Here is a 72,089-nt window from a genome sequence, read left to right as displayed (position 1 = left end):
AGGTTGGGTGGATGAAATAGAAAAGTGCAACTGGAGTGTAATGCGATTGTAGAATGTCATTGCGGTTGAAGGAAAAGGTTTATCGAATGACAATTAGGCCCACTTTACTATATGGTACGAAATGTCTGCCTGAGGAAGCTGCCCAATACTCGTAGGTCTTGTGCGACCATTTTTGCAAAAGCAGAAGGATTTTCATTGTTGGGGGCAGTGAAGGTGGTATAGGGAAATTGGGTTTTCTTCTTTTTGTGGAAGGGGTGGTTGTTGTTGTAACTGTGTAGGAGACAAAAGTAAATCATGCGTTATGAAGCAAAGAGATGAAGCGAGAGAAAAGAGTTTGAGTGAACAGAGAGAGAGAGAGAGAGAGAGAGAGAGAGAGAGAGAGAGAGAGAGAGAGAGAGAGAGATTTGTGGACGGTGGAGGGATGGCAGTGGACGAGGGGAAATGTGGATCCGTCTGAACCGGCTCTGTTTGGGGGAAAATCAAAACCCGTACAAGATGGATGTGGGGATGGAGTTATTATTTCCTCAACTCTGTGCTTGATCTTTGCTAATAAAATTATTAATATATTTTTATTATATTATACAATACTATTTAAATTATATATATATATATATATATATATATATATATATTAACCTTAAGTTCTTACTTCTTAACCGTAGAAATGAGTTTCTTCTCATCTCTCTTTTCCTTGGTGTATCAGAAAGAAACGATGATCCATTCAAACCCACTCATTTTAAGTGAAGATGAAAACCATTAAATGAAAAATGAATAGAGGATGGAGGTGAAAATCAAAACTTGCCACGAGAATGGAGGTCAAAATTTTAAGACTGAGTGGGAGGTGAAGAGCTTGTCCCACGGCTACCCCGGTCCACTGCCATCTCTAACGGTGGTTTGGGTTTTGCAGGAACAATGGAAGAGTTCCAAAAGCAGAGCGGTTGAAGTTCCAAGTGACAATGGGTTCCTAATCTGCCTAAAAAGTATGTCACATGGACTCTCCCAATTCGAAGCAGGTTATATGTCCCCCTCCCCCAAAGATGCATTGTTTGCTATAGTACATGTTCGGGGGTCAGAATAAGCGCCACATATATAAACTCATGGGGCTCGTATCCCCGTGTGTGTCGACATCACTTAGCATTGGAGTCTGGTGCAGTTGCAAAGACTTAAGTACCATTTCCTGCCATTCTCGTCAAGAAACGATGGTTCGAGAAAAAGACAAATATATCCTCCATCTAGAAAAGTGAAATGACGGTTCGAGATCCTCCATCTAGAAAAGTGAAACATCGGTTCGAGAATGATGTTAACTCTTCAAAGTCCAAATGTTTCATTTTCATCCTAAGCAGTAAACTTTTATACCATTTGCTGTAACATGCACTCCCTTTGACGACGCACCCTTTGTCATTGTCTGCTACCATCAGATCCTCATTTGCCATCATCTGCCTTTACCGGAGTACCCTTTTGTCATCGTTTGTTACCGTCGAAGCACCCTTTGTCGTTGTTTGTTGCCATCGGTGCAACCTTTGCCTTCGTTTGTTGTCGTCGGAGCATCCTTTGTCGTTGTTTGCTGCCACTGAAGCATCCTTGAGATAACGATTTCACAGTGGCAGCATCGTTACCACTATCGACTGCGTCTACCTTCTGGGTGTTTCTCCTCCACTGTCAGATTACCAAAACTTGTATCATTTCGGTGAGTTTCGTAAGGTTTCGTTATGCAAACAAAACGATTTGTAAATCTGAATGCTAAATTTTACAAGTGGTTGTATTATTCATGCTAAATAACACATATTTTCATACTTAAACAAATCGATTTGTATCTATTCACCTTTTGAGCATCGAAAAATAGTTAGCACGATTTGTTATGAAGCAACAATGATTTATATGTTTGAAGCAGTAACGATTTAATGAAGTTATCACGATTTGTACTTAAGTTTGATAAATCATACATCAATGTTTACGCAAAAATCCCAAACGTTACAACGATATGTACTTACTTATGAAGGTTGTGATTGCTATAACGATTTGTAAGTTTGAAGCAACAATAATTTATACATTTAAAGCACTAGCGATGTGTATTTATGAAGTTACCTCGATTTGTACTTAAGTTTGCTAATCTTACAACAATGTTTACTTATGAAGCCAGATATTGTGATGATTTGTAATGTTGGTGATTGTTTAACGAATGAGATAATTTATAATATTATATACTTGGAGAGGCGGTTGCAACATATAATGATACAGTTAAATTTATGTGTTGTGCACGTTAGCAATGTCTAAAGCTTGTCAGACAAAAAATCCCCTGCCATTCGATTTCATGAGACTTAATGAAATGATCTGCCATTTTCATCTGTATGAGCATTATGAAGGGTATCAAACTATAATGAAGATTGAGAATGATAAAGAAAGGGACAAAGCGTTAGAATTGTATTATGTGGAGCAATATCCATTGGATAATGAGGCTGAAGATCAAAGGAAGCATGAGGAAGAACAATCACTAAATAAGAAGAGGAAGAAGGATGACGAAGAAAAGGTGTAATACCCGTGATTTTTATCAGATAAATAAACTTAGATTTAAAGTCATTAAGGTGATACAAGAATATTTTATTGTTTTAATTATTTATTCGTACTTGGATCTTAGATATTGATTCGCGAACATCAAAATGGATATTTAATAATTATTAGGTCAAATGGATTTGTATCTCTGGTATTGGATCTTGTTTATGAGGATCAAATTTGATATTGGATCCAAGATGAATGAAGCTGATCAACGAAGTTTAAATCAGACTTTTTGTGAAGAATTTTCTATAGCGGATCCTCAATATCCAGGTTAAAATTGATATTGGATCCTAGAAGAATTGTCGGGACCCATGAATTTTAAAACGGATCTTAAGAAAAACCTTAATTAGAATCAATAATAGTTTATTTTGTAGCCATATTCATCTATTGAAGGTTTGGATCCAAATTACATCATTTGGATCCATAGTTTCCATCGTGTAATAAAGAGATTTTTTTGGGATCCAGGATCCATATCAATTGGGGGTTCATATATATAATATCATACACATGTATTAGAAAATAAAATAAAATAATAAATAATATAACAATAAAATATATTTGGATCCACAGTTGGACCCATATGGATCCAACCTGCAGACACAAACAGTTGTTGAGTCACGGATCCAAACTGCGGTTGGATCACGGGTCACAGACCCGGTCAATCCATGCCTTGCACACCCTGTGTGTTAAGTAATAGAAAAAAAAAACCATACTCGATAAAACTGCGTTAGGGCTCATTTCTGAACCCTAACGTAGCAAGCAAAAGGAGCTAGGGGAAAAGGGTAGTGCAGGCACCGGGGTGGGGGTAACGACCCTTCCATTTCATGGGCCACCCTCTTATAAATCCCCTCTTCTCTCGCTCTCCCACCCACTCATCTCTTCCTTCTCCTCCTGCACTCTCTGCCTCCCTATTTCTTTCTCTTCTCTCTGTCTCCCTGCGTGCGGCAACCTCGACCATCGTTGACGCCGGTCGATGCTGCCGGCGACCTTGCACGATAGCCGACCTTGCCCTCTCTCCAGGTTGCGGTGCAGCCGAGGCTGACAGACCATTCCACTCGCAGCAGCAGCCACCAACCGTCGGAAAAACGGTAGGTTATTGTTATTCTTCTCCGTAGGTAGTTCACGTGCTCGGGGTGTGTTTGTGGGGGGATCGAAAGTCCCCAAATCAGGAAAGGGGGAGTTTTGTGATAGTTGGGGATCACAGTAAATCCTACAACGAAAACCCCAAATCCATGATTTGGGGGTTTCAGATTTTTTTTTTATGAAGGGGATGAGACAAGGATATGTGGGTTGTCGGAAAACCCAAATCGACTGATTTGGGGGTTCCGACTGCTTTGAAAAAAAGAGGGTTTATTTTCAGTTAAGGGTTTATTTTCGATCTTTGCCAAGGGAGTTCGATTTTTGTTAAGAGCACTTATCTTGTCGTGTATTTGGGTGTGAGGTTGTGGACCAAAGCATGTCTATTTCTCCTTGTCTAAACTTATATTTCTGAATGGAAAGATACTATTAGATGTACCATTTAAAATTTGTTCTATCACTCACCCTTCTTTACTCTGTTAATAAAGTTAGATAACTGTTGTGTACACTAAGTTATTTTGTTGAACATGCGACTGGATGAATTGGTGTCTATCGATTGTTTTCTTTATGAGTTCCTATTGTTAATATTATGAGCATATTGGGATTCAATTGCTTAATGAGGAAACTTTTGTATGCAATATTGTTGGTTGGTAGATAATACGTTCTATCCCATTTGGTTCAATGCGTGTATGCATCACAGGTAGTTGGGAAAATGCTTAAGAAAAAAAATGAACAAACAAACATATGTGCTGTCAATTACAACTTTCACTTTCTATGATAGACTTTATAAAATAGCGATTATTTATGCTGTGAATTTTTGAGAAATATTTATTTCAGCAGTATTGTCATTTAACATAAGTGATGTTGTGGGTGGGTGTATTGATATTTAGATTAAGCGTGTAAACCACATCTTTTATTTTTCTGCAAATGAGAATGCAAGTTGTTGACACAATAATTTGCTTTCATAAAGTTTTAATTCATGTAAAATCAATATATATATATATATACTGGGTTAATTCAATCTTAATAACTCTAGTTGTTAATGGGTTCTAAACATATAGTCGCACATGTCAGTATGCTTACACTTTCTGCATTTTCATACTGACTTGAGCTAGAGATACATTTGATTCCGAAAGAGTGTTCAGGCCTGCGATATTTCTACCTATTAAGCTGCAAAATTTATTATATTAAAACGTTTACTTTACAAGATGTTCAGGTGTTTATCGATTGAATGAACAAAAAAAATGATATTTAAATGAGAATGGATGGAATGCTCACATGCCTAGCAAAGTTGTACAGTTTCCTTATATTCAAATGCCTATTAACTTGCAAGATCTCAAATGTCCCAATATTTGATAATCTGTGCATATTATGAGGTTCAATAGCCTATTAGACTACATATTTTCTGACATGCTCAAATATCGGATAAGTTGTATAATTTCTGGAAAGTCTAAATGTGTGTGGGTACGAAGGAAGGTATATACAACTAGGCCACAAAACCTCCTAAATTGCACTGCATACTCTCTCATGGAAACAAATGGGTTTTGGTTGCTTGATAAGAACTTCCAGTACACGTTACCTTGTGTTGGGACGTTGAAATCTTAAAGACTAATTCTATGATGTGGCATTTTACCATATAAAATTTAAAGATGCAAATTATAAAGTGTGTACACATGGGTTATAACACACACGTATATTATTACCTGACTGGTTTAAAGGTATCGGGGCATCGGTGCTTGATAGTTTAAAAGGTACCGAAGCACTATAGGTAATAACCATAATACTAATGAAAAACTTAAATTTAAATTTTGTGCCTGACTGGTTAAAGGTACCGGGGATTGTGTGCTTGACTAGTTTAAATACATCGGAGCACTCTGAGTGAGTTTGTGCAATGAATATGAAAAAAAATGGATGTATGTGTACCTTGGCAAAATGACTAAGGTTGGGAACTTACTACTATGGTAGTAGGAGGTAGATGGGGAAACACCCCCATACTTCGGGAAAATAATTAAAACCAAATCAGATTTAGTTTTGAATTTGAAGTAAGATGATATCAGTTAAAACCAAATCCGAATCCGACTAACTTAAAATCCAACATGATTGATAGGTTGGGCCATGCATGGCCCGCGGACCACCAGCTAATTTTTTATTGGTATAGCATGGGCAGGGTCCATATTGAACTAGGCTGTCCAGCTCATTGATGGTCACGAGCAGGTTGACCGGCTAGTAGCTGTGAAGAGACTGAGCTGGGCTGGGTCCCGAAAAACAGGCCATGCCAGGGCCAGGGCAGCAAATGAATTGGATATGGGCTGGATCTTGTTAGATCCAAACCTGAATGAGTAATATACAATATAGATCTGAATATGAATCCAGATACACTTCAGATATAAAACGATAGGTTTGAACCTAGAACTGAAACACATGAGGTAATACTAGATGTGGTAAAAAAAAACAATAAAACAAAACTCTTTACATGAAAAAAAAAGAAATTAAATTAGGTTTTAATCCAAATCCAAATTAGATCCAACCTAGATTACTGTTCTGAATCGGAAAGAAATCCCATTTAGCAAATCTGAATCTACATCCGGATCTGATTTTAATGATCTGAATCCCGTAATAATACATCGGATCAGATCAATGTTGTTAAGATCAGTTCACTAGGTGAATCGGTTTCTTAGAAGAACATAGGAATCAAATGGAATCGACAATTTTTTTCCATCAGATTGACACGTAGGGCTCTCCTTGATTGGTAGGAGCAGCTAGTGCAAGTCACCTTGTGTTGGGACGTTGCAAGTTCAAATCCCAATGGTATCCTTGTATAACTGGTTAGAGTCTGCCTAACACCAGCTTGCCTTTAAAAAAAATAAAATTAACAGTATTTTAAAAAATAAAAAATATTTTTTAACACCCTCAAAAAATATTAGAAAATGAATTGAATTAGCCCCTTTTGAATCGGTTAATTTAGAACAATTTTTAACAACATGGGATCAAATCGGATATCCAATCCATTTTGTGATGACAATGGTTTTGAGGACTCCAAGGGCCACGTCACAAAGACACGAAGACACGAAGACACGAAGACACGAAGACACGAAGGCACAAAGACACGAAGACACAAAGACACGAAGACACTAAGACACGAGGATGAGTGACGCGACGCTCAAGTAAATAACTTGTTTTTGAAAAATAAGATGCGAGGGCACACAATTTTTTAATCAATGAAAACTATTTTTTTTGATAGTTTAATACTAAAAAATGAATTTTTTATTGAAATAATACTTTAAATATTAAAAATATTAAAATATTCACTACACGTGTCAGTGTCCGTGTTTATGTTCTAAGTGTCCCGCTTGTGTCATAAGACACGCAACCAAAATGGCATGTCCCTGTGACATACCTCCAAAGTCCCAATAAATACAAACCCTGAAACTTAAATAAATACCCGAGAAGGCCCTTCCCTTTTTCATCAACGCTGGTCTTCGGTGTTGTTGGCTCTCATCATCATCATCTCTCTCGATGCTCTCGTCTGGAATGGGGAGGATGGCTGCCATGGAGAGGCTTCTCGCCACCGGAAACTTCTCCGAGATCTCCGCTGGTATTCTCTCTCTAGGGTTTCTCTTCTGGTGCGGAACATCTGATCCTTTCTCCCTACTCCTTTCGATCGCGATCGATCGATCGATCGATCGATCGATAGTTTCTTCGAGTTTTTGGATCCTTTTGTCTCCTTTTCGGTGTTTGAATAGGTGCAATTCGAGTATCGATCGTGCGAATCTTGTGTGGAGGCGATCTGTCCTTTGAGGTCGTTGTTACGGCCGGATCATGTGAAGATCGTGTCTGAGGTTTGTTATTTGTTTCAGAGGAGGCTAATCGAGAGAAACTGGCTGCGAAGACGATACACAGGGAGCTGAACGAGGCGGACGAGGCGAATTTGCTGGAGGAAGCTGGTGATTTCTTCCTCTTTTTCTTCTTCTTCGTCTGTTGTTTCTGTTCGTTCGATTTTGCGAATTTGAGTTATGAATTGTTTATGAGGATTTCTGGCTTTTAGAATAGGTGCTTTGTGTTTTGTGTGATTTGTACACGCCGAATTTATGATCGGTTCTGTGTGTGTAAAGAGTTGATAGTTGTCAAATGAGAGGTATTTGAGTCACCTTCTCATGTCTGGTGAATTATGAGCATATTCATACTCATTAGTTGTTGAAGCTATGGCTGCGATGTATGTCGGTATTTTCCATTTTTGAAACTCTTGATACTTGCACAATGCTGTATTCGGTATTGTCTTGCACTTTGTTTTGAGATTGTTGTAGAAAAAGTGGCCAATTCGTTAGTGGCATCTATGTCTTGACGTGTACAGCATGTAGAGATTGTTTTTGTATCCTACATATACTTCTGCTGCATCTTACTAAATCGAAATTGATTTGAGATGGTTTTGAAATTGAAAATTGAATTTGAATTTGAATTAAATCAAATCTGAAACCTGAAACCTGAAACCTGAAACCTGAACCTGAACCTGAACCTGAACCTGAACCTGAACCTGAACCTGAACCTGAACCTGAACCTGAACCTGAACCTGAACCTGAACCTGAACCTGAACCTGAACCTGAACCTGAACCTGAACCTGAACCTGAACCTGAACCTGAAACTTAACCTGAAACTTAAACTTAAACTTAAACTTAAACTTAAACTTAAACTTAAACTTAAACTTAAACTTAAACTTAAATTGAAATTGAAATTGAGATTGAAGTTGAAATTGAAATCATTTTGAAATTGAATCTGAATTAAAGTTGAAATTGAGATTTGAAGTTTGAAATTGAAATTGAAATTGAAGTTTGGAATTGAAATTATGATTGAAAATAAAATTGAAAATCATTTCAAAAAAGTTGAATGAAATATCTTTGAAAATATTTCGAAAATGACTTGAAACGAAATTGAAATGATTTGAAATAAACTTGAAAATGATTTGAAAATAAATTGGAATAAAATTGAAAATATTTTGAAGAAACAGAGGTATTCTGAGTTTTGTCGGAAAACTTTAGGCGATAGCACTTCTTGTTTTATGAATAGCCTTCTTCCTTTTATTCTTCTTCTTCTTAACGTGCATATCCCTTATCTTTCACCACAGCCATGAATTATGGGAATGATGAAATGCTGCATGTGCATTTACAATAGTTTCACATATTTTAATAGTTTCACGTTTAACCATAACCTATACACCGTGACCATGGAAATTGGTTTCTAGCTGCAAGATCTTGTAGCGCATGGTTCAGAATGAGAGTGATGTCGGAGTCACTAGAATATACATGTTCCTTGTGTATACTGCCTTTGATGTCTGTGAGTGACAGAGTTCTTTTTGGATTATTCAGCTATCTTCAGATGCTCCGCTGTCTGTAATAATCAGTATGGATAGAGCTGTGGAGTTCTCTGCTAGCTGAATTGCTGAAGTATTTTTTTTTTCGTTAGTTGATCATTGGATCAGTCTTTTGATTTGATGATATTTTCTATGGCCTGATGCAAATGCACATGCAATAAGTTATTCGTATGTTTTTTCATGTATTGAATTTGCTTAATCCATTGCTTATCTAGTCACTTTAGTTGTGCGAGGTGTCCTAAATTCTCTTTAACTTTATTTTTCTGTTTCTTTTTTTTTTCAGTGCAAATGTGATGATGTTCTCAAATTTTAGATTTATCTCCAGAAAATATCAAATTTTAGATTTATCTCCACATCTCTTCTGAATAGTTTTGTTTTAACTTTGGTTCCTTTATTTTGTTTGGCAGATATGCACGTCTTTGATTGCAAGCCAATGACCGATCCATTACATTTGGTAATGGGAATTGTTCTGTTTGATCTTTGTTTCTACTCACGGAATATCTGAACATCATTTTGTTATGCCAATATGGATCGCTATTGTAGCTTCTTCAATTTAAGTAATCCATTTCAATATTGTATTGATAGTAGTAGGGACTGGAAATATTGTTGTAAAGTTTATTACAGTAAGTTGTTAACCTTAAGTTGTTGTGTGTTTACTTGCCATTACAGATTCAATGACAACACTTTGCCAAGTATTTTTTTACTGAACTTTGTTTTTTGTTCCTTCACAAATTAATATAATTCTTGGTTGCCAGTAGATTAGTTTACCTTTGTGTTCTAACTCTTGAAGGAGAAAATATGTGCCTTAGATTGGAAATCTGAGATTCTGTTCATTCATTCTAGAAAGGGTTCACTTCCCACCAGCCATTTACACATTAAAATAAAAAAATTATTTTTTACTAGCTATGATTTGCTAGGTGGTGATTGTTGTCGAATAGAAAGCACCATAGAGGGTATCTCTCCTCTCCAATTCAATCACTCTTGGTCACTCTCAAGTTAGTGTTGCATAGTAATTCTACATGCTACATTGACCACAGTCTATGCAATTGCCAATAGCTATGAACCTCCCATTGCTCCTCTTTCACGTTTCTTCAGAATTCTATACTTGGGGTCCCCACCTTAGCAACAAATTTTCTTCAGTTCTCTTACCCATATGGTTTGGATATGGATATGCTCAAAGATGGTAATCTTGATGTTGAGGATATCAGTTAAGTACTCGTGATCACTGTATCTAGGGATGACACAATTGACACCTGAGTAAACTTATCCATTTAGTCTTAAAGACGTGCCAATTATGAGAGATAAGGTTTCTGCTAAGTGGGGCATCATTGTTATGTTAATGTTTCATTGTTGTTAATAATGAATGATATCATGAGAACAGATTGATTGGGGTTTCTCCTTCGCTGAAGCCTTGAGCCTCCTCTCTTCCTTCCTACTCTTCCAAATCTACTTTATGTGAGAAATAAAATTATCATGGCATTAGACATTGGAAAGTGAACTTGATGTGGTGATTGTATTCTTGATTCCTTTGCCTCTACTTCTATGTAGTCAAATGTACTAGGCAGCATCTAGAGACATGGGCTGAATCTTGGCAGTTTGGTGGCAACACAGAGAAATCCAAATAGAAATACATTTCAATAAAAATTATGCAATTAAGCCATACATGCATATATACACATATATGTGCATGAATATGTATATTACATGAGAGAGAGAGAGAGAGAGCCACAAATCTCGTTATTGGGATTTTCTCGGCAAAGGAAAATCTTTCCATAAATTAAAAAATGTTTGTTTTTTTAGAAAAATCATAGGAAAATATCAGTCCATTTAAAATTTTAAAATATATGAGAAAACATAATAAAAAGCATAAAATATACAAAAAATATTGATACCGTGTTATTAATGCAATAATATCATGATAAAAACATGATCCTTTCAAAATAGGCAATATTTTAAAAATGTTGCATTTTTTAGATTGTATTTGCTCCTGAAAATCTCGCAATATGTGTGACTATAATATGTGTGTGTACGTGTATATGTATGTATGTATGTATGTATGTAGATATGTACGGATTACCCCTGGATGTTCAGCTAATGTCTACCTTTCACCTAGGCACTGGCAAGATGCTAGATCAACATCTAGGCCACCTGGATGTCACCTGGGTGTGACATCTAACTGCACTTTCGAGTTTTAACCATGTAGCTCTCTTGCAATGATAAATATCATCATATGATAATTAGGGATCCATGCCCCTAACATAGGAACTATAAGGTGGGTTTACAAGGCAATGATAAGTAAGAAAGGCTGAATCAAGTGAAAGGTGGATAATTGATTCTGCTTTCCTTAATCAAGTGGAAAATACATAGGTTATTGAAAAAAAAGTGAAAGATAAATATTTTGAAGTCCATCTAAAACATCTGAGTAGTTGTATATGCTTACACAATAGTGAACTTTCTGTAATGAAATCAAGCGGAAAGCAAAATCATAATGTACTTAAGCACAAGAACAAGTCCTACAAAGGACAATACAAATGCCAAAAGCAATACAAAAGAACTCAAGTGCATACTATGGTTACAAGGAGTCTAAATGTGCACAAGCACAAGTCCACAAAGGGACAATACACAAACCAATCAATGACAAATTCATGAGATCATAAGAGGCACCCAAGGTTGTAAGAAGTGTATCGTTACTCATATCAGTGGACCCAATAGTAAATCATATCATAAACGTATCATAAATTTTTAATAAAAAAATTCAAAAAATCTAAAAAGATCAAGAAAAATTCAGTAAAAATTAGTAGACATGAAATAATGCTGAATTGCACAAACTACATACATAAAATCACATTATGAAGCATTTATGTCTCTATTACATACCACAAGAGTCATAATTTCATATTACATAAACAAAAACATCTCACAAGAACAAGTTTTTTAATAAAACAAGAATACATAATACATCAATAATCATAATCATCTTCATTATCTTCTTCTTCTTTGACATCTATATCGTCCCCAAGATATGGGGTCTTCATCATCTACCTCTTGTGCTCCTTCCATGTTAATCCATTCAATGTCCTCTTAATTCAAAAGAACATCTGCTTCCTCTTCAACCCATGCATCCAATCTATCAAAATGTTTCAAACAGATGTGATCAAATTGCTCTTTGTACTTCCTTATAACTTTTTAATTTTTTTTAAAAAGATGACATGAAAAAATTAAAATTAGTTGAGTTTTGAATGAAAATGACAAATAAACTTTACAATTTTATATACCTCTGCCTCAGTCGTAATTTATAGCGAGTGTAGACGAGGTCATTGAGCCTTTTGTGCTCCAATCTGTTTCTTCTTTTGGTATGGATTTGCTCGAAGACAGTCTAGTTTATCTCGCATCCACTTGTACTGCATGTTTGGCTTAAAATGCGAATGACAAAAGCTCTCGGATTTAGAACATTACTTTCAAACCTGGCCCACCATAAGTACAAAAAAAAAACAAAAAAAATGAGAAATCAATTATAAGACAATAACCTATATACAATCATACAAAACATCATAACTAAATAAAAATTTAAAATTAAAATTGAAAAAGACAAAATAAATTATCTAGATGCATTGTGGTACGGTTTCACACTGCCGTAGGTCTCCCCATATCATACAATGCATTATCATAAGTTTTCATTTCCTTATAAATTTGATCTTGAATGCTATAATCAGGGGTCACCCTTTCGATGCAATTCAAAAGTCCCTTGTTGACTTCACTGTCTATTTTAAAAGTAGGGGGTATTTAAATGCATGATTTAAATAGTATGCTGCAACATGAAGAGGTTGATGAAGTTGTCCAATCCACTTATGATCAATGATGTTTCATATAGGTATATAATTTTTTTTCCCTTTAAATGATCTCTAATGACCTCTTTTGCCTTATCCATGGCCTCATAGAGATAGCACATAGTTGGTCTGTCTTCACTGTCAACTAATCGAAGCACCTTCACCAAAGGTATAATTATTCTCAATAACTTCACACATGAATCCCAGAATTCACTTCTGAATACAATATCTATAATTTCTTTGGGCTTTCTTTTGTGTACATAGGGATATGCATTCCACTCATCTGATGACAACCTTTTTTTAGTACAACTTTATTCTTTACTAAACTTTGCACTGTCAAAAAATTCTTAGCAAATCTAGGAATTGCACTACGAATCAACTCAACACCACTAGTGTACTTTCTTATTAGGCTCAAAACCCATGTATGATTATAAGTAAATTTAGTAATTTCTTGGCAACATTCAATTGTCTGATGTACCTCATCCATGTTGCCAATGTCCTTAAGCATGAGCTCTATGCAATGGGCAGCACATGAGGTCCAAAGGAATTACCCAAATTTTTTTGTCAATTTTTTACCTTCTACCCTATAATTCGCTGCAATATCAGTAATGAATTGCATAATATTTTGAGGTTCAACCACTACAACAATCTAATAAAAAACTCTAAGCAATACATCTGATGTCTTGGGCTTATAAGTTTGATCAATTGGTTTCAAAAACATGGTTTCTTTGGGGGAATAGATAAGGAAATTTATCAAGGTCCTTGACTTTCTATTTGTCCACTCATCTGCCATGATGCTATACCTAGTTTTTCTCTATGACTGTTTCATCTCATCACAATATGCCTTCACTTCTTTTACATTAACATCTAAATGCATATTGTATCCATGCCTGATACTGGTTATGACATCTGCGATGCCCTGAAAATAAAAGAAATTTGCCGCATTGAAAGGAATGCAAGCATCATAGAACCATCTTCCAACTGTGTCATCTGTCTGCTCGACTAAATGCTGAGGAATCGTAGCAGTACGAATGTTGAGCTGTGCCCAGGGGGCAGTCTTACGAGGAAAAAAGCTCTTAATAGAGCCTCTAGCTCTACCTTTTGCCTTCTCCTTTCAAAGAACTCCCTCTTGCTCTTCTTCTTTCTCCTCCTACTCTTCCTTTTGTGTTCGCAGTGGCAGCTGCGACACTACTACTGGCACCAACCACACTTTTCTCCTTCGTTGCATAACTTACTACTTCTGATCCTATGTTATGGGTTGTAGGATTAGAAGTATGGAGCTCATCTTCGTAATACACACCCTCTCAGGGCTCCCCATACTCTATTTCTGCCTCATTCATCTCTCTTTCTTGTCTTTTTTCTCTCAAATCATCAAGTAATTATTGACATTGCCATTTTACGACATCCGGTAAGTTGCTTGACGTGCATGCTTGCACATTATGATGTGTCCCAGCTAAATGATGCTTTAACCGAGAGATACCACCCGAAAAACTATTTTTACAATAGTTGCATTCGATTCTCAATCGGTTTCTACTTATTATTTGAGTGCAGCATTGCCATGCCGGATCTTCTGCCATCTTTCCCGAAAAATACTCAATAACAAGCAAAAAATAGATTTTTTTTTACCTTAACCCACTTGGATGAAAAAATGGGTAAAAATGCACTCTTACTTGAGAAAATCACAAAATCTCTCTCCCTTGCGTACAAATTGACCCTCAAATCGATCTCACGAAACCTAGGGTGCGTGGGTTCTCCTTCAATAGCCTCTACTCATATGTAGAAGTCGGCCCTTAAGAGGGCTTTTTAACCAAAAATGAAAAGGATCGAGTTTCAGGTTTTTTTTAGTGCGCCATACCATATCGTACAATATGGGGTATATTGTATGATACGACTCGATACATGAGTGTATTGTACGATACACACTCGTATCTATATAAAAAAGTAACGATACGTATCGTGCCGTATAATATGATGCGGCACAGTAGAGACAACCATGAAGGCACCAAAGAGCATACACAAAAAAATAAAAAACAATAATCTTTATTGAGATAGAATGCTTAGAAAATCATTAGTTACAAATGGGGGGATTTACCTCTTTATATATGCTACATGTCTCACCATATAGCCGTTGAGATCATCCCAACCAAGGTCAATCGGGCCCAAAGTAACACCTTATCGTAAAATATCATAATTTTTAATAAAAATATTCAAAAAATAAACAAAAAATCAGAGTAAATTAGCAAAAATTCTAAAAAAATCCTAGCACAAGAAACAATGATGAATTGCACATATTACAATCCCATAAAATCACATATGAAGCATTTATGTCTCTATGAGTTGCATAAGACATCATCAAACATCAACTGATATAGAATCATAGATAATATTGCATGTATATCTTATAACAATGCAAAATATTAAATATCTTGCAGTTAAGAACATGCCACAAGACTCATACTTTTATATTACATAAACAAAAGCAAAATAACAAAGTTTATGAACAATTAAGTGTTAAATAACTAAGTTTTTTTAAAACATATTATATAAAACCTCAATAATCATAATTATCATTATCTTCTTCTTTTCCTCCTTTTTCGACATCGACATCATCTATAAGATACGTGGGGTCTTCATCATCTACCTCATGCGCTTCTTCCATGTAATCCACTGAATGTCCTCTTCATTCGAAAGAGCACTGCTTCTTCTTGAGTGACCCATTGCCATGCCGGATCCTCTGATGCCATCTTTAAAAAACAAAACAAAAAACTTAATAAGAGGCAATGAATAGTGTTTTTTTACATTAACCCACTTTTTGGAGTAAAAAAATAGTGGAAATGCACTCTTATTTGAGAAAATCGCTAAAGCCCTCTCTCTTGCGCACAAATCGGCCCCCCAAATCGATCTCACGACTCCTAAGGTGCGTGAGTTCCCTTCTAACAACCTCTACACAAAGTAAGAAGTCTGCCCTTAAGAGGCCTTTAACACCCAAAACTTAAAAAGTAAGTTTCAAGTCTTTTTTAAGTGCACTGATACAGTATCGTACGATATGCTTTGTATCGTACGATACACCCGATATGGGTATGATACACACTTGTATCGCGATATGAGTGTGTATTGTATTGTATTTCCAAAAAGTAACGATACGTATCGTACGATGCATACAACATTGATCCCAACGGCTATAAATATAGCCGTTGGGGAGATCCCCAATGACTATATGGCCAATGACAAAAAAGTCCTTGTGACAAATAACAAGGACACAAAAAAGGAAAAAAATAAATAAAGACAGGTCTGCCCCTAATGGGCAGTACTTATTACATGTGTAAAAGGAGCAAAATGCCCCTACATGGGCAAAACCTATTACAATGATAAAACAGTTAAAAATATTATACATATACACTCATATATATATATATATATATGTATATACATATATGAATCAATACATTTTAACACTTGCATCTGTTGATTTTCATCAGATTCAGTTGACTCAGTAGTGTGCACTATTTACCAGATCCATTTGGTGACTTTGGATATTGAATTGCTTGACTTGAAACTTTCATTCCCTCAAGCTATATAATTGGTTGGTCTTATATGTGATTCTTCTTTCTGATGTAAACCATTGTGTTGCAGGTGTGTTGCAATGCATGCAAGAAACCAGTTAAAGCCAGTCAATATGCAGCCCATGCAGGTTTGTTTGATTTTATCTAGGTCTTCACTCAAATCTTTTTAGTGGTGCTTTTTATTTATTTACTATTTCTTGCAGCAGCCTTAATGTTGGCAAATATTGGATTTCTTAAGCGAACATTTATTTCTTTTGATCACTTGCTTTTTTTTACTTCCCCAGTATCTTGAGCAAAAGTGTATTGTTTTTTGTACTTGTATCTCTATGAAGCATAAAGATATGCTTCCTGCTTCAGCTGAGAAATCCTCTAATGCACATGATTTGCTGGGATTTGTTGTTAAATTGTAATTGTAGTGATACATTAGATATTCATTGAAATTGTTGTGGTAATTATATAAAGTTACAGGGAGCCAGGAACTTAGTGTAATTATAATCATGTGGATGCCATTAATGTTCGTTAATAACTTAAAGGCTGCTTACCTAGGCTATATGCTGTACATTGATATAAATTAAGCTTCAATAATGTTCATCTATTATAATGTCCTAGTGCTTGCAGGTTGATATGGTTAATGGTAATGATTAGTGATTGTACTATTTGTTCTTGTCTTTTGGAGGGGATTCAAAACAATTAATTTGTGATTTTTAATGCATATCCCAAAAATTTGACCTGACATCCAAGCAACTTGATCTCTTTTAAGCTCAAGTTGGGTAGGAGTTTTTAAGATTAAATGTATCCTTTTGTGTATATATACACACACATATATATATGTATATTATTATTTGTACTTATACATATACTTATGAATATAATATAGTATATACATATATGTTCACATTTTTTTGTTCACTTTAAATTATGTTAAATTAACTAGTTTTTATATTGTGTGCTTGGCCATCCTCTCTTTATAATATATAGCTAATATAATTATCCTTTGAAATCTTCTTAAGATTTATTTTTTGTATAGTTGGATGTTTTGTTAGCTCTATTTATAGGTTTTTAAGGATTGATGATAATTAAAGATCCCCTCTGTAATAGAGCATATTGTAGAGCACCTCCTGAAGGAAGCAATGAATGAAAGAAATTGATGAAGACAAATGATGATATTTTACGTAATGGATTGCTTTTTTGTATTTGCAAACTTACAGTGAGTCATTGTAAGTTTGAGATGGTGTTAAGATTAAATGTATCTTTTTGTATATATATATATATACATGCATATATATTTATATTATTATTTGTACATATACATACTTATGTATATAGTATAGTATATACCAGAATTACTGGAAGCTTCTTAGATAGGTGGGAAGCCCGCTTCCCAGAAACTCGCTTCGGAAGCGCGATACTCCTCGCTTCTGAAACTTGATGAGAACCTCGATTCTCCCATGCTTCATTTATTCTTATTATATATTCTCTTATTCAACTTTTCATGCATTTTCTCTGACTCTTTTCACTCACTTCCATGTGCTTTCTCTAAATTGGTAGTCATCATTTTAAGATTTTGTTAAAAATTTAATTCTTACACTAACAAATCATGAAATTTAATATTAGTCAGTTTTATTTTAGTTTTTATTTGTGTTTTATTTTGATTCTCATTCAATTCTTATATATATATATTTTATTCCTCGCTTCCCGCTTCCTATATATTTTAAAATCTATCGCTTCTCGCTTCCCGTATTGGTTCCCGCTTCTGCTTCCTAGTCTGGCAACCTTGGTATATATATATATATATATATATATATATATTGGGGACTAAGTCAAACAAGTTGACTTAGTCCCAACGGCTAGAAGCTTCTCTTTTTTGGCTATTGAGAGGACTTCCTCTCCTCCTCTCCTTTACTTCTTCCTCCCTTTCTCTTCTATAAACAAAGGAGGTGTGTGTATGTGTAAGATTGAGAGAGTGGTGGGTAGTATTAGGTATTTTATGTGTGCTTTGAGAGTTATATAGTGAAGAACTTATGTAATTTTTTCTTTTGTTTCTCTATTGTCTATTATGACTGGAGTTATTCAATGTAATTTCCCTTTTGTATTTCTAATGTTCATTATGAATAGAATTGTTCATTCACTTTTTTTTATGTAACCTTTTAGCTCATGTTTTTATCCAAATGTTTTTATATTCTTGGAGACCATTATGGAGTGCATTGGGATCTGTTCTGTTTCATGACAGTAATAACATGAATATATCTCTTGACTGGTTCTGAATTTAGCCTAAGTTATGTATGGATTTGTAGTCTTGTCTCTTGGTTATAATTGGTTTTAGTTAATTCTTGTACCAAGTTGCCTAAGTTGCTATGCAGCTGGGGTCCAAATTTAGTCCCATTGGAGTATATTGGGTCCCTCACTTGAATTTTACTCCATCTTGCTCCATTTTATCTCTGCATCTGTTTCCTCTAATGTTTTATTTGGTCATGAGATGAAACATATGCCATACTTAGTAGATTGCTGTTTGCGTGGATGTATGTTTTTTGAATTTTGCAGAGAGATGTGGAGCATTGATTTCTGCAGAGGATACTGGTTTGGAACTTGATGGTGGTGCCGGACATAAGAAGCCTCCAAGGAAGGGGAGGAAAAAGGTCATTGTTTCTCAAGATAGTATCCTTGGTAACTTTGGTACTGATTGTAACAATTGTTTGGGTACTTTAACACATATTTCTGGTCACCAGAAGGCCAGAAATATGTGGGATTGGTGTTCTCTTGTCAGGTTTCCATTTACTGACATCCAGCTTTGCCATTCCAAAGGAATGGTGGGAGCATTGATGCTGCCAGTATAGGTGGTCTGGTCGGTTTCGACCTTGCATTCAATTTCTCAGTGAACCATGTTTAACTGACATATTCTGGTACTGCTTTGGCTAGGAATTGTTTTTTTATTTTTGGCCGTGAGGTGGGTGTGAAAGTCCCATCTAGAGGCCCATGGCCATGTTTGTTAAGGGGAGCGTTTATTGGTTAAATCTAGATCTACCATTGACTCATCCACCTATCTTTGCAGCACCCATCAAAGCATTCTCTTGCCAATTTATCTGGGACAAGTACTTGAAGAGGGAGGTTAGCATTATGACACCAGACCTATTGATTTCTGGCCTAACCATGGCTGAAACATATAGAAATGTTGTTCCTCCCTTGTATACCAAGTGTGTGCTATCAAACTTATAATGCATGGATGCACATATGTCTATGTGTATAGTCTTGAGTTAGAACTATACTATACTATCGTTTTAAATCCTAAACTTAATCTAGACCAAGCTGCAACAACTTTGGAGCAGGAACGATCTGAGTCATTGGATGGGGATGACACTGCAGCTTCAGGGTCAGCAAATATGGATGACATGCACACTGGAATTGTTTCTTCTTTCTCAAGAGAATTAAAACGTAATGCTGCCCGTTATGCTTGTTCAAATGACAATATATCATTTGTTATTGCTTCAAGTGTCAGTGTTGGCCTTTGGATCATGGCTACTTTATGGCAGTTTGATGCGTTATTTGTTTCTTAGATTTTTTATAAAGTTTTCTTCTTGTGTACTTGCTGTGGTACCTTGTCATCCATTGTCCATTTATTATTATTTTTTTTGCTTTTTTTTTTTTATAAAATTTGCTTTTCCTTCAAAAACATAAAGACCACACCTAACGTCTTTGGGAGTCTGCCTACTCTTTTAATAGGTTATCTTGTTGTTTGTATTGGGTCATTCATGTATGTGAATATAGTATGCATGAAGTTGGTATGTTATGTGCTTGGAAATTTTCTTCACATGATCTCACGTGTTCGCAAGTTTTAATTTATGCTCAAGATAATCTTGCATGCCTCAATCTTGTTAAATGAGTTAGCTGTATGGGTGATTGCTTGTGTTAATGTCTCAACTCCCAATTGTTGGGTGGTACAGCTCTGATACTGTCACCTAGTACCAGCGTGAATTGGATAATTCAAGCACGTGTTGTTTCCTTTTTCCATTTTGGGAGGGAAGGGAAGATTTATGATTGTGCTGGTCATCCTTCATGTGTAGTACTTGGAGCAATCATTCTATAAATACGCCTCCACCTTTGATCTTCATGAGTTTTGTGGAACATCTAAGGGATCTGGCAGCTTGATGTGTCCTACGAATGTAGACTGATTAGATATTGTGAGAAATGACATCAAGTGGTTTGTTCTTGTCAAACAGGAAAGGAAATTTATAAATTATCTGTTTATGGATTTATTTCCTTCTATTTCCCCTCTTTCCATTGCTGGTGGCGATGTTTTATTGTTTCTTTAATAGTTCTTATATGGTTGATACTTTTTGTGGTCTTTTTTAGGATCCTCGCCTTCCATTGATGGGGCCTTAGGTGATGGTTCCGGAGTTAGTCCCGGAAGCACAAATTATTCTGCTGGTGTAATGTCTCCACTGAAGCGTGCAAGGTTGTATGTTTGCTTCATCTCTGCAGCTGCATAATGGAATCATGAGTTATTTGTCTCTGAGTTGCTTGGTTTCAACTGTATGCATTGGACAAATGTGTATTTGCTTCTCTCTCTCTCTGAATGCAGAAAACCGGCCTGATTATTTCTCACAAAGAAAAAACAATTTTAAAAGCATAATCAAAACTGTTTTGTGCTATTTTATTTTTATCTGGCTTTTATTGGATTGACACTCATGCTGCTGAATTTTACTTAGAACTTTAGTACCACAATCCTTGAATGTTGTTTTTTTGACTTGTATGTATTTGACATTCTTCTAATTTCTAAGTCAATGGAAAGCTAACTCCTCTTAATAGTTTTTTTTGATATTTACATGGAGAAACCACCCACAGGATCAAACCTAGCCGCGCTGGCTCTGCCTGCCGTACTTATGGTCGCTGTCCTGGCAGCGTAAAACTCCGTGGGCTTACCCCTTGCCCCCAGGGAGTCGCCACACTTTGGCTTGCGCAAGGGGTGACACCCGTGGTATTTGAACCTAGACCGCCTGCCTAGCAGCCTAGGCCCCATCTCACTACACCAAACCCCTTTGGGGCAGTCCTCTTAATAGTTGATACATTGTTTTGACTGCTACAGATTTGAGTCATCTCATTTTTTCATTGTCACAGGGCACCTTCAGAATCCATGCCATTGTCTGATGGTTTAGAAACACAATGTGGTGTAACTACAGAAACAGGTACTTGCTGTCAAGTGATGCATGCCTGTAGGATCTAATATGTTATACATTAATCTTTCTTACCTTTACTTCTTTCCTTAGAATTGTGTGCACGTTCAAGTTCACTAAAATTTTTTGTCCTGACAGATTTTAAAATACCATTCTTTTTTATTCCATTTGCTCATTAGGGACAACTGGGTAATGTATAGAAAGAAAAAGACACTTTGTAATTGATGCTCTGGGAATGCAACACATTTTTTTGGTCGGTAATCCATTACTAAGATGCTTCCATGTGATCAGAAAATCTATTCAAGGTACAGAAGGATTGTGCTTGTTAACTTCCACTCAAGATGATGAGTTCTTTAGCCCCTATATATATGTAGATAGATAGATAGAGAGGGATTGGTTTGGCCTCCCTAATTTGAGTATTGACAAGGATTTTTTTGCTTAATCTGATTCAGTTGATGCATTTATCATCTTTGATTTACCAGAAGACATTCTTTGGATAGCATTCTTTTGACCAAAAAGCTTGATTTTTTTCATCACAAAGTTTTGGTGCAATATAGGCCAGATTTTTAGATTCTTCTAAACAATGTTGTAATTATCGTATCGGAAGATAAGGGTGTATCATACTGTATCATAAGATACGGGAAAAACTCAAATGAAAAATCACAAAAAATCTGAAAAATTACAAAAACATAGAGAAAAATTCAAAAAATTCAGAACGAAATAATAGAATGCAATACAAAAAAGGAACATGAATATATGCATTATGAGTAATTAAACATAAACATGTGCTAGTAAAACATTCAAAACGAAACTGATAACACTACGAACAAACATTTAACAGAAGTCACAACTTACGAGCATGAATGTGTTTGATATCAAAGTTATACTTTACATAACAAAACAAAAGAAGAAGCATCCTAATCTATCAATCAAAATGAAAATGATACTCAAATGATGAATCTTCTTCTTCTGAGTTGTCTTCTCTTCCTTCCTCCACATTCAGCTCTTGGCCAGCATAATCATTGTTCTCATCATCCACCTGAGCCTCCATCTCAGCCTCCACACACACACACATATCTTGGTTCAGGTACATAAGACTAACCCTACCCATTGACAACTCTATTTTCCATGCTAAAGAGGCTGACAACCATTAGGGTGGGTGATCTAAACATATCTTTACCAGGTTTTGGCTCAACAAGGGTTGAAATATGGTAGCACATAAGGTGGCCAACACACACTGGCGGAGCCAGGGGTGGGCGGTCGCCCACCCCAGAATTAGAAACCAGATTTTTTTTTCTGACGATGTTAAAGAAAGAATATGCGTCCATGTATGTTTTCTTCTGACGCTGGTGGTACTAATCTTTTCTCTTAATTTTTTTCACCTTATTGAATTGTGTAAAAACTGCAGAAGAGACAGGTTATTAGTTCGTGGGAGTTGGACTTCTCTCTTGTGAATATTCAACGAAGATCTGTGTTTTTTCCCAGCTTCTTCTTTTGTCATTTGTTCTTTGTGAAACCGTGTAACCTACGTTTATGGGGAACCCGGCTCCACTCATCCTCTGTGGTCATAACTCCCTCTGGGATCTCATTGGTACTAAGTTGTTTTGATCAATCTGGCCCTATCGATGGGTTCAGCACGGTTGATTTAGATAGTGTTCTTTAACAAAAAACACATGATTTTCGGTTTATTTTGACAGTGTTTATTAACAAAAAAAACCATGTTTTTTATTAATGGTTATTGATTTTTGAATCAGCAAAAAGTCCTCCACATAAGTCGGATTCTGTCTATTCAAATGCCGATCTTCACTAAATGGATGATGTAGATCACATACACAGGGTCCAATTTGATGAAAACAACTTGCATCAGTGAGGTCCTAATGACAAGAATGACGATATGGATGACTGGAACCTAAATGTGGTTATGGGTGCCATGCAAAACACTATGCTTGCTTCACTAAATGGAGGAAAAAGAAGGATTGAAAGTGTGTTGTTATAGCCTAGCCACGGGCAGGCCGATGCCATGAAGGCCCTCAGAATGATGAAACCAGATGGTACCATCAACTTGATGGCCATCGCCTTCTCCGGCCAGGGAGGCCGCTTCAAGAAGAGCATGTCAGATCTACCACGCACAACCAAATTTTCTTCTGACGATGGGTGGGGGAAAATTTCTGGCTCCGCCACTGATCTGAATAAATGGATCATCCTTCAAGACCATAGCCGAGGCCCGAAGTCTGCCCACCCAACCAAAAACTTCTGGCTCCGCCACTGCCAACACACACACTTTTTTCATACACATGGGAATTCATATTGCAGCTGTGATCTTGTATGTATCGTGGGTTTGTTTAATTAAGATGTGGGTTCAAGATGATCCTTACAGAATGATACATATGGAGATTGACTTACTGGTGTTGATCATTGTCACTAGTTGTTTGTAATGGTATACAGGATTGCTGATTTGGTGGTTGTTAGATACCTATATATTTGTATGTATGCGTATGTGTATGAGGGAGAGAATAGGCATCGTTGTACAAAAAAGCTGGGGTGTTTTTGGCTTTTTCTATTAAGAGCCAAAATGAAGGAATTTTAGGAAAAAACCTGACAGACCTTTACACATGTTAGCAGCCAGCTGTAATTTTTTTTCAAATTCAAACCCAAACATGAACATATAACCATTTTGACCTTTGGTCTATCTAATAGACAACTTTTAGCTGCTTTTGCATAATGTTATCTCTCATACTGGGGCATTATAATTAAATATGCTTTTTGAAAATCACAAATATATGTAGAATTGGGATGAAGTCCAATTAATTTCTGAACATGTTTACTTGTTAGAAGGCGTGTTGATTAGGTATATTCAAGTACTATTGATCACAACTGTCTTTTTTAGGCTGGTTAGTGAATGTGCTCTACTCTAGTCTTCACTGATGCATTTTTCCTTTGGCTGTTTTGTTCTTTCATTTACAATGGAAAATTAGAGATCCTTTTCATATGGGTAAGGTTGGAGTTGGGTGCTAAGGTGTCTTACTAGAGAATGTGAGCAAAGTCATTTGATCTTACAATTAGTGTTGATAAAAGCATTGGAACAGCATAAAGGAGGTGATATTGCTAGGACTAGAGAGAGCTGCAGCAATGAAAATAAGTTGACTAGATTGGGCAATAAGTGAAGCCTCTCAAGAGGCTTGTGCTTGGGATTCATTTGTTTAGTAAGAATTAATCCCAGTTTAGGGATAATTTGATTGAACTAGCCAAATGCAAGTATGAATATGCACTTGTCAAGGCTTTTAAGCTTGTTAAGTGATACATTGAAGCAAAAAGTCATAGAGCTTGTATAGTCTCAGCATCAAGTACGGCTGGGAAATGGGACTATCTGCTTGTTGGTTGACTCATGCTCAGCTCATGAAGAGCTCATTTGAACTCATAAAACAAGCTCAGCAAGCCAGCTCATTCAGTGGTAATAAATATATTTGGGTAAATTTTATATCACATAGTATAGTGTAACTGTTGGGCTGCCAAGAGACATCATATTAAAAAAATGAGTGTAGCTGAGATGCGTATGCTGAGATGGATGTGTGGAAATACAATAAAAGATAGGATTCAGAACGAGGAGATACGTAAGAAGGTAGGCGTTGCACCCATTGAAAATAAGATGAGAGAGAATTGTTTACGGTGGTTTGGACATATTCGGCGAAGGCCTAATGATGCTCCAGTTAGAAGGATGGAGAAATGGGAAAATATATTAGTTAAAAGAGGTCGGGGTAGGCCTAGGAAGACATGGATGGAGGTAGGAAAGGATATGAATGCTTTGAACCTCACCGAGGACATGGCATTGGATAGAAATGATTGGAGGAGAAGGATTCATGTGGAAGACTCAGAATGATTTTCTTTTTTGGTTCATATCGCCGACCCCAATTGTTTTGGGATGAAGGCGTAGTTGTTGTTGTTGTTGTTGTTGTTGTATAGTATAGTGTAACGTGATTAGTCGATGTGTTTGGCTTGTAAGCAATAGGTTTAGAGCTCAAATTCTGTTGTTTTCATCTTTGGAACAATAAATATTTTCTGTAACAATTCAGCTCGAGTTTAGCTCAGCAAATCTAGAGTAAAAATTCCTATTACTCCCAGATGTCGAACAATGCATTTTTTGTACATGAGCCCTCTCTAACTCGCCTCATTGAACTCAATCTTGTCATGAGCTCAAACTCAGCTTTGCTCACAGCAAAAATGTGCCGATCTTAGACACCTTACGTTTGGTTTGTTAGGCTTGTTTACCGGCCCTAGCAGCAAGAAAGGTGTTGGTGTTATGTGACTTATAGCTATGTTTGATGGTTCAAATCCAGCTCCTTAGCTTGCTCGACTATCTATTCTTGGATAAGGGTGTCCCTTCAAGCATCTGCCCACACAATTAATATATGTGGGCAGCAGCCTTTCTCTTCCATCAGACAAATTTTCTCTTCCTTAGCTGAGCTGGGCTTTAATCCAAGCTTGGCTGAGATTATGCATTCTACCAATCTGAACTTGAATATATAACCCATACTCTGCCTTTTTACTGCCTAGGCGTTGTCTCTTGCTTATCTCCTCCTTAAGGGTATATTGCTGGGTGCATTTGCTCTGCCAATCTTTTTTCTTCATGCTTGTGTACTTCAGTTAGTGCAAATCTTTTCTGTAATTCCATTTTCCAGGATACATGCACAGATGAAGATGAGTTTGTGGTAGTTAGGCCATGTGCCATACCATTATTGTTGGTGTGCCAAGTTTTATCGTGCACAGTCTCAGCAGATGGCTAAATCTGTAACCTATAAGAGGCTTTGTTTTAGTTTATTCTAAAATCAATTCTGCCATTTCTTAGACAAATTGGATAGTTGTTTATGTTTGTTATGAGCATCAAATATAGATAAGGGCTGTGTAGAATCTGCAATTGTTGAAGTGTCAAAATTCTGATTCATTTTGGCACGTTTCATACAGACAGTCACATAACATACAGATTGGGGTTCCATTAAATTTGCAACTGTTAAATGAGTTGAAATCATGAATCATTTTGTCAAACCACCGAAATTTGTTGTGTGAGATATGCCGGGAGATAAGTACCTTGTTGGGAGATAAAATCTTGAATCATTCCTATTGGAAAACAATGAATGCTTGAAAGGCATTATATTTTTGTTTAGCAAAAATTTGCTATCTAATGGAAGCATTAAATGGTGGTTTCAATATTGCTAGGCCAAAAAATACTTGTTGATGATTTTTTTGATATCCATATATGTATGTATATGTATGTATGAATGAATGTACATTTGCTTATGTTGTGTGTGTGCATGTGTATCAATAAAGGATGGGAGGAAATGTGATGGCAATAGAATCACCTGTTTATTCTGAATACCGATAGTGTGTGATTTTGTATGCCTCTAGAATCTAGACTCTAGAGTGTAATTAAAGGACATCCTATGTAATTTTGGTGCTAGACCATGCTCTAGTATGCAAAGAAATTGGCTGCTCTGCATCATGTCATAGGTGACAAAAGAAACAGAACCACTTTTATAAAAGTCATGCTATTTTACAGGCAGTCCATACAATCTGAATTATTGAGAGAATTCTACTACTAGTGATCATGTCCTAGTGATTAGATATGTTCTTTGAAGTTTATTGGAAATTTGGTCAATGAACCTTTTTTCGTTTCCTTGTTGGTTTTAAACTTAACGTCTTAGCTGAAGTTTGCCGATGGCCTCCTTGCAAAGTGTGAACCAAGGTTGCACCATTGACAATATTTGATTTAAGAGTTAGGCAGGTAGAATCTTAATCAGCAATGTCTTGGATATTCTAAAAAATGTCATGATTTTCAAGTGAGATTCTAAAAAATAATCTGAAAAGGTATTCTAATCTCAATATTTTTGGTTTTAGATTTTCAATATAAATTGAATATTTCCTTCTTTTTTTTATTTCATTTTGTTGTCTTTCGTCTTTTTGTATTATGTAATTTTTTTGACTTTTCCAGTTTTTTTGTTTCCTTTTGAAATTTGTTGATTTTTCTCTTAGAAGTAACTATATTTAAGTTGTGTGGAATTTCCTAGCTGAAAAATTTGCTGCTCTTAATATTGGTGACTTTGGGCAGAACATATAACTTTACTCATGGTAAAATGCTTGGCTTTGTGTTCTTCTTAGATGGCTCTGATCATCTTTTTAATTTTTTCTGGTTAAACCAAATCATCCCCAAAATTCTTACTTTTCTAATGAGAGGCATGTTGCCTGAAATGCGTGTTCATGAGCTGTGATGCCTAGAATGATTTTTATTATAGCTTCTTGCTCTCTGGGGATGATCTTAGCCAATATGTCACTCTTAGCCATCAGTACTTTCATGGGCTTTGACATGAAATGGTGATGCATCCCTTCTTTTCCTTCTTTCTTGGCTGCTCAGGATGACAGCAGTTATATACTTGTCATGGATTTCACACCGGTTAGATTTCTTTAAGCAGTAAATTTTAGGTTTTTACGTGAATGTTGTGTTTATTTGTGTGGGCTTATTCTGGACTGTACCTAACATATTGGACAGATCCCTATGTTCTAATTATGATAGATGGAGTGGCAGTTGACCTCCTGTACTTTGAGTCAGCTGTCTTTTTTTTTACTGTTACTGTATTTCAATAGTTTGTCAGTGATTTATGAGTTCTTGAAATCATGCATATAAAGTCTCTTATAATTGGTTATTTCATCCTTCTGGTTGTGTATCTTTAGACTTATCATAGGCTTGCTTTGTGTGTTTTCAGGCAAAATGCACTCTGACTCTTCAAAGCGTTCTGCTGTTGGAGTAAAGCAACCATATGATGCTGCAGTAGGGCGCCAGAAACCCAGACAAGCTCTTGAACATGAACCAGCTGCAAAAGCAAGTGGCAAGTGCTTTTTTCCCCTCTTCCCTTTGTTAATAATCATTTCATAGATGAATACTCCATGAATAAATATTTGGAAGATATCCACTTAGCAAATTCAAAAGGATGAAAAAGATGATTTGGTGCTTCTGAAATTACTGTAGCAAATTCAAAAGGATGACTGAAATTACCATAATCGTGTAAGCTATTTGTTTGTCTAACATAATTGCTGTTTTGATGACCTTCATTAAACCCAGCCTCCATTTACTTTGCTGCTTAGTATACAGTCACAGTCACATGGATGGATGAGATTGTTGTATTACTTTTTAATACTGAAGTAATTTCTTGGAAGTATGTGCGCTTATTGATTTCAGAAAATCAAAAGTTTGAGATTGCTTTTGATAGTATGTTGGATCATCATCTGGAATTGGTGAAATGGGGAAAAATTTCTCTGAAATCAATTATTTGCACAGGGATGGGGAATACATCTGTCTTCCAGTGATTCTGTGACTTGGATATGGTTTATCAGACTAATCAACACAGGGGGGCTGGGTTTTGGCGAAGGCATCAGGAAAATGTTAAAAGAAGAGTAAAGTGATACTTGCAAAGGTATTCTTGTTTATTGTCCAATTAATGAATATTTTCACAAATTTGAAATTGTTGAGGCATCTTGGTTGCCTGAAACAATCCATTTGTTTCCCTGCTTTTTATTCAACATTATTTTCATGGCCTTAAATGTCAAATTTTTGTCAACTACATTAGACGGACCGTCCCCACTTGCGACCAAAGTATATCATTTGCAAAGAAACCATCAGCTGCGGATAGCGCTTGGTCATCTTTACCGTGAAACATTCGCAAAGGAGCACAGCAGTGATACTGTGAGTCCAAGATTACTTAGAAGCAATGGCGTGCCATCTCCACAGGTTTCATCCCCCGGCAATTTGTTTAGTGAGGCACCAAAGGAAGGCGTGAACCAAAAGAAGGTGCTTGACTAATTTCTTGATATCATTTGCTTGTGCATGTTTCTTCAGACAATATACTGCTCCTTGCAACTTAGCAGTTAAGAGTATTGCGGAATCTTTGGAGAGTACTATTTCTTGCATGTAGTTGATGATGTTCCATTATAATTTATTTTTTCACAAGGAACTAATTTTATAGGTTTGACACACTGTTTCACTTTATCATCTGCGTGCTTTTGATAGGCAATTACAAACATATTATTGCCAAAGTAGGCGTTCCAGAAAGATCAAGTTTACTCTGCATACGTGTTTCCTTTTAACTGGCTTGAATAAAGGGGATTTTTTTAGTCTTATTTGTTTTCTTATAGAAGCATCAAATTATACTTTTCTGATAACGTTACACTGCTTTTAAACAGAAAGATGCATTCATGTTGCCTGTGGCGCGGAAACCAGATCAATTACTGGCGCAAAGTTCAGAACTATGCTTGGGAGGAGGATATCAACCAATTATGAACTTGCCAAATCAGTTACGTGATAATACTTTTTCAAGGCCCATGATGTCGTCTGACAACGCTTCAATGGGGATGATGAGGAAGGGTTATCTCTCACCGTCTTACTCATTTCCTGTCAATCCTGGTATTCTTCTATCTCTGCATTCTCTGGGAACTTTGAGATTAAAGCTGGTGATACTTTGATTTAAATAGGGTCAGTAGCTCTATACACACAAATTATGATTGGTTATTTTTTAGGGAAATTTTCAAAAGGTCTCTTAAAGTTTGAGCATTAATAAAAAAAGTCCCCAAGTTTTGGAAAATTTTAAAAACACACCTAAAAAATATCATGGGTAATTAAAAAGGCCCATGAGTTTACTGCTGTCAAGTTTGCTGTTAAATGTGATGTGGAATTACCATATTACCCTCAACATCATATTTTCAAAAAAAAAAGCACCTAAAAAAGATAAAAAAGAGAGGAGCCTTTGAAGGGTTAACTAGTAAATTAACTCTCTTAACTCATCTTGGATTAGTGATAACCTAGGTTAAATAAAGGAAAGTTTGTTTTTCACTAACAGTGCAAAAATTTAGGTGCCTTTTTAAAATTTTCCAAAACTTAGGTGCATTTTTTTATTAATGCCCAAACTTTTAGGCACGTTTTTTGAAAATTCTCTTTTTTTTTAATTCTCCGTCCATCTCAAAGATGGCTGACAATTTACATGGAGGTGGGCATGTGTGAAAGTAGTCCAGAGTTTGAAACTGCCCGTTGTTGAGCGTGATACATCTTTGAGATGGATTGGAGTGGTTGCATATCATGCCACTTTCGTATGCTGCCATACAGTGTCACTGGCTTTCGTGGTGAATATGATTCTACAATCTTGTTTTATTCTTTGCTGTTGTCCGATGATTCTCGTCATTGACTAAATGATTGCTTGATATCTTGAGATTTTGATTTTAACGATGGGATAAATTACATAAATGAATCTTGTTCTGTTTTTTGGGGTCATTATCCGCATTTATAACCACTGGTGTTTTCTGCATGTTAAGTATTCTTTTCAAATATGCGCGAACTCATGCTAATGGCTCTATCATCCAGGTCCAGCGTTGGGGAACATGCAACAACCAAACGGCCTGTCTATGGTATAGAAATACTGTCGATGAGGGAGACTCCGTTTTCCCAGAAATATTTTCGTTTCTCTGGGTTCCCGAAATGCATTGTTCTCATTTCCACGGTCCACCTTCTTCTGTTCCATTTTTCTGTATGAGCAGCCTGTTTTCGCGTTGTGCACTTTTACATGTCAGCCTAGGCATACTCAAAGCAAGCTCTATATTGCATGGTAAGTAGGGATGCTGAATTTTTTGCTAAGAAAGTCAGATGCTTCATTCCTCACAAAGGAACCAGCTAATCAGATGCATACTCAGATACTCTTGTTTAGCCAGTGGTCTGACATTTACGTGTATTCAGATTCAGGTTTTAGTCAGTCTTGGAACTTAGTCAGGTTCGGATTCAGATTCGATGCAAAATTCAATATTGAGTCTGGATCTGATAATTGCTCAGATCTGGCTTGGCTAGTGGATCTGATTTATTGGTTTCAGATTCAGATTCAGGTAAGATGCCGGATAATATCCGACTGATAAACATCCTTAGACAAAGCGCTGTTCTAGCATGGCAGCAAAGGCTCTGAAAGAGGGTTGAAAAACGGACAACCAAATCCAAATCAAGTTCCCATGTACATGATTTTGGAGCGAAGACTTTGGCAAAAACTAACAGGTGGCATTAGACAGTTTTCAGGGTTTGTTTTCACAGATCAATTGCCCGGTGGCATGGAGACAATTGTCAAGACTTTTTTTTCAGGCACATTTCCTTTGTCAAAAGGGACAAGTCACTTGCTCAGTCAAGTCTTAAATCTCGTTCTGGGGTAGATTTCCGCAGAAAAAAAATATTGTATTATTTATAATAATCTGGTTTTCTTGAGAGAATATCGCTTCATAGTAAAAATATATATAAATTATTGATGAAAATATAAATGATGACCAAACATGCAAAAAGTATCGTGTAAATCTCGGGTTAAAAATATTGTATTTTGACAATATTGAGTTCATTCTTCCCCCTTTTTTTTTTAACTGTTGATAAAATGGGGCGATAAATTTTCTTTGCGAGTAGTGAATCTTCAATTGAGAAATTTGTATGTCAAGCCAAACATGATCGTTTTAAATATGCAACCGCGGGGACAACAAGAGAGAATTAGCAGGAAAGAAAAAAGCGACACTACTTTTATTGTTGTGGCCTGTGCTGAGAACCAGATCGTGCAACTCGTGGCTCGGCTTGGTTCAGCTCACCATGAAGTCATTTGTTTTTGGTTCATGCAGCTGGCCAAATGAGCCACGAGCAGTTCGTCTACAAAAACTGAGGTGAGCATGAACAAGCTCAGTTCGTGTAAGCTGATAAGAACGACCGAATTTAAGTGCAACATTCTCATAAAAACAGTTTTGTATGGTTGGTTAGAGCATATGACATGTGAGAGAGGTTTGAGGTTCAAAACCCAGTGATGACAACATTAAGGCTATTTTTGGTAGCCTTGAATCGGTTGTTGTAATGAGGTTTCCCCCATGAACTCATACTCTCTTGCTGTTTGGGAGTAGTGGCGTTGCTGAAATAATGCATTGGGAATAGTGTTGGCAGCCCCAACACCACCATTCACGAGAGAATGTTCTTGGCAACTCCATCTCTCAGCATCACATTGGCAAAGCAATATTTTGGCAGCACACTGAAACCGTGTTTCCATCCCAATGCAAGACTCCCAAACATTGCCTAAATCTCACATTTTTTTTACATGAGGCATCTCATGGCCCGGCTCAGCTTATTGAAGGCGAGATGGCTCGACTCAGCTTACTGAAGTTTGGCTCATCTAGTTAAACTGAGCTTTGCTGAGTTAAATGGTAAACGAGCTGAGCAAGAATAAGCTGGGCTTCTTTACCAGCCTTAGCCTGTCTTGTTTTTTGAAAGGCAAGCTAGGGTTAGGCGCAGAGCTGTACCTGTGTTTTATTGGGCCCGAGGCGGAGGGAAAAAATGGCCCCCCTATTAATAGTAGGAGTTCAGGGGCAGCACCTCCGATTTTTTTTTAAAGAATCAAAATAACAATAAAATGGGCCCCTAAATTTTTTATGGGGAGCTCGGGCCTTAAAAATGGGCCCCTAAATTTTTTTGGGGCCCAAAAGCCCTGAGGCCCAAGCCTCATTGGCCTCTTTACAGGTCCGGCTCTGGTTAGGCGGACCCTTACCAGAACAACAGCCGTCCCATGTGGCAAAGGGATTCGATCCTGGGCCTTCAGCTTGACACAGGACCCCGCTTACCCCAAGGGATACCACCTCGGTGGTGCTAAGTAAGCAGAAATTTTGTATTGCTTATCACAGCTAGTCGATGAGTTCACCTACCTAAGTTTTCAGTGTATTGCCAAAATATTATTTTGCCAATTTGTGATGTAGAGAGATGGAGTTGTCAAAAACATAATCTTGTGAATGGTGTTGGGGCTGCCAATGCATTGTTTCAGCAACGCCACTGCTCCCCAACGGCAACAGAGGAGAGCACAATACAACCTCCAATTCAAGGTACCCAAACATAGCCTAAAATTTTCTAATAAAAAGCATTGATTTGAGTGAAAATCATGATTTGTGAGCAATTTTTAGCATTTGTTTGCTATGTCAAGGAACACGCCATTTTGGTGGCATGTTCATGGTGGCACAAGGGGACACATACATACAATATTTTAATATTTTAAAGTACTATTTTATAAAAAAATGCACTTTTTAAATTTAAAATATCAAAAATTAGTTTTCTATAGATTGCAAATTAACAAATTTCATGTGCTTGTGTCCTATTTTCGAAAAAAAAAAGCCGAACATGTGAGTTGAACTCGCGCCACGAATCCTCATGTCCACATGTTTCTGTGACAGATTTTTTGAGATCGAATTGGAATTTGTTCAATGTCATTATTTGCGGTTGTATTTGTCAATTTTCTGGGTCCATATGTGGGTAGATTGACGGAGCCCGGTAGCTGAGTTGGGGCAGATCCATAAGTCACACAGTATTGTACACTAATAATTGCTTCAATGGCACATGAACATGAACAGAAAAAAAATTCTGCAACTAACAGCGTCAAGTCCATTCCTTGAATTTTTCAGTCTCAACAAAAATAAAGTTGGGAGCCACAGGTAGGTCTGGAGAAATGATCCGCTCTTGAAGTGTTCAAGCTTGGCTCATTCTTGTAGCAAGCTGAACCCAGTTTGAGGTAATAATGAGTCTGAGCTAAATAATCCGAGCTTGAGCTGGCTAATTTATATAAAAAAATACATTGTTTTAGAGCTGGAAGCAATAAGATTTTATCCTAAATCTTCAATCATTTGCTGTGGACTATTATATCATGTAAAATATAAGTAATATATATTTATTATTACTTAAACGAACTTATGCAAGCTGAGCCAAGTTTGAACAAACTGTACATGAGCTGAACCGTGAGCACCTCGGCTTGTTTCCCAGCCCTAGCCACAAGCTCTATTTTTTTTTGTTTATTAATCAAAGAAATGATGTTTGAGATGTAATACCGGGTCGCGTGGCTCATGCTGCCATACCTACGAGCAAGGTTGTTAAATGCGATGAGGCGAAGCGAGGCATTGAGCCTGCGCTTCGCCTCTGAGGCGTACACCTCAGGTACTAAGGCGTACGCCTCTCACAACGTGAGACTCTCAAGCAAGGTTGTAAATACGATGAGGCGAAGCGAGGCGTTGAGCCTGCGCTTCGCCTCTGAGGCGTACTGAGGCATACTCCTCTCATAACACTGTCTACGAGAGGTGCCCACAGCAGCAGATTGCAGGCCCCACATTGAATGCTGTCATGTGATTGGTTGTGTCACATACTCGGGGCACTTAAGCGCTCCCTGGATCCCCTCTCAGTACCTACGGTTGTCGTCGCAGAGGTGTAGAAGCCTCGCCCTTAAGGCCTATGCTGGACATTGGTTTGCATAAAAGGAGGATGCCACAAGAATCAAACCTTACCAGTCTAACATCCAAGGCCCAATCCCACCACGCCAACCCCTTCAGGGCCCTAGCCACATGCACTAGTTAGAGTAAAACTGTGAAAAAGAGTGGTCCTACTGCTACACTTGAGCCCGTGGCCCTGCCTACAAATCTCTCATTTAAATCTTGGGACTCATGATACCCACTCCACCTCCCCTAGAATATAGCTCCTACCCTACAGTTGCCTCTTTTCTTCCAACCTTAGATCTCTCTCTCTCTCTCTCACACACACACACACACACACACACATGAATACTAGCCATGTGCATAGGAGGCTATTAAACCATGCCCATGTTGGTGAGTGCAGGCTAGGTTTTTTCTTCTCCCATATCAAAATAGTTTCTTCTAGTGCTAACTACTCCCACTCCTAAATACACCCAGTAGATTGGTCATTGAGGAAGCAAGCTGCAAGCAGAATTCAAGACTTAGGTTAAGGACATGCTATTAAAGCAGGGATCAGATTTGTCTCGGGTGCCTGGCCTGAGCTGAACCCGGATATTCAAGTATGGGCATAAAAAATAGGCCGACCCAAATGCTATTCAGATCAGCCTAAACCTGGCTTGAGTGACATGTGGGTTGGTTTGAGATTCTATTTTCTCGAACCGACATAACTCGAATCCGAGTGCTTGTTACTTTTTTGTCCCAACATTACTCAAATCTAATTGCTTGTTATTTGGGCGGGTTTGAGTTTGATGGGTTGGATACGGATGCAGGAGCAGAGTGACACATATCTGGGTCCACATCTTTTATTGGATCATTTGATATTCATATTATTTTAGTTTCAATATTTTTTTTTGTTTTGGGTCATTGTAATAGATATCGGATCTTAGCAATTGATTCATATTCTATTTTAGTAGTTTAATAGAATTAGGATTTGCTTTTTTAATTAATATTTATCAAAAATGGTAGTTTAAATATATTAGAATTAAGATTCTTTTTCTATAAGTAACGGGGAGATGTAGGATTAGGGAGACTAAAGTTGGATTTTTGAAATTGTTATCTTTATTTTATTTCAATTATTTCTTGTATTTTTCTATAATTTTTCTTTAGTTGTTATTTTCAAATTTATTTCATGTTTTTCTTAGATAACTCTAGTGGATTAGATTTTGCTTATAAATCGGCCTCTCAGTTTACATCAATTGGTATTAGAGCAAGGAATTTTTGCTCCATCCCAGGAATCCTCCCTCCTCCTTCATTGGGGAGGGTTTTTGCCCCCTCTTCCTCTGGATTGCATGCCAACCAACCGGCAACCGACGGCCTTATGCTCGGCTGGGAGTCGGTCAAGAGCTGCCGTCGGGAGTGCCAGACCGGTGACACCCCTGGCCGCCAGCCAGCAACTCCATCAGCGGACCACCATGGCTTTAAACTTCATTAATTTCAGAATTTTTGTTGTCATAGAGGTTGGTTTTTTTCTAAATTGATATGTAAGTGAAAAAAATTATATTACGTATACCAGCAATTTTAAGAGCACAATTAAATAAATTTTAATTTATTTATATTTTAAAATATAATTATATATATACATATATATGAATGTGAAATTTGCAATTTTATCGATTACCATCCACTCTGTTCATCGTGCTGTAATAATTTCACATAAGTTTACTCTGTTCATCTACCTTTTTGGTTGTGGAAATTGGGGATGGACAACGTGCAGGAGAAACCAAGGTGGGTCCCGCTCTCTTATTCTAGTGCAAGGGGTTAGGGGAGCCATTAAGGGTGTTAACTGGTCAGGTTTGGTTGGGACCCAGGTGAAACCAGATCTGGCCTCGATTTTCGGGTATGGTATCGGGTCCGGATCCGGGTCTAATCTAACCCACCATAAGAGAAACCATACCCGAACCTGATAAGAACTACATCAATCAGACCCGGATCATACCTGATAAAATACTACTTTTTATCATTTTTACATTGAAAAATTTAGAGTCTTAATCGGAACTCGGGTCGGTTCTGGGTCTGGTATAATTTTTCACAAACATATACCTGGATCCATGTATTGGGTCTGGACCCTGGTCTTTATCGGGTCTTCTTATTTATCACCATACCCGAACCCTATAAGGTTTGGCAGGGTCGGGTCCGGGTAAACCCCACCCGTTGACACCCCTAAGTGCCATGTTCATTACCGGGCGTCTTCTTTCAAGGGTAAATTACGTGCAACGAGTAATTTATAAAGTGGCACCTAAATTATTAGCTATTTACAAAAAACAACCCAACGTTTTGGATAGTTACATCTAGCTGCCCACTTTCATTATTTGTTTCAAAGACATGCAAATGCATTATTAAAGCCCTAAAAGCATTCAGCTGGCCTTTGTTTAGTCAAATAAAGCGGTTAAAATCCCAGAATTATTGATTCTTTTAAAAAGAGAGAGTAAAAGATGACATCAATTGATTTTTTTTATGAAGAAAAATGATAAAAAAAAGCTGATACCTGAAGTGGGTATTTGAGATGCATTAATATAAAATTGGTGGTTGAACGTAATAACCAAAAGTATAGTTGCTTTTTGCAAATAGAAGATAAGGTACATGCTTTTTACCTCTTTGGCTTGGATCACTTGAAGAGTTTTTGTTATAACTTTAGTCCTAGTCTACACACTTTTGACTTGTTGTTATCGACTTTTCTTTGGAGATGAGATTGTTTGGATCGAGCTTGTATGGTACCCCATGCTCCATTTGAATGATTCATCTCAAATCTTCAATGATTTGCAGTCTATCCTCATGTTTTTGGCACCAAGAGGATGGCTTGGGCCCAAAATACGCGTATCTGGGTCCCACCTCAGACATCAGATTAAGGACTACAGATCCCTAGTTTTCATAAAACATGAATTTGGGGTGGATCCCATGCTAAATCAAACGATGGGATCAGTGTTCCAGGTGTGTGTGTGGGTGGGTGGGGGGGAGGGAAAGGGGTGACAGACTATTAAGATTGAGGGAGAGGATCTCATATCCCTGTGCTTACACTTGATCACTTCACTAGTAATGGGAAAGCGTGTTGATGCATGTACAGTTAGCAGCTTTGAAAATTCAACTCTCTCTCTCTCATCTAGACATCAACCATCTTAGATGCAGATGTGATCTTATCGACAACTGTTGCTTAACAGTATAAAGCATAACATCACACAAAAGTCCACATTCTCTCTCTCTCTCTCATCTATACACCAGTCATCTTAGAGATGTGATCTTATCAGCAACAGTTGCTCAACAATATAAAGCTTAACATCACACAAAGTCCAAATGCTTCTTTCGCAATTCGTTTTCATCCCTGCACAAAATATTAATACATAAAACTAAAAATTTAAAATAAATATGAATGCAACAAGATTTGAAAGAGTGCTATTCATATTGTAATGTGGAAGTATATATATATATATATATATATATATATATATATATATATATATATATATATATATATATATATATATATATATATATAGAGAGAGAGAGAGAGAGAGAGAGAGAGAGAGAGAGAGAGAGAGAGAGAGAGTAGTGTGGAAGTCTTTATAAACAGTCCTAAAAAGTCTAAAAAAAAATGTACAGAAGTATCTGATTAATCTGAACTTATAGATAACATGTACAGAAGTATCTGCTTAATCTGAATTTATAGATATACTTTATACAATTTTACTTACTAAAAAAACACTTTAGAAGAGATGCCTTTCATGTTTAGAGTGCTTTTAGAGTGATATAAAAAATCAACGGCTCATCACACTAAAACTTCGTGATCAAAATTTAGATTTTATGGTTGAATTGATTCAATTCAAAGCACAATATTTAGTAAATACACAATGATAGACACTTCTAAAAGTTTAGTTTAAGGAAAAGAGCTTATAACTATGACTTTTTTGAAGCTATTACGACAGTTAGATGTTAAAACTGTTTAGTAGCTATATATATATATATATATATATATATAAATCTTGGCTTCCTTGAAGATATCGACGTTGGAAGGACAAACCGCCTGGCTGGTTTTATGATGTAATCTGGTCGGGGTCTGCCTAACCCCATCTTATCAATAAAAAAGAAGCTAAAACCCAAGGTTTTGGTGGTGCATACCCACTGAGCAGAATCAACGACATAGCTGCGCTGGTTATGCCTGCCATAATTACACCATTGTCTTGGCAGTGTAAAACACTGTAGGCTTACCCCTTGCCTCAAGAGAGTAGCCTGTCCGATTCCTAATTAAGGAAATCATATTTCTTGATTTATAAATTTGTTCATGCTAAATTATTGAAAAGATCATAAATAAACAAATAGAACATAATGCAGATGCGTACCCGAATTCATTGTTGCACCGGTAGATCTTAATGTGTTAGATCTTTCAAAACCTCTATATAAGGCCTTTCCTTTTTTTCTAAACCTAACGAGAAAGGAATTGTTTTTTTTTCTTGATGAAAAAGCAAAAGAAGACGACCACTATATAGGTTTTGGAACCATAACCTAATAGTCCCTATAGTTTTATTTTCAATTCAGCCTATTATAAAATAAAAAATATGAGGGCGATTATCTACACATTATTTTATATGATGTCATTTGCCCAATCATACAAGATTATATGAGCCTTTTCTTAGACAGTTTATAATGTGTGATAAATTACATATGTAGGCCAACGAAATATCTAACATCGTCATGCTTCGGCTTGCACGAGGGGTGACACCCATGGGATTTGAACCTAGACTGCATGCTTAGTGGCCTGGGCCGTATCCCACTATGCCAAACCCATTTGGGGGCATTTCCAAAGACAATTGTTTAAGCATGTTTTGGTTCCTCTCAAGTCTCAAACGTGTAGAGGCCAATTATGCGGCTTAAAATATTGCACATGGTCATAAATTAGTGTTATTTTTGTTGGTTTTGGATTAGGATTTGATCCTATTTAACAAAATGGTTCAGGTGTGGGATATGTCCTGCTTGGATCAAATATGGTTAAGAAATACACATCAGATTCGGATCCAATTACTGTGCCAACCGGATTTCCAAGAACTAGACTGTGCAGTTTATTTATTTATTTATAATCTCGCTGAGTAATATGCAGGCCTAGTAGGACTTTGGACCAACCTATTTTCAACTGAAACCCTAGAGCTGGACCTATCCTGTTCTACACTTTTTATATAGACTTGGTCCCACTTCCACCCAATTGAGACCTGACCTAAGCCAATATATGGATCCTTGTCCATGCTGTATGATTTCAGGTAATCCTGAATATGATTTTCTCTGATCTTGATCCGATCCACTGTCTGGATCTGCCCGAATCTGAATCCGATTGGCCGGGTTCAGTAGCCAAATCTGAACATGATTAATAATCAGATCCAAGTTTGATATTAAGCTTTTCATTAAAATCCAAATCTGAATCCAACTAAAAGCTTTTCATTAAAATCGAAATCTAAATCCAACTAAAAACCTGAACTAATTAAGTGTAAATACCGGGTTTAAGATTCTTGGATCCGGGTTTGGTTTTATCTTTTTCCACCCATATCCGAATCCGATTATGTCAAACCCCATTAAGTTGGACTCAATAATGCCTAGATGCGACCCATTTGCATCCCTACTCTGAAGTCTTGACTGGATCTGTGAGAAAAAAAAAGAAAAGAAATAAATTTCTATTTATTTATTTATTTTTGAAATTGCTATCATAATAAAGATTACATCAAGGGCACACTTGAATTGTCGTGGATCGAAGATCCGATGATCTAGATATGAAATCCTTTGTTTTCTTATCCTACCACCCCAACCAAATGATGCCATGCAATATCGGTTAGCCATAGATCTCCTGATATTGGATCTAATCCTCCATGAAAAGTAAGAAATTCAGTTTTTGACTAATTCCCTCCATTTGAACAAGAAAATATTGGATTTATTTGTTTTAGGGATCCCCTTATTTGCTTGAGTGTTCATACCATATACAATCTTGAGGGGCATTAAAAAAACTCAAATGTTTTTCTTGTAATATATGAAAGAAAGAAAAGATAAACTATTTATAGAAATAAAGAAATAAAAATATTTCTTTAGAGTTTATTCTTTTCAAAAAATTTGCTAAGGAGTCCGAAATCAAGTAAATTGCAAACAGCCACCTAACTTATCATCTATTTGCAAAAATCCTTCAACATTTGAGTTTTTTTACATTCAAATACCTACTTTATCAAAATGAATTTCAAATCACCTGAGTTATAAAGCGACATTTTTTGTTCTTTTCTACTTTGCAAAATTCAACTCAGCCTATCACATCTTATGGTCTTGTGTGAAACAAACCAACAGCGACCGCATCTTAGTGCATTGTTTGACTAAATAAAGTTCAAGTGAATGATTTTTAGGACCAAGTGCATCTTTAATACATAAATTATTAAAGCAAACGGCCAAATGTAATAAAATTAAGTTTTTATTGTGATCAATGCAGAATCTCAATACGAAAGCAAAACAGTACGAAGGAAAAAGTTAAACTGCAGAAGATACATGTGGTTTTTTTTATTTCTTTTACTTTTTCTTTTTCGACTGAGAAAGCTAGGGTTTGGCAGACCCCTACCGGTCATTAAATAATATGCCTTTGGGATTCCACCATGCAATGTCCCAATACAAGGTGATAGCAAACTTGTGACGCCCACACTGAACTCATGAAAAATGAACTATTTTGTTTTTAAGTAAAAAACACAACGGAAAATCAAAATATTTATTTTTTTAAAATATTTTTTTTAGAATCTTTTACCAATATTTTTTAGCACTATAAAAAAAACTTTTTTAACAAATTTTTTATTTTATTGATGTATATATGAACTGATTACAAAATTCTGTCACTAAATCGCTATAAAATTATATCAAAGTATAAGTAAGGATGATAAAAACCCAAAATACAGAGCACTCCCAAAAAGAGAAGGATTCATGATCCAACTCTAAAAGTACTTCAATTATAAACATTTTTTTTTCGTCAAACCAGTCTACTAGTAGGTGCTTGAAAAAATAAAAATAAAAAGTGAGACAAACCATAAGTATCAGTAATTAACACGACCACCCACTATGCACTAATTAAGTGCGAAGCCCGCCCCCAATACATATGTGTTGTAATCGTGCAAATGTAGCCTTTTGAACCAAGGGAGGCTCCACATGGTCCGTAGTGCACGTCTCCTTGTGGTGGGACGTTGCTGGTTCAAACCCCAGTGGTAAGTTGAATAATAACTGGTGGGGTCTGCCTAACCTCATATTGCCTTTAAAAAAAATGCAGCCTTTTGAAATGGTACTCTTGTCTACAACACACACACACTCTCTCTCTCTCTCTCTCTCTCTCTCTGATATAACCAATTATAAACCACCTCACACACCATATTTTCCAGCATAAAATCCCAAGTCCCCCTTGCTCAGTAGGGAGTACACTCGACTCCGATCTTGTCGAAAAGGATGCGCACCCCATGGGTTTCATAATCATAACATCCCGTCAACTTGGTGACATTCACAAGCCGCCCCTGCGAGATGAGCGATGCCCTCGTGCCGGTATTCTTGTCTACATGTATACAGATATTTTGGTAATTTCCTCCTCTTGGTACCTTTGGTAAAAATGGGGAAAAACAGGATGCTTTGTGGTAGAGATGCCTGCCACATGATTCAAAGTTGCTGCTTTCTTTGATGCCACTCCACACTTAAACTAACAAGCCCCATTGTGAATAGATGCATTTTGGGGAAACTATAAAAATACCAACTTGTAGGTTTTTAATGCCATAGTGATTAACAATCTTGTAGTGTAGAGCAATTTCTTGGTTTTAATGTATTCATGAGAAAAAAATGCAACCTGAAAACTAAGTGGGGAAAAGGAAAATGGCATTAAATAAGACCAGTAATCATGTGCCCCCATTAGCCTGTAATGTGGACCCTCTGATTTTAATATAATGGTCCATATGTGTTGACCATTAGCAAGACTTGTAGGCTTCTTTCTATATTTGATTAAGAGTTTTAAGTAACAGTCCATTGAAGGGCTCATGCAAGGTAATTGAACATGATGCCCTATAATAACTAAATGAATATAGTCAGGAAAAGGTATGTTTGTGTGTGTGTGGACATAGTTTAACTTTACAATTTTAAATTAAATTTTCACTATCACTACAATCGGTTGGTAGCTAGATCCCATATTCTCGCAATTAGCATAATCTTTCTCTTTTCCTCTAGGGTCATCTTTTTGCTTTGGTGACACTTTAGGATAAGGAAAGTTACATAACCAGCTCTCTCTCCCTCTCTCTCTCTCTCTCTCTCTGCGTGCATATATATATATGTGGTGATTAAAATATGCAAAAAATGTAATATGTAAATTTTACCTGCAAAATGAGTTTTCAGTGGTTTTTTTTTTTTACAAATCAAACCTCGTAGATATGTTCTACATGGTTGATTTGCTAGGATAATCATATTTTTCTGATAAATTTTTTTTTTGAGTTTTAAAAGTTCAGAAAATTTTTAGATGGATGATTTTTAAATCCTATAAAAACTACCCAAGTGTTGAGAATCAGAAAAGTCAAGAGTCAATCTCTATGAAATCAAGCATGTAGATCACATCAGTATGGTAAAAAAAAAAGAAAACCCTCAAAAGCTATTTCACATGGTTGTATCCAATGTTGTCTGTATCAGTATCGGCCCTGAATAGTTTGGCCACCGATTCAGTTGTATCAGCCCAAAAATAATAATAAATAATTACATGTTAATCATAACATGATACATGTTAAAAAAATTTAAAATAAAATTAAAAATTATTTTTAACCTTTTTTACATTTAGTAAAAAATTGCCAATTCAGGGATGAAGCTTATCAAATTTCTGCTGATACATTGCGTATGGACCTATATGCACACTTATCGATACTCCCACCCTACATACTTGCCCCAAGGGGGTTGGCATAGCAGGGTGGAGCCTTGGCTGCTAGATGGGCAGTCAAAGTTCGATTCTCATGGGACTCACTCCTCTTGGCAAACCAATGCTTAGCATAGGCCTCGAGGGCAGGAGTCCTAGCTTCAGAGTTTTACGCTGCTGGCATGACGACCATTGATATGGTAGGCTGAGCCAAGAGTCAAGAGCATTGGTCACTATCACTATGAGTCAGTAGCATTGGTCCAAGTCCAACGCATAGCCATGTAGCCAGCTTTGATAAAGACAAAATTCTCCACCTTTGGCTGTGGTGCATTTTGACAAAGAACGTGTTTGGATTCGAGGAGAGGAGTGGACATCCAACTCCCCTAAGTCATTTAAACATTTATGGTTATTATCAGGGATGCACAACCAGCTGAGCTAGCTTGGACTCGGCTCCGGTTCAACCCATTTAAGCTCGACTCAAACTTGTTCAAAAAATTAAATGAGTTGAGCTTGAACAAGAATTCAAGCTCGGTACACATAAACAAGGCGAGCTTGAACATGCAGTTCAGCTCAGGTAAGCTTGGTAAGCCCGATTAAGCTAGGCTGATATAGTTATATACAAAAATTAGATTTTATATATGTATGCATTTTATTCACAACATAATCACAAAGGACAAGTCATTGGTGATCGTTGGAAATAGCATGGGTTGTAATCCCATCGTTTTTCTCTTTCAAAAAACATTTTACACTAAATTCAAAAATTTTAAAAACCTTTTTAAATTAAAGGTATTCAGCTCAAGCCAATCCTGTGCATAGGTTGTTCAAGCTTGAACAACCAAGTTTTCAACTCGAGCTAAGCCAATCTATGCTCAGCTTAAACCGAGCTTGTGTGCATCCCTAGTGATTCATACCACCACAACTCTAGGTACACCCACGGGTGGTTGTGAGGGTGTTGAGATGAAGGTGCGAGATCAAACCCCTCTGTCTCTAGGGTGTGTCTATAGCTTTCAAAGATGGGCCACTTAAAGTAGAGTGATAGTGGGGCCTCACATTACATGCGCATGAACAAGTCTCAGTTGTTTCTATGATTTGTCTGCACGTACCCGCATGCCAGTAATATCGAAACATAAGTTTGTTCACACTGATTGATGGGTCATAAGACTTTCGTGTATTTTGGGTACGTATTTTTTTGTCAAGTAAAAGCTTATCGATGAAATTACGTATGACTTTGGTGTCTCCGAGATTCTTATGATTATGATGCTTATGCAGACCAAACACGTTGTAACACCCCAAAATTTCAAACTTGCGAACCTTTCAGAAAACAGGCAAGAGACTAGAAGAAAATCTCTTTTCTTTCAGAGTTTGTTTATGTAATCAGCAAAAGATAATTCTTTTAGCACGCTAGCGAAAGAGTTTGTTGAATTTAGAAAGGTAAGTTGACAACTTTTAGCACGTTAGCTAAAAAAATCAAAACTCACTATACATGTTACTTGCAAAACACTTGGAAAAGTCACTTTCATTTAAAGAAGTTTCCAAATAGTATAAAATTCGGATATCCAAAGAAAAATCTGTGACAAAACCCAAAAAAGTTCAGGATGCAAGCTAAGAGTAGGAAAACAAAATCTTGAAGTCATCTTGCTATCGCGTCATCGCCTATGGTATACCTAATCATCACCTGTACCCATAGAATGGGTTAGTTTCATGAAAAACTAGTAGGTGCACAAGTGAGACTATAGAAAACTGAATTAAGAGTATTTAATTCAGCATGCTAAGCAGTTTAAAGCAGATCAACATTTAAACAGGTAAGCAGTTTAAAGCAAGTAAGCAGTTCAAAACTCAATTGAACAAAACGTATGTGTGATTAAACTTTTATCTTCGCAAGAGTTTATACATAGCCATAAAAAAGGGTTTAACAAAAGATTATAAGAATGTTATCTTCTACTTGATTCGACACGGATGAAGAGACACAATGAGACATTGCTCTAGCTTGTTTTCGTTCCGTGAACAGGGTCTCTGCATTTAATCATTATCAGGTCATCGTTTGTCACTCTCACTATTTCTAACAAACTATTTGTCTTGAACAACCTTAATTTATTCCTATCTCTCAAGGCCTTACACGGTCAATTGTCACCTGTTATGACTCACTTAAGGCGTCATACTTTCTCAAAAAAACCTACTCTTTCATAAAAGGTCCAAAACATAATCTAAAATCAATAAAGATCTGATTCTCACATCTGGGTTCAGCATATAATCATGCTAAAATAGAAAGCCAAATCTATAGATTCATTACTGGTTATTTCAATCAATCTCAAAAGATCATCACAACTCACCATAACTTTTTATGGTAATCAAAATTCATAAGTTCCACGTCGGATCGCCTAGTCTGGGAAATGTATGACCTCACAAAGAATTATTGTCCTAAATGGTATACCTGGTCTTGGACAATACACTTCCTCACAGGATTTCACCGTCTTTGCGGCTACCCGCTCTTGGACAGTGTACTTCCTCACAGAGATTCTACCGTTCTAGCCGATTACCAGATCTTGATCATACATATCCTCACAGAGAATCCTATGGGAACCCAGTTCTCAACAAATGCATATTCAATAAAAATGACTGTGATACACGTATCAACACAAATGACTGCTCTCAAGGTCGATAGCCACTATTATAATTAACAAGATCAATGCCAGATCACATGGTCTGGGAAATATAAAACCTCACAAGGAGTTACTGCCCTAGATGGTATACCTGGTCTTGGACCATACACTTCCTCACAGGAGTTTGCCATCTTTACGGCTACCCATTCTTAGACAATGTACATCCTCACAGAGAATCTACCACTCTAGTCGGGTCACCTGATCTTGATTATACACACCCTTGCAGATAATCCTTTAGAGATCAGGTCCTCAACAAATATCATACTTAGTGATACATGCATCAATACAATTGACTGCTCTGAACAATTGACTGCTCTTGGGGTCAGTAGCCACCAATATGGGCACAAGCATGTATATCAGCAATATGCATCGTATCACTTCACATGATAAATCAAAACACAAGATCACACATTCCTTCAATAAGGATCCATGAACCATGAACATTTATCGCATGCTTTCAACATTTCTTATCACGTGGCATTTCAATCACATCATACAGAAGCATATTACACCATGCATCACATCATTGCCATAAGGAACATTGTATTCCTCAAATAGGACCTCAAAGTATGCGAAATCAAAGCATGAGTTCTGTACATATGAGAACACACACATAATATATTATGAATCAACTAAACTTTAACATATGTAACTCCTACGTAGTTCAATAAATTCACGTAGGATTCAAGTTATATGTGCAAATATTCAGATCATTGCATCAGCATATGCATTCGCAATTCTTATCTCAAAGTACATCGCATTCGACCTTTTTAGCGTGTACATCACGCACATATCTTCAAGACATTTTAATCGAATATTCGTGATATTTATCAATCATGCCAATAGCCTACATCATGTTGATGGGAGGTCATGTGCTCGAAACCTACGGGAAGGTCTTCTCGCCACAAGGTGGAAACTAGGTGTAATCCTTGGTTGGGCAGGGCGATCTCAAGGATTTTACTTACCAGGGGCCTGCCAACCATAGTCACAAACGTTAAAAATGGCAAAATCTCGTTTTTCAAAAATTCTTGAGAATTTGAAAATTTTGTATAAATCTCACATTTTTTTCGGCAAAATCTTGGAAAAAAATTAAATAAATAAATATAAAAAATATTTTTTATAAAAAAATATTAATAAAAATATTTTAAAATAAAACTACACGGTTTTTTCATGATAAGTAGCCATTTAAAAAGTAAATATCGTGTTTAAATCACAGTATTTATGTTTTTTCATAAATCTCACGATATTTTGAAAATCTCACGAGAAATTGTCATTTTAAACTTTCAGACAATTTCTCACAATATTATTGTAAGATTTTCGTCGAGGAGAGGAGTGAATATCCAACTCCTGTAAGTCATTAAAACATTTGTCGTTATTTGCAGGGATGCACAACCAACTGAGCTAGCTTGGACTCGACTCCGGTTCAACCCATTTAAGCTTGACTCAAACTTGTTCGAAAAATTAAATGAGTCAAGCTTGAACAAGAATTCAAGCGTGGTACACTAAACAAGTCGAGCTTGAACATGCAGTTCAGCTCAGGTAAGCTTGGTAAGCCCAATTAAGCTAGGCTCATATACTTATATAAAAAAATTAGATTTTATATATGTATGCATTTTATTCACAATATAATCACAAAGGACAAGTCATTGGTGATGTTTGTAAATAGCATGGGTTGTAATCCCATTGTTTTTCTCTTTTTCAAAAACATTTTACACTAATTTCAACAATTTTAAAAACCTTTTTAAATTAAAGGTATTCAGCTCAAGCCAATCCTGTGCATAGGTTGTTCAAGCTTGAACAATCAAGTTTTCAACTCGAGCTAAGCCATCCTATGCATCCCTAGTTATTCATACCACCCCAACTCTTGGGGACACACCCACGGGTGTTGAGATGAAGGTGCTAGATCAAACCCCTCTGTGATAGTGGGACCTCACCCTGGGTTTTTTCTTGCTTCGACGAAAGTTATTCATCATTAAAAATAAATAAATAAATAAAAAATTTAAACATTGTTGGTGTTGTGGGCCATGCACCAATAATACAACAAAAAGCAGGAATCCAAACGCCCACCTGTTGGCATAAATCTTTGAAGTGCCCCCACCAAAAAGATGAGTACTGTATTGGTAAAGTCCACTCCAAAACGGCAATTTCTTGCGAGATTTTCAAAATATTGAGAGATTTATGAAAAAAACAAAAATACCATGATTTAAACACGATATTTACATTTTAAATGGCTATTTATAGCAAAAAAATCATGTATTTTTATTTTAAATAATTTTTATTAATATTTTCTTATAAAAAATAAATTTTATAATTTTTAATTAGTTTTTTTATTGCCGAGATTTTGCTGAAAAAAATGCGAGATTTATGATTTTTTTTTATTTCTCATGAGTTTTTGAAAAACGAGAAATTGCCGATAAAAACATTTGTCACTATGGTTCGGATATTCGGCCGGGTCCATCTAAGAGCTTGATCAGCCAAGAAGAGCACAGTAAATGTGGGTTTATCATGGGAATGGAATGGACATGGTCAGATTTCTGACCCGAATCCGAGTCATTATTCTGGTATTTGGGTCTTGAAATAAGATCTGAAACTACAACGAAACTTAGATTTATGTCAGCATTTTATCTCAGTATCTCTATTTGGACCAGACTTGTATCAGACCCCATTGCGATTTTTAATATGTAAGAACCCGTTTTTTTTTTTTACCCTTTTGTCAGATCCCGGATGATTATATCAAATTCGGAACTGGATTCAACTATGTTATATTGGATCTAGGGAACCTGAGACCCGATGCAAACAAAATGACTTGTGGCTAAGGGTGAAAGGCCAACCAAGATCGGATATAGCTGGTTTTCCATGTTCAAAACCATGATCCAGGTTGGTTTGGATCTGAATCCAACTAAGCTTCATACTGCTTGATATGGATCTCAAATTAAGTTTATCCACTATGACAATCCGTTATAAAAATAATTCTAAGCGTGTGGGGACATGTTTCCGCTAAAATAGTTGCAAACATGTCCGGGCCAGGTAACCACCAAATCGGATCCAGATCCACTTTTGATGTACTAAGGTGAACCCAATATTCCCACAGCCATGCCGGGAACAAACCGGGTCACCCAAGCAACCGGATCGACCATTATCTGAATTGTGGAACCAATCTGAAAAAATCACATCCAGTCATGGTGGAAAGAACCAATCAACCGGATTGAGCCCTACTGGACCCAAATAGGACCTGTATCACAAATATCACCGATCTTCACGTTATTTTCATAGGCCAATATAACACCCAAAAAAACACGATATTTTCAACGGATAAGCTACCTTTAAAAACATCACATTTTTCATCGTAACGTGATCGGTGGTAAATTTCACAATATTATATTTTATTTAAACACATCTTATTTTTTATGATTTTCATATACGCCAATAATATTCCATTTTTTTTACAAAACCACACTTTTCACAATATCTCGACAGCGAAAATTCGAGACATTGGATAAAACTAGGTGTGCAAACGGGTCAGACTCGGGACAGGTCTTATCAAATCCGAATCCAAGTCCAAAATGCAAATGGTAGTCTGAATCCAAATCCGAAATGCATGTCATAATACTGGATCCGGAAAAAAATTGAACAAAAACTGAAAAACAAGCTATTTACATGTAAACAATGTAATCGGGTCAGATTTTGAATCAGATCAATTCTAGAACTGTCTTAAAATGACGATCCGAATCCAACCCGAATGCTAAAGTAATCTGATTGAATAGATCCGAATCAGATCCGTATGTACATTCAAAGCATATTTAAAAGATCCATTTCCGGAAAAAACATGCCGGATTCGAATCGGTATCCGACCATATCCGATCCGTTTGCAGCCCTAGATAGTTCATAGATAGAACCAAACCGGTATACGAAAAAGTTGGGACATTGTCGCTATTCAGACAAAAGTTATGGCTAATAAAGTAATTACAGACAACAATTTTTTACGGACAATTAATAGTGTTATTACAAAGTCCCATCAATTCCGTTGTTTTTTTTTTGGCTTTTGTTCGTCGCAGAGTGGAGGAGACGAGCAAAAAGAGATGCGCGCAATAATCCGAGGTTGGTCGAAACCCTAAGAATTTCTCTCTCTTGTTGATTCTGTGGTACAATCTCATTGAAATCTCTGTGGAGTGATGTGAAGAATGAGCTCGGATTCGGCTGCTTTTGTTTCTTGTTCTGTTTATCGAGGAGGAATTTTGATGATGGATTACTCCTTTACGGAGTAATCCATGGGGAGATGTGGAGATTTGAGGGAAGATTACGTGTGAATGGTTTTTGGGAGCTGTTTTTCGGTTGAAATCGGGGGAGTTTTGAGTTGAAGATCTGAGTCTGTGCGAGTGTTTCTTCTTCTTGGTGTGCCGATTGGGGTTCAGCGTTCTTCGTTTGGATCTGGGATGAAAGGTTCACAGAGAAATCGTGATTGGCGCGTTTGATCCGATGCGAAAAATGGAGGTGGTTTAGGGTTTTTTGCTGCTGGAATTGTTGAAAGGATTGGTCATTTCTCTTTTCCTTTGGTTTGGGAAGATTAGGGTCTTCAGAATTTTAAGTGAACCAGAAGGATTTGTTGGGGAACGTTAGGAAAATCCAGGTGTCTTCATTTATTCGGCGAATGGGTAATGATTCGCCGAATGTGTATTCTCCTTGAGGTAGTATTTTTTCATATCACCTTATAGTTGATTCAGGGGAATGGGAAATGCTTGTGGATTTTGTGTAAATAAGGATGTTAGGATGGAGTGATAGATAAATGTAGCAATTTGAATTTGTTTTGGGGCATTTTGGAGGTGAATTCGATTGGGACGGAAGTGAAAGGAATTGGAAATGTCTTTTAGGAGTATAATTCAAGAAATGAAGGGTGAAATCGGTGGCAGGTCGAAGAAGGGGTTTGAAGTAAGGTTAGGATATGGGTCAAGATCTAGGTCGCATGTTGGGAACACAGGATGTGGTGGAGAGGCTGCCTATGAGACGAATAAGCAGAGCTGCTGGGCTAATATGCCGCCGGAATTGCTGAGGGATGTGATCTTGAGGGTTGAGGCAGCTGAGGATACGTGGCCGCCGAGGAAACACGTGATCGCCTGCGCTGGGGTCTGCAGGAGTTGGAGGGAGATAACCAAGGAAATCGTCAAGACACCAGAGTTGTCGGGGAAGCTGACTTTTCCAATCTCGTTGAAGCAGGTTAGTGGAAACATTTGTGTATTTTTTCCTTTTTAAGAATTTGGTTGCTGTTTTTGATTCTTATAGTTTGTTGAAGTAAGCAACATTGAGGTATTTTGGTTGCTTTTGTATCGGATGGTTTATACTTGTTACACCTTTTTGCTACTTGATGTAGTTGCTGCTTTGTCCATGTTTGGTTTTGAAATTTAGCATTTTGATATGGATGGTATGACCGAATCTTCGTTTTATGGCATGGCCATTTGCTCTTCTATTTCTTGGGTTTATGAAACACTACTATACTTGCACTTTCTACCGTTCATGAAAGTGCATGCTGATATCCAACGTTCCCTTAGAACCCTTACCCTTTAAAAAATTCCTTATGTGATGAATTTTTATTTTCTCGTCTGAAAGCTATATCTCTATTCTATATCTCCATTTGTGGGAAAATGCTATGCTTGGAGCATTTCTTATTTTAATCTATGTGACTAGGAAAACTTAGTTTCTGCAATTAGATGCTAAGTTGTGGTTGTCTCCCTAGTGCTCAGTTCCTCAATGGGATGGCCCCTTTGCTTTGTTCTATCTAAGGTTTAGAATAACTTACTGAAAAGGTTATCTACATTTTGCATTAGCTGTACACGTTCATCTAGTACCTCCGATCCTTTATAACATCTTCTCCAAAGTTGCTAACATGGACCCAGTAAATGACTTCAAGCTGCCCCTCTTACACTGTCACTTCAGGGACAAAAATAGAGATTGCTGGATGTTTTTTTTTGTCATTTGAGTCAAAAAATACATCTATGAAATGATGCTCTGCACCTCCCTTTATTTTTTAAAAATTTGAATTTCACCAGGAGCTATCGCCAACATAGAACCACAAAAAGGAAAATATTTTAGGAACTTGATGTTTCATTTCCCTCTTTCAATTCCTTTCCACTATGACAACTTACATGAAAACCATGCAGTCTCTCTAAGACATGAAATTTAAGAGTGTTTTTTCCATGCAAATTAGTAAATATGAACACTTATGCTTTCCATCCGGTTGCTCATGTTATAGGTGATCGAGAATGAAGCCATTATTTAGATGGTTGATGATTCTTGTTTGTTTTGAAAATCCATTTCTTAAGATTGTTGAATATCACTTTTTAAGTGCTTTATCCAAATTGAGCTACAGTCTTAGGAAAAACGTTGACATAAAAAAATCAAAGTTCTCCAATTTATTCATGTATTGGATGGGTTTTGACTTTTTCTTTTTAACTCTTGTTTTAGTTGATAGTTCCTGCCATAATGACAAATGTTTAAGATGTAAATATAATAAAAACTAAAAATAAAAAAAAAATATGTGAAAGAATATATTTTAAATATTAGCTGAGAAAAACATAAATATAGTGATAAAATTGTGATATTTTCATTTAAGCGAAAGAATTGCAATATTTCCAAAATATCAGAATAATTTAAACATTTGAAATGACTGATAATGTATCACATGTCTCTGCAATGTTTTTAAAATATTGCAGATATTTGTCACCATTGCTCCTGCTCATGACTGACATACACAAATGCAGACACCAAGGGTAAAGAATGAAGCAAAGAGAAAAGAATAGCCCAGATTGTTATGTTTTCTAATTTTCAATCTTACTCATTGTTACTGCCAATATTTTGCTTTTCTTGCAGCATTTTCTTGACAATCTTAAAAGTATATGAGAAATTCAAAATATCATCTATTTCAAATCAAGCAAGACCCTCAAATGTTCCAAATTTTGCATTTGGTTCTGCCCCAACATACCATATGCTTAAGGCACTGCCAATGGACAAGCTACAAACAGTGGCCACTTTGTTTCTTGTGTTGGCACTGTCTAGTGACCCAGTGTCTGTCAATATGTTTTCTAGATTCAACTGTTTGAAAAGGTTCCATGCATTAATGCTACCAGACAAGGCAAAGTATGAGTGTTAAAAGATGCCTTTATGTGTGAAGTGTGAATTGTTAGGAAATGTTGGGGAAGAGAGTTGGATATAGCATGCGAGTGGTACTTTTCAAAGCCAAAAGAAAAGCAAAAATGGAGATTGAGCAAGAACATGACACAAATTGTTGACTCCTAAACACAAACCACCTACTAAAATACAGAAATGCCCCTCATAAAATAATCTATGTACATAAGAGGGTAGCACAAGACTATCATTACATATGATCCAATGACCATATTGCATTTTTCGACACTCCCCCTTAACCTTGAAATGATGCTAACGGTATCATCCCAAGTTTGGAAAGAAAGGGCTGAAAATGTGAAGGTGCTAAGCTCTTAGTAAACACATCGGCGACTTGCTCCTTTGAGCTGACATGTTCTATCGAAAAATTGAAATGATTCCATCTTTATATGCCTTATAAAGTGACAATCAATTTCAATATGCTTTGTCCCGATATAATTATCGTATCGGAACCCGTATCAAAAGGGCTGGCGATCCAAGTGTATCATGTTAAAGTGTATATATATATATATATATATATATATATATATATATATATATATACTTATTGTTTTGCATATGTGCATATATATACATTAATATGTATGTATATTTCTTGATGTAATATGTAAAACTCATTAGGGGTATTTTAATCATTTTCCTTTATGTAATTAGTTGTGTTTATTAGGGGCACTTTAGGGTTTTATTATTTTTGTAATTTATTCCTTTTATCCAGGGCATTATAGTCCTTATAATGCTCTTGAAATAGAGCTGTTGGGAGTGCTCCCAACAACTATGTTTTTAGTTGTTGGGAGTAGGGGTGTCAACGAGCCTGGTTTACCGGGACCCAACCCGAACCAAACCCTATAAGGTTCGGGTATGGTGATAAATAAGAAGACCCTATTAAGACCCGGGTCCAGACCCGAAAGTTCGATTAATACATGGATCCGGGTATAGTTTGTGAAATTTATACTAGACCTGGATCGGACCCGAGTTCCGATTAAGACCCCCAAATTTTCAATGTAAAAATGATAAAAAATATAGTTTTACTGGGTATGGTTCACGTAGTTCTTATCAGGTCCGGGTATGGTTTTTCTTGTAGTGGACCCAATGATGTACCATGATTAGGGTTTCCATTGAATTTGAGATGTTTATTTTGTGGTGCTATTATTAGAGGTGGGTTGTACATATTTAAGCAATATATTGTAGGTTAAGATCAAAATATACGTCTATGTGATTCTCTATCTATTCTTACAATTTCTTGTGATGATGTTATTGCTGAAATAGAAGAAATTCGAAGAATAAGAATTTTGCAAAAATGCAAAGATGAAGTACTTCCAACCATTGTTCCAGATTCCGAAGATGATGACGATGATACACTTGCCAAAAAAAAAAATGACCCAACATAAAAAGATCATCGAGCGACAATTGGATGCAAAACTGAGAAAATACTATCTTGATGTTTGACAAATATGCTCTAGAGGAAATGCTATACTGAGAAAATATCCACCGGCACCAAGGTCATGATCACAAGCACAAGAGTGCAAGCACAATTGCCACCAAGGGCAAAAAAATAATAGCCACTAAGGGCACAAGCACAATTGCCACCAAGGGCAAAAAAATAATAGCCACTAAGGGCACAAGAGTAGAGTTACAAGAGAGCACACACGCACACTTGAAAAAATTAATATTATTAAGGAAGTAAAATGCTCAAAGAAAAGCATAATACAAGAGGGTTGAGAAACCCTTGTATATAGCAGAGTTACCGGAAGCGTCACATGGAGTGGGGAAGTGCGCTTCCCCGAAGCGCAAAAAAAATTTGGGAAGCGCGCTTCCCAATTTAAGGGAAGATCGCTTCCCCATGTTTTTTGTATTTTTATTTTTTATATTTTTTTCGCTTCCCCCTTGCTTCCTAGGTCGCTTCTGGTTCGCTTTCTAGGTTGGTTTCGAGACGATTCCTGGTTCACTTCTAAGTCGTCCTACCTTTCCCGCTTCCTAAAATTTTGAAAGTGCCTCGCTTCTCATATCGCTTCCTGCTCCCGCTTCCTCGATTGGCAACTCTGGTATATACACAAGAAACTTCCCCAACTAGCCATTAGGCTAATCTAACAGTCAAAAATACTACCCCTTAGACTAGTCCTAAAGGCTAGTAGTCCTAGCTACAATAAAAAATGAAAAACAAAAAAAGCAACAATATATATATATATATGTAAAACTTTATAAAATGAAAGCCATTGAGTCTCTCACACCAATCTCAATCTTCCCCCTCTTGGCTTTGACACCATCTCAAAGCCAAAAGATAAGCAAAAATGGAGATTGAGCAAGAACAAAGAGATAGACTCTGAGAGGAAACCCTTGCTTCATTCAATAGAGAATAGAAAAGAAGATTACAACTTAAAGGGTAGACTCCCTTTGGTTACACAACAGGACAAAAACTGTTGATGACTCCTAACCACTAACCATATGCTAAAACACAGAAATGCCCCTCATTAAATAATCTATGTACATAAGAAAAGAGGGTAGCACAAGACTAACATTACATATGATAAGATGGCGATATTGCACTTCTCAACAGTAGTGGGAGGGAGTAGGAAGTGACATGGAAGCAGTAGCTGATGCATTTGTCAACATGGAAAGTGGTGGGATCTTTTAAGTGCAATAAATCAATGCTTAGGTCCTTAGGATCTTGGGTGGCTTGCGATGAATGGTTCAACTTTTGCAGGATATCAACCTAAATTTTTCTATATATTAGGCTTTGAAGTCTCAAAAAATTTCTATTAGTTGACATTGAAGGAGAAAGAGTAAGTGGATATTGAAGCCAAACTAGTAACTGTCCCTGATAATTACTTTTCTTAGTTACTATCTAGTGAAAAAAGAAAGGCGATATCTAGTTCTAATCAAAATTCAAATAGGTACCTGATTAAAGGCTGCCAGTGCCAGACCTTTGACAGTGATATGGATGATGTTCAAAAGGAGGAACCATGAAATACGCAGGAAGAAATAAGCAATTTCTGTTTTTTTAGGTAGGTATCTTTGCGCATTACTGGCTAGATTGCTCTATAATGCTATTCTTCTAAAAGATCTTGCTAAATTTCTGAGATTTTGAATTATGTCCAAAACCTTTTGGTATGTATCAGAAAGTTTTTATCATTGAATCGGATGATGCAGGTTGTACCAAATGTTTCATGTAGCCAAAATCCCGAAATGCTTCACATATGAAGGATACTGATTAATGTATGTTTTTTATTTTTCCAGTGCTTCACATATGAAGGATACTGATTGATGTGTTTCTATAATGCTGATGCACAAGACAACTGCAGATAGTCAGTGTCCAGCATATGTCACCGGATGACGATCTCTGTGGTTCATATGATTCAACTGCAACTTTCCTAGGTCTCTGGGTGCCTCATAACCTGCTATCTGAAACCCAGAATCATGCAGGCTGTATGCTTAGAGCTGATACATGGGACTGGTTCTTTCTATATAACCTATGTCACATGGATACAGCTGTGGATACGGGATACAGTCATTTTTATGAAGTTTCTAATGCAACTTGTATTGTATATAAGGGGATACAGAACGGGAGTCAAAATGGAATATCCGTGTGACATAGTATATAACATTGTTGATGTTACTGTTACATTTTGTTTTGTTCATGCAAAACCAACATGGATGGTTGTTGTGGAACAAAACAACACACACACACACACACACACACACACACACACACACACACACACACACACACACACATATATATATATATATATATGGTTGCTTTTGAATGTCAGATGTAGAAAAAAGCCAACTTTCCAGGAAAATTGCTCAAGCTGACCTGTGCACCATTTTCTGTCGTTACCATTCACCATCATTTAAAGTTGTTAGCTTCATGAAGTTTAGGTGTTCAGAGCAAGATGATTTTTCAGATTGAACCAAAAGATTAGATTATTTTCTGCCTTTGAGCAGTGTGTCAATCTTTTTTTTTTCAAGATGAAGCAAAGGCAGGTTGTATTGGAGTAATGATTGTGTATAAATTGCTCCACACATTTTTCCATTTGGTCTTTCTGTTGACAGAATAGAAGGAATGTTGTTTGATGGTCATCAATGAAAATTAAGTACTGGTGCATGAGTGTTACTTCATGTTTGTTTCTTTGTTATTTCATATTTTCTCAAGAAGTTGGTGGTTTTGCATTTTGCAGCCTGGTCCAAGAGACACCATGGTGCAGTGTTATATAAAAAGGGATCGTATTGCTCATACCTATCGTCTTTACCTGGGTCTGACCCAAAGTAAGTTACTGTTAACTTTATTGATGTTATCAGGCACTGTTACTTTCTTGACTTCATTACAATTGTTGCTTTTGATTTTGATGATGTTTTTTCTGTTGTAATGGTATTTTTGTGTTCTTGCCTTAACTTACCTTCTGACCTTGACTTGTCAATGCTGGCTAAAGTTCCTAATAACCTTTTCCAGTCCATTTTGTAAAGCAAATAGTCAAGCTGGTGCTTAAGTTTGCCTAATATTTGATATTTAACTTTCACTATTTAGACAACTTATAATAACTAATTTGACTGTATTTTAACTACTGATGGTCTCAACCTTGTGGGGGCAACCAGATTCTGTTCTTATAATTGATTTTTTTCCTGGAGAAGAGCAAACTAGGAAACAGCCTCTGATCTTGTTACTCTCAAGCTTCACACATTATCTAAGAGATAAACACGTAACTAATGGACATTTCAATAAGCATTACAAATATGTCTAATAGGAATCACAATTCTTAGGAATAATAAGAATTATAAAATATATTTATTAGAAACTATTTACGCATGTAATGGACGTTATAATACATGTATCAATTGCTGCATAATTTTTTATTATTTTCAATAACTTGGTGCCTTAGTAAACTTACTAGTCATAAAAATGTGATTTTTGTCTCTCATGTTACATGCATGATCATTGTCTTAGAATGTGTTGTTACATGTATTTTTTCATCTCATTCTTTGAAAATAACTGATTTAGAGATTTCCTGATATAGTTTACCAAATATGATTTCCTGATATAGTTTACTAAATATGATTTTGATTTCACAGAAGGTTTTGTTTTCCTTTTCTTCATTAGTTTTCTCATTATTTCACACATCAATCTTGTTTAGCATCCCAAACAATTCCTGTGTTGCTCCCCAAGCGGTTCCGCATTTTGCTTCTCAAGCAGTTGCCCATGTTGCTTTTTATTTGTTTCTTGCTTTCTGGATCCTCTTAGAATTTAAATTTGTTGCTTCGTTTCCACTTCTTGCATTGCTTCTTGCTCTGGCTTCCCATGATCTGAGCTGCCAAGGGATGTATGGTGCAATGTTATTGTCCACTAAGATGTACCTGTGCTACTAATGATTGTTTATCTAGTCCAGTCTGGGACAAAGGTGAAGATATGGGTTTGTAGTAAATTGTAACCCAGAGTATTTCTTCATAATATCTGGTGTACTTGGCAATTTGAATATCTCATAAATATTTGAGAAATCAATTGTAGTTAATGACCATCAAATTTGCTGCTTGCAGCACTGGCAGAAAATGGTAAATTCCTTCTTGCTGCACGAAGGGTTCGACGTCCAACCTACACTGACTACATTATTTGTTTAGATGCTGGGGATATGTCCAAGGGGAGTAGTACCTATATGGGGAAGTTGAGGTGAGTTCTGGATATCAAATCCGTTGTATAGTGAAGACCAATGTGAAGACTACTTTCTCCTTTGAAGAACTCTGTCAATATTATTGGCCTGGATTTCTTATTTTCTTATTTTATTATAGTAATTATTTATTATTATTTCAATACAATGTGTTTCGTCTTATCTTATCATGACAAGAAGTGTAAAAGTATTCCATGTGAAGAGAATACTATTATATTCTGTTCTTGCGTGTGATTAGTCCTGTCAAAAGTAATGCAATTTTTAACCCTTTATCTTTTCACCAGTTTTTTTATAGTTGCCAAGAGCTATGTATTGGCTTCATATGTAATGACATATTACAGCATACATAAGTGCATCTTTAGTTTCTTGTAAAGGAACATGTGGTCATTGTGTTTGATGTTGGTAATCTGCCAGTTGTACATAAGATGTTACACAGGCAATCATGTTATAGCTTGTACATGCTGAGGCATATAAAGTTTGCTTAAACATTTGGGAAGAGATCCATCTCTATTTTTTCTGTTGCATTCTCTACTATACATGTATGTGTTATCACGTCCAAGTCCTTGTTTGTGAAGCTGAGATGATATCTTTCATTCATGTTGATAGGTCAAACTTCTTGGGCACAAAGTTTACTGTGTATGACGCACAGCCTCCTCATGCTGGAGCTGTAGTGACAAAGAGTCGCTCAACCCGGTTGGTTGGTTTGAAGCAAGTCTCTCCAAGAGTTCCTGCAGGAAATTACACTGTTGCCCATATTTCATATGAGCTTAACGTCCTAGGTGCCAGGTATGAAACTAACTTGCAGAGCTATCTGTATACTGGAATTGTGATATTGATTCCTTCGTCATAAATGGCCTAGAAATTGTTGATATTTTCTGCATTATCTATTGGAGGATGTTGATTATTTAAAAACTACCAGATTTCATGAAAATTTCCTCTTATTCATTGGTTTGACAATAACTTATACCTCTTTGAATTGCTGGATGCAAACTAGTTTGTTGATATTTCACAAGGATACTCCAATTTACTCCCTTGCCATTTCCCCCTATACACTACTCTAAATGTGACACTGACAAGAATAGCATGTTCTATGTCCTTTTAGGTCTATGTGACAGTTTTTTTGATGTGGCTGTGTTTTATCACATCAGATATTGACTTAAAAAGTGACAAGAAGATAATCAGGTACCATCATTTGTATAGTGTATGTTTACTTGACTAAAATTGCCACCTAGATGATCCACCTATCAATTCTTTTTATAGCGGAAATAATGATCCTGGTTGATACTTTCTTTCTTCACTCTCTTCTGCAATGTGAATAATGTTGCATTTTTTTTGGCTGCATCCTCTACATCTCAACTTTTTTCTCCTTATGAATGAAATCACATAGTCGACAACTTTTTCTGCAACATTTAATATGTAGCTGTAAATCTTTGACAGTTTTTGTTGATCACTCTTATGCTTCCTGCTAAAGCTGATTTGTTGTTATAGATGCCTTTGGCTAGCATTCTTGAAATCATTTACATGTGCATCATCTAAAACCAGGGGCCCAAGGAGAATGCATTGTGTTATGGATGCTATCCCAGCAACAGCAATTGAGCCTGGAGGTGTTGCTCCAACACAGACTGAGTTCCTCCTCAATGGCCTTGACCCCTTCACATCATATCCTTTTTTCCGATCTAAGTCTACCCACTCAGAAAGTTTATTCTCGGGGTCACTATCAAGCCGAAATGGTGCAAAAGATGGAATGCTAGCGTTGAAAAATAAAGCACCAAGATGGCATGAACAACTTCAATGTTGGTGCTTGAATTTTCGTGGGCGTGTAACTGTTGCTTCCGTGAAGAATTTCCAGCTTGTTGCAGCACCTGAAAACACACAAGTGATCCACGAGCATGATAAGGTTCTCCTGCAGTTCGGAAAAGTGGCAAATGACTCTTTCACAATGGATTATAGGTATCCTCTCTCTGCTTTTCAGGCCTTTGCAATATGCCTCAGCAGCTTTGACACCAAGATTGCTTGTGAGTGAAAGGTAAAGCCACATCCTTTATATATCCATTGAAAATCTTTCTTTTCTTCTGCTGATCTTTCTAGATTATGGATCCTGCCTATATTAAATTTTTGTGAAGGACCAAAGTATACCTTGTTCTACATACCTGAAGATGGAAATATGGCAGAAAATGCCATCTTTCATAAAAAAGAGTTGGTAGATCAAGTTCTATAACTATCCTGTGAGCCTGGAAAAATGTTCTGTAGTTCCTGTTATCAAACATCTCCAAATTCTCCTGTCTTAAGATATCCGGATTGTTCATCATTTATGGGAAATTTTCAAATACCCCCAAACTTTTCAGTCTAATTCATGCACACACCAAAAGTTTGAAAGTTTGCAAATTCACACCAAAGTTTTACTTGGATTAATCAAATTGCCCCATCATTAATTAATGTTGGGTTGTTCTTGGGTTAACACTCATGTTTTGAAATTACCATTTTACCCTTATATGTGAAATAAAATTACTAATTTATCTTTATTTTAGAAGTTTGACTGTAGGACCTACCGTTTAAAATGATACTTGAACCCTAGTGACAAATATCGCTAGATTTATGGAAATCTCAGAGAAATTGCCTGAAAGTTTAAAACGGCAATTTCTCACAAGATTTTCAAAATATCACGAGATTTATGAAAAAACATAAATACCACAATTTAAACACAATATTTACGTTTTAAACAGCTATTTATCATAAAAAAACAGTGTGTTTTTATTTTTAAATAATTTTTATTAATATTTTCTTATAAAATTTATTTTTTATATTTTAATTAAATTTTTTATTGCCGAGATTTTGCCAAAAAAATGCGAGATTTATGATTTTTTTTGAAATTCTTGCAAGTTTTTGAAAAACAATATTTTGCCATTTTTAATTTTTGTCAATATAACTTGAACTCATGACATCTTTAACAGAAAACAAAATGCTAACCCCTATACCAAATACACAAATGTTAATTCAAAAAAAAAATTATATAACTATGTGTAAATTCCAGCAAACCAATCAACCCACTAATAGTACAACCGGGTCCATGTTTGGTATGTATAAAGTTTAAAGTTTCCAAACATAAAATTGGTTGTGCTATTAGTGGGTTCAGTCATTGTTATGTTAATAGGTTTTAGGGCTGTCAACGGGTACGGTACCCGACCCATCAAAATCTACTCAAACCTGATAAAATAATAAATTGTTAGGTTCAGGTTTTGCCAAGTTATGACCATGTATAGAAAACACGGACCCGAATGTTCTCAATGGTTCAGGTCATTATTGTTTGATTGGCTTGCAGGAATTTATACATGGTTATATAATTATTTTTCTAAAAATTGTTAAAAATTAAGTATTTGATGTAGTGGCTAACATCATGTTTTATGTTAGAGAGGTCATGAGTTAAGCATCATTGCGAACATTAGTTTTTTTTTTTGCATTAAATACATTCTATTGACAGCCTTATGGTCAAACTTCTAAAATAAGGGTAAATTAGTAATTTTTCTCACAAGTGTAGGGGTAAAATGGTAACTTCAAAACATGAGTTACTGTTACCCAAGAACAACCCGATATTAATTCATGATTAGGGCAATTTGATTAACCCAAGTAAAAACTTTGGTGTAAATTTGCAAACTTTCAAACTTTTAGTGTGCACATGAATTTGACTGAAAAGTTTGCAGGGTATGTAAAAAAATTCCATCATTTATCAATTAGCTATGGGATTTTCAAGGCAATTTTCTGTAGATTTCTTTGCAAAATAATACTGGCATGACATTACTGTTTGCTTAAAGAATCACCAAGTTATAATGGATATAAATGAATTTATTGGAAAACAAGAGCTTCTCTTTTTCACCATTGTCTTCTTTCTGCCTTTATGGGAAATAGTGGTTTTTGAGTTGTATCCTGTAGAACAAGCATGTCAAATTTATGGAATGGGTAAAGCAAAACAGCATTATGCTAATCTGAGATTGTTTATGAGGATACATTGTAGCAGTGAAGTTAATCTCTCTAGGTGTTTACGGGGGATTAAAAGGTGAGCTGGATAGCACATGAGTCTTTTCAATACTTCATAGATCATAGTGTGGGTACGCTGCAGGTTGGGTCCCGCACTATGCTGCGGTTTCAGGACCAGTGCAGACCCGAAACCCTAACCCCGATACTTCTCATGAAACCCTCACTCTCTCTTTGCTCTCCCCGAAACCCCCCTTCCCACCCTCGACAGCAGGAGAGAAGATTTAGAAGAAGAATGAAAAAGAGGGCTTTGCATTGAATCGACACGAAGAAACCCTTCTGTTCCTTCGGCGCCACCCTGATCGGAAAACCCTAGATCGATGAGAGAGAGAGAGAGAGAGACCTACCTCCGTCTTCTTCTTCTTTTTCCTCGTTCTCCTTCGTATTCCCAGAAAAAGAGCAGAGTTAGAGAGAGAGAGAGGTGGTGAGGCGGTGGGAGGTGTTCTCCTTTATTTCATCTTTTAAAATTTTGGAACCACCCCCCTCTTTCATAAAAGCTTTTTTCATATGAAATGGGTCAAACCTCTGACCTGCTCTGATCCAGATCCAGACCACATTGTAAGTCCAGATGGTATATATTAGAATCCACATCAGAATCGAAAAAATTGTGCTCAGCTATACCCCTAATCCAGGTTAGAATCAGTAAAGAAATGTGTTCAAATCCAAGTTGAAACCAGGTTTAACATCCATACCTTGTAATTTTCTGCTTGAAAATCCTATAGGCCATTTAAGTGGATCCAGTACTACACGGCCTCAAGGGTATAGTTGCAGGTTCGAAACCCAATGGTATAGTTGTAAACTGGTAGGGGTCTGCCTAACCCCAGCTTTCCTTTAAAAAACAAACAAACTGCATTGGACATACAAACCCACAAACCATTATATGGATCTTCCCCCCCCCCCCCCCCCACCCACACACACACACACACTATATATATATATATATATATATATATATATATATAGAGAGAGAGAGAGAGAGAGAGAGAGAGAGAGAGGGTAGGTGCTTGATGAGTTTTTCTTCATTTTATTTTTAAATTCTTACCGTACAGATGTGATCTATGTACTTGGTTTTATAGGGATCAGCTCTTGAAGTGTTCGATTCTGACACATGGGTGGGTTTTTATAAGGTTTGAAAAATCAACGGTCCAAAATCTTTGTAACTTTTTGAGGCTCTAAATACCATTTTTTCACTGAAAACACATGATCCAGGTGTGGATTCCTTGTAAATCGACCATGCCCAACACAATTATGGGGTCGGAACTGTGAAAAAAACATTTAAGAGCAGAAAACCCCATTTAGCATGTACCCATTACTATATATATATATATACATTGCATCATGTGTTCTACAATCACTATTTCCTGTTGTAGTGCTCTTCTAATTGTTCTCATTAATTACTCATTCCTGTTTTTAAGCAGGTTCCTTTGCTTTTGTAGGATGTGTAAAAAATTGACATTCTTTATCATCTTTTGGTCATTTTATTCAAAGACAGCAAGGACAAATAATAAAAGTTTATAATGAGAAGAAAAAAGATAAATCCAAAACAAGAATCAAATATAATCATAAAAAGTATTTTGTTCTTATCCCTACATTGATCCCCCAGGACATGAATGTCGCTATGAGAACACATCACTTTAGAAATATTCCAGATGCTTTATGATATTGTTATCTTTTGAGGAAAATAATACTATTATCATTGTCACCATCAACATTTTTTGGGTTTTGGTTCTTACTCTTAGTGAGCCTTTTTTTATCTCAAGGTTTTGGCTCTTGGGCTCAAAATTCTCTCTGAGGTGCGAATGGACTGCAGCAAGAGGCTGATGTTTGCCAGGTTGATGCTGACCGGTTGGTTGTATGATGTCTGGATTTTTTGTGCATGCATGTGTTTGTGTTTATGGTGTACATAACCTTCACATGTATCTCAGGCTATATTCATGCTGGACCATGATCAGCTTGTTTGGCCATTCCTGTTGTTCCTAACTGTACCCTTTTATCTCTGTCCAATTGGCCAGGGTTTCATGTGTTTGATTTTACGGAATTGTGACAATTGTAAGTTATACTTGAAATGTATTTCTACGTAATTCCTGTTTTTGTCCATTGGATGCATTGCTGAGTCTGTTCTTTGAGCTTGGAGTGCTCATTGGCAGAGTCATTTTATGCGAAATTAGGTGGCTTTTGAATATGATTCATGATAAAGGTAACTTTTCATCAGATTGGGAAACTGGCACCAGGTTGGGAGACCTGCCGTGCTGGATGTGCTGCTGAAGCTACTGTTCTCGCAGCCAGTGATGTAAAACCCTGCAGCCGTCCTCCTGCCTTCAGGGAACCTGTTGCTTTGGCTTATGCACATGAGACACCCATGATGGGTTGTGAAGACAAGATGCAGGGATATGTCTGCCTCTTGCACCCACCCCCTAACCACATCAGTTCATCTGTTCGAGCTATTTGTATGAGAATGATTTATTATTTAGGTCTGTTTGGGAATCTTGCATTGGAGTGGAAACACCATTTCCATGTGTTGCCAAAATCTGGTCAAGAGGATGGAGTTGCCAAAAACATCCTCTTGTGAATGGTGTTGAAATGCTAGTGCAGTGTTTGGACAACACTACTGCTCTCAATCAACAGAGAGCATGAGAACAGTGGGGGGAAGCCACTACCCACCACATACCTCCAATTCAAGGCTCTCAAAAAGAGCATTGGTAAAAGCAAGTTGCAGTAGTTTTGAGCCTGGGAAGTTTGGACAAAAATGGTGCCACTTTTGATATTTGGCTTGTGATATTTGAGTTGTCTTGGGCTCATCATCCTCTTCAAGTGTGGTCGAAAATATCTTCCAAAATCTGAAATCACAAAAAGAAAAGGAAAAGAAGAGAAATATACCCCCAACTTGGAAAAATAAGTGGAGATGGATCAGTACACGCCGACATGATTAGACTTGGAAAGATTTTGAGTAGGTGGGCTAGGCAGTGGAAGCTTTTTGATGACATTGCCATATCCTCTCCTACTTTTTGGTTCAAGATTGTTAGTGCTAAAGACCCTTCCATTACTATTTACAAGGATTTAATCGGGGCAGCTTGTATTGTAGAAACATTGGTATCAATTCACCATAACATTTACATGAAGCTATGAATATCAACCTTTTAGCATTTTCTTGTTCCTAGGCTTAGCTCTTGGGAGAAAGCTAAGCCTTGCCTCATAGATATTGCTTTCCTTGAGATGGGAGAAAATAAAGGAAACACAAAAAACAATAAAAGAGCTAAGGTAGAGAGAATTAGAAAATCCCCTCTTTGTAAACTCTGCTTAGGTATGTGATTATGTTGTCATACATTGGACTATCAGATACATTATTTTCCACATTACACAAATAAGCAATAAAAATTTACATGGCTCAAGCTTATGGCGCTTACAAGATAACTGCCAAACGAGTATTCCCCAACTAAAGTACAATACATAAATTATTTACATTGAGGAAGAAATAGCATAATCAGAATCTCTTTATGCTTGCATCTGTAATGTCTTCTCGGGCTCAGCAGCACCAACGAAGGAGAGCCTCTCCTCATAGTCTGGGAGGTCATCAGAATCTTTTTCAGGCAACTCGAGCCCCTGGAAGAACTCGGTAAACTTCGGCCAGTGCTCTGGCGAGAAGAAGTATGCCCCCATCCTGCAGTAGTTGAATGAATCCAATATCCATTCATCGTTCTTTAGATTCTCCTCAATTCTCCTGAAATTGTCCGGAATGCCGGAAACTGATGTGTTCTCCCCTGAGACTGGCACTCCGTGCTCGAGGCACACTGCTCTTATCTGAGAAACTAGTGACTCTGGGGCCGATAAGGCTTCGGATGGTTGATGGGCATTAGAGAGATCCATTCCTGGTAACACCAATGTAGCTGAGTTTGCAGCAAACATTCTGGCGACGGCATCATAACCATTTCTTTTGTCCGTGTTGTAGAATCCTGCAGTTAGCTCAGCAGCATGGGACCGAGTCTTGTACCAACTATGCACAAGCGGGACCTTGCCGGAGATGGTGACTGGGTTATCGTTGAAAACCCTCGAGGCAAGAGAGAGGATGCGATCACCATGGGCAATCAGCTGGTCTGAGTACCAGGTGATGAAGAAATCACCGTATGGTGTTTCCCAGGACCCACCACAGTCCTTGAAGAAGTTGTTAGTCTGCGGCCAATGGTTGTAGTTAGGCGCGTCATGAGGGCCAGAATGACCCCAATTGGCATGGCCAGAACTTTCAGCATGTTGCTTGAGGTTGGCAAGCATGTATTTGTCATAACACTGAAACTCTCCAACCCCCTGAATCTTGCTGCGGCGATTTTCAGGGAAGGAAGGGTACCTAAGTTCACCATCTGGACCGAGGCTCACCGAGATATCCTGTTAGAAAATCAAACAGAACAGCTGTTAAGATTCCATATATTGATGTTGGGCATCCACAGATAAGAGAGACAATGTTCAGAGTTCTCTTCAAAAAGTTGCAGAGTATGATATTTACCGTGATTGTGGTGCCTAGGAAGCTTGAGAATGATGACTTGAATTCTGAGAGAAATTCTTCAAAGACTTGCATGGGAGACTTTCCTGCAAGCACCGGAAGGTTGTCGACTGCCAATGACAAGCAGTTCTTGTACCGTTTTCCAGCACGATCCCTGAAGAAAATATCAGGTTCGCTTTCTCCAATCTGAATAACCCAAGGAGGGAGCGAGAAGTCTGATCTACCATGGAAACAGAGACAAACTCGGAGTTTGAGCCCCGAGTCACGGATCAGTTCTGCAAGAGATTGATACGCAGACCAGTTGAATTTTCCAGCTGATTCATTCTCGATGATGCCCCACCATACTGGAACGCTCACACCCGTAACTCCAAGAAGCTTCAATGCCTTGAGTCCGGCGGAGATGGCCTTCATATGGTTCAAGTTGTTACCATCGGAGACTGTATCAAGAGGAAGTGCTACGTATAGTGGAACTCGTCCATCCTGCACACAATGTTCAGGAAAGTCAGGGACTCAATCAAATGTTAAGAATCAAACTCTAACGAGTTTAAGTTTTCAGACTCTAACTTGAACGAAAACGTATGTTCTTCAATCCAAAGCAAGCCTAACTTGACACTTGGAGTCATTTTTGCTGCACTAAATCTTCAAAGCCAGCCTTTGGTTTTAAGTTTGAACCCTTATTCCTAGCTCGAAATTATGAACCAGCACCATTCTATTACCAGGTCCAACCCTATATTGGCTATTGATGGATTTAGTGACAGGAAGGGCAGGCAGAAGCTGCAGAAGTACAAAACCTAAATCTGGGAATCACAGAATCTTAGGGAAACAAACATGTGGACTATAACAATGCGTTTTCAGTAGTTATAAAAAGCCCAAGGAAGCAAGTTTCCACCTACAACAATATCAGGAATAACCATTCCACCACAAAAATCTTAGGAATAACTTGAATCCACCTCTTAGGGAAGCTTCATCAGTGTCAGGGATCTCAGGTCTTGCAATCCAGAAAAGGGTCTTCTCTTGTAAGAGGCCGGAAACAAACTTCCAGAAGATCACTCATCAGAGACATTTAGTCAAGGAAGATTATACAGATGATAACTAAGATTAGTGCTACCCAGTTGCATAATTCGTGGTTAGGCCTGAGATGCACATACCTCTAATGCTTGGATCTCAAATCCAAGTTTGAAATTCGAGTATCAAACGTACCCTTAGCTGTTGGAGAAGACCTAAAAATTTGATTATGCCAACTTGGTCTTGTTTTTAGACAAGGATATTTTATATCATTTGTGCTATTTACGCTTTACACACTCTTAACAGAGGACAGTAACTATAACCAACAAAAGGTTAGTATCACAGCCAGTAGGAACGACAAGCAAATATTTCCTCAAAGGATCCAAAATACTCTTTAAACCTTTTCAACGTAACCTTTTTTTTTAGGCAAACTGGGGTTAGGCAGACCCTATACCATTGGGTTTTGAACCTGCAACGTCGCAACACAAGGTGACGTGCACTAGCTGCTCCTACCAGACAACAGGAGCTCCCGTCGGTCTTTTCAACGTAACCTTGACAAGGATAACTTGTGCAACCAAACTAGTTTTGCACCTTGATAAGCGATTACTCATAGAAAACTAACAAATTTCTTTTTTGCTTTTTTTTGATAGGCAAACCCCCACCAGTTACACATCGTACCATTGGGTTTTGAACTTGCAACGTCCCAACACAAGGTGACGTGCACTAACAGCTCCAACCAAACAAGCGGTGGCCTCGTTGGTAATAGAAAACTAACAAATGATTTTTTTATTTTCATTTCTCCAGTAACATGAAACAGGATTATGGAATATCATCCATGATAGTTATAGAAAGCACAAAAATCTACCCTATAAACTACCAAACAAAGAACAATGAAGAAAACAACCTGACAGATGAAAGGAAAAACAAATATCTGTTGAAGGGTGTGCTCCAGAAACATTATACCACCAACAAACAACTACGAACTACCATCACTACTTCAGACAAACCATCACCAAAAGTTGGTAGATCCATATAAACTGAAGTTTTGAAACACCCAAAATGGATTACAGCAAAATCTCAAAAACCATGTTGAAATTAGAGTCCACCCAATTTCGTGTCATCATTAAGAAGTGATTTAATTCATTTCAAAAGTAATTATCAGTATCAGATTCTATAATCTATATATTAATACTGAAACGTCTTGCAGATAAAGAGGATCCATAAAAAACAAAAAAACATATACCCAAGACAACACATAAATAAAAGCAGAATAAGAGCTCCAGTATTGACCACAAGAATTTCCAAAAAATAAAAAGAAAAAGAAAAAGAAAACTTGTGGAAGGAAACAGAAAAGGAAAAAGAAAAGAAGCTTTTGCGTTTCTGCGAATGGGCAAGAGGACAAATCTCATGTGTCGATCGACTTAAGGGAGGTTTGCCGTTTGAGGGGCAATTTAGTCATTAAAAAGTCACAGGACAATACTGTCAGAATCCATGTTTACATCAAAATTTGGCGGGTAGCTGAAGAAAGACAATTTTCATCGTAGCAGGAAAAAAAATATTTGTTTTGGATAAAGGATAACAGAAACCCCGAAAATAAGGGAAATTTCGCAAAACACCAGAAGAAATCTAGGGTTTGTTGGTTCATGATTACCCGAAAATAGGAAAAATTATTGCAAGAAACAGAGGAAATCTAGGGTTTGGTTTATCATTACCAGAAAAAGGGAAATTCCCGCAAAAACCAGAAAAAATCGAGGGTTTGATTCATCATTACCTGAAAACAAGGGAAATCCTGGCAAAAACCAGAAAAAATCGAGGGTTTGATACACCATTACCTGAAAACAAGGGAAATTCTCGCAAAAAAACAGAAGAAATTTAGGATCTGCAGAACGAAAAGGAAAAAGAACCAAGAAAAGATGGAGGTTCCGTGCAGAACAAGGAGAATCCAGGGGTTCGCTTAGACAGATCGTCAAAAAACAATTGCGTGTCCGCGGATCTACAAAGAACAAGAATAAAGACAAAGAGATCGAGGATCAAGATCTAATTTTTTTTACCTTCTTATCCAGAGAACGCTTCCCGGTTTCCTTCCCGACGAGAACCCTCTCTGCTCCGGTGGCGGAGATCCCAAAAACTCCGGTCCTGCTCCCCTTTCTCTCATTCGCCGCGAGACCGAACCCGATCCGACTCGGCCCCTTCCTCGAAAACACTAATTCTCTGTAATACCCGACGAGATCTGACTTCGGAAAGACGGAGTTCTTTCTCCCGACGGGAAATTGCGCGCTTCTGATCACCGAAACCTCCATGATTCCTTCAAAAAGCCTGGAAAATCCAATCCTTCCGAAACAACAAGAACTCCAAACCCCGAATTTCGCTCAGAAACTTCCGGAAAAACCCAGAAAAAAAGAAACCCTTTTGGAGAAGAATAACAAGAACCCCAAAATCCCGACGTACACCACCAAATTCAGAAAATCTCCCCCAGAAAAGACCGAAGCTTTGTGGAACAACGAAACCCCAAAACCCCGATCAAAACACAGAAATTCGTGATCCGAATCAGGAAGAATATACGTATCCAATCAAAGATAAGAATCACCAAGAAGACAGAAATATATGTCGAGCTATAATAACCCCAAAACACGAATATTTAAATATAACAAACAGGAACTAATTATAACCAATTCGGATAAATTACAGATATGGATTTTGAGGGGCGAAGAGAATCCAGAGAGGAGAAAATATATAGACGAGATATTTGAGGAGGGTGGAGTAAATATAGGAATTAGAGAGATGGACGGCCGAGGATATCTAGAAGATGGGATCGGAGGGTGAAGGTTTTTTCCCTTTTTTAAAGACGGCAGAAAATGGAGCGAAAGGAGAGGCAAGTGTTTCGCAATACACGAAGGGAAAGCTGCTCGGATTATTTGAAGGGAGCGGAGGGGAAGGAGTCTGAGTATTTGGACGTAGTTTATTTCAAAACTACGAAATTGCCATTGGATAGTTGGGGGTGATGTGGTTGGGTTGGTTCACCAAAATCCTACAAATCTTAACCACGAACAATTACAACTGTACAATGTGATTGCACGGTTTTAGTATGCTGCTGCAGCACCATATGACCCTGTTGGCTCCTTCTTTGTTCATATATCAAAGATCCGTAACCTGATCTCTTTAAACCTCTAAACAATAGTCATTTATTCTTTAAGTGATATATCTTGAGTAGGGGTGGCAAAACCTGACCAGACCCGCCAACCCAACCCGCCTCTTAGGCGGGTTCGGGTTTGGCTTAAACGGGTCCGTGTCATAAACGGCTTGACCCACCTAACTCGTTTATTAAACGGGTCGG

The 72,089-nt window shown here is 37.0% G+C and overlaps 3 protein-coding genes across 4 annotated transcripts; 2 read left to right on the top strand and 1 right to left on the bottom strand.

Moving 5' to 3' along the window:
• The first annotated feature begins 7,080 nt into the window (after positions 1-7,080).
• Positions 7,081-31,834, top strand: LOC149844075 (uncharacterized). Of its 2 annotated transcripts, none has more exons than XM_090000307.1 (12): positions 7,081-7,225; positions 7,488-7,574; positions 9,403-9,449; positions 16,456-16,513; positions 18,927-19,040; positions 19,689-19,814; positions 20,733-20,835; positions 21,498-21,565; positions 28,306-28,428; positions 29,167-29,387; positions 29,780-29,999; positions 30,951-31,834. In XM_090000307.1, the coding sequence occupies exons 1-12, from the start codon at positions 7,147-7,149 to the stop codon at positions 30,998-31,000; spliced, it is 1,296 nt and encodes a 431-aa protein (XP_089856433.1). In that variant the 5' UTR covers positions 7,081-7,146; the 3' UTR covers positions 31,001-31,834. The 2 variants fall into 2 exon arrangements, with proteins under 2 accessions (XP_089856433.1, XP_089856432.1); XM_090000306.1 differs by having other exon boundaries at positions 19,683-19,814.
• Positions 31,835-50,426: 18,592 nt separating this feature from the next.
• On the top strand, positions 50,427-65,339 carry LOC149844074 (tubby-like F-box protein 3). The gene is made up of 6 exons (XM_090000305.1): positions 50,427-51,610; positions 57,751-57,838; positions 59,102-59,231; positions 59,836-60,015; positions 60,772-61,255; positions 65,019-65,339. Exons 1-5 carry the CDS (start codon positions 51,257-51,259, stop codon positions 61,250-61,252), a joined length of 1,233 nt encoding a protein of 410 aa, XP_089856431.1. The 5' UTR covers positions 50,427-51,256; the 3' UTR covers positions 61,253-61,255; positions 65,019-65,339.
• Positions 65,340-66,541: 1,202 nt separating this feature from the next.
• LOC149844073 (inactive beta-amylase 9-like) lies at positions 66,542-71,647 on the bottom strand. Its single transcript, XM_090000304.1, has 3 exons — positions 70,807-71,647; positions 67,754-68,230; positions 66,542-67,635 (listed from the first exon to the last, which is right to left on the bottom strand). The coding sequence occupies exons 1-3, from the start codon at positions 71,053-71,055 to the stop codon at positions 66,751-66,753; spliced, it is 1,611 nt and encodes a 536-aa protein (XP_089856430.1). The 5' UTR covers positions 71,056-71,647; the 3' UTR covers positions 66,542-66,750.
• Positions 71,648-72,089: the final 442 nt, after the last annotated feature.

Source organism: Nuphar pumila, chromosome 3 (assembly GCF_984573655.1).
Source record: "Nuphar pumila chromosome 3, dmNupPumi1.hap1.1, whole genome shotgun sequence".
Lineage (NCBI taxonomy): Eukaryota > Viridiplantae > Streptophyta > Magnoliopsida > Nymphaeales > Nymphaeaceae > Nuphar > Nuphar pumila.
This window is presented reverse-complemented; position numbering and strand designations above follow the sequence as displayed.

Coding starts and splice junctions, on each gene's coding strand:
- LOC149844075 (XM_090000306.1), top strand. CDS start 7,147: ATGCTCTCGTCTGGAATGGGGAGGATGGCTGCCATGGAGAGGCTTCTC. Junction 9,450..16,455: donor TGACCGATCCATTACATTTG/GTAATGGGAATT, acceptor ATTGTGTTGCAG/GTGTGTTGCAATGCATGCAA. Junction 29,388..29,779: donor AAGGCGTGAACCAAAAGAAG/GTGCTTGACTAA, acceptor GCTTTTAAACAG/AAAGATGCATTCATGTTGCC.
- LOC149844073 (XM_090000304.1), bottom strand. CDS start 71,055: ATGGAGGTTTCGGTGATCAGAAGCGCGCAATTTCCCGTCGGGAGAAAG. Junction 68,231..70,806: donor AGCGTTCTCTGGATAAGAAG/GTAAAAAAAATT, acceptor CATTGTGTGCAG/GATGGACGAGTTCCACTATA. Junction 67,636..67,753: donor TCCTAGGCACCACAATCACG/GTAAATATCATA, acceptor ATTTTCTAACAG/GATATCTCGGTGAGCCTCGG.
- LOC149844074 (XM_090000305.1), top strand. CDS start 51,257: ATGTCTTTTAGGAGTATAATTCAAGAAATGAAGGGTGAAATCGGTGGC. Junction 51,611..57,750: donor TTCCAATCTCGTTGAAGCAG/GTTAGTGGAAAC, acceptor TGCATTTTGCAG/CCTGGTCCAAGAGACACCAT. Junction 57,839..59,101: donor TTACCTGGGTCTGACCCAAA/GTAAGTTACTGT, acceptor TGCTGCTTGCAG/CACTGGCAGAAAATGGTAAA.